Raw genomic sequence first — 72,089 nt, 5'->3', positions numbered from 1 at the left:
AAAGAACAGAGGTGCAGCAAGTTTTTTTGTAAAGAGAAAGATTGAAAAGAGAAAGAAGAATTGAAGAAAAAGAAAAAAAAAAAAAAAAAAAAAAAAGTATTGTTACCATGCATCTTACACAAGTGAGGTAACCCATATTCACAAGTTCTTGTCTATTATTTTCTAGGCTATGTTAATTGATGAAAGACCTAGATCATGAATGTAATTGGGGGAACTTGAATTATTGTTTTACATTGTAACCTAGCAAGTTGGAGCTTGTTTAGGGGGTTGGGGTTGGTGCCCTTGTCTGAATTGCAATTTAGACTAAAGCAGGGATTGGTGTTCCTGGACTGTTGTAGCAGTTAAAATATCTAGGAGTGTATTGAGTAATATACGAAACCCTAGGTAGGGTATTACTCCGTGGACGTAGGCAATTTGCCGAACCACGTAAACTTTGGTGCATTGTGTCTTTGGTTTATTTTTCTTTGTTGCACATATTGGAGTGCCTTGATTGCAGAGTGGTGGTACACTGTCTGGTAGACCCAGCCACATTGTGGTGTGTGGTGGACGTGTCCTTGTGCAGATGATAGCTACGAGAATGTTCTAATTAATCTTGTTTCGAGATTAAAGAAGCTTCACATTGAAGTGAATTTTTGAAGACACTGATTCACCCCCCTCTCAAGTGTCAATCTGGGAATAACAAAAACTAAGAATAATAAATCTAAGTAAGTAACTTAATCGGATAATTTTATCGGACGGATAATAATCGGTAAGAAAGGGGTATACCATATCCTCATCCTATTAATAATCGGATGGATTCGGATACCCCTAAATGGATGATGATGCGAATTCGGAAGCGGATTTAGGTTACCCATTTACACCCCTACCGAAGGGTGAGCTCCAAAGAACTTAGCGAGTAGTTCACAAACAAATAACCAATCACAGTCCAAATCATTACATTTCATGATGCAATATGATACGAGACAAAATGCAAGAATGCAACTATACTCTAACAGATGCTAGTCTCCAATGGTGGACATGCATTAAGATGGAACAATAGCCTCCTCTGGGAAGGTATCGTCACTCTAATCTCTCATGGGTTGGTTATCAGTCTTGAGATCCCAGGTAAGGGGTCAAGGAATCCCTCTTGAACTATCACCGTGGTTGGGGTTTAGGTCATCATTCTCTCACCACCATTGGTTTGAATACTGGCGCGTGTCAAGGATATACTTAGCTCAATGCAAGTCAACTACTTAGTCACATCAACCTAGGTTCAGATACTTCCCCTCATGCATCTCACAATCTTGGTTCAGTATCCTTCCCTACTCGAGTCATCGCATCCTATAGCACCAACCAGCTCGGACTACGCTGACTTAACCCTATTGGGCATCCACATATAATGGATGGGAAGCTCTCATGTCCTCTCACTGGTTGGCTACGAATCTTGAGCGCCCATGAGCCCGAGTCTATTATATGCAACCCTACCAATGAATGGCCCCCACAACGTGGTTGTATCCTCTCATAGGTTGGCTACCGGTCTTGAGTGCCCACACCCCACACTATTACCACTGGTCACTCGACATCAATACCCATGCCGATAGGGTGTGATATGACGGGGTTTCTAACCAAACACTACTAGACTTCCTAGTTGTGGCATGCTTTGATCATGAATAGCACCAAGGGGCATCACAAGATTGTGTCCCATACCACCTTCACTGATGTCCCAAGACAAAAACACCTGAATGGTATTCCCCAATTCACAATCACAACCTACATTCACATCACAATATTGATCATATATGCATAACATCATTAAGAATCTATATCATGAATTTTTAGAGTCATAGTAATCATGTTAAACCCTATAATAGCAATATGTAATCATACATTCAAGTTCATAACAAACAAGAATGTAAATATGGTTATGTGTAAGTGAACTTGTGAAATCCAGCCCTAACCCTAACCCGAAAACCCTGTTGTTTGTAGGTCTGAAGACCTAAAGTGAAGGTAGAAGACAACTATGGGCCATCTCAATGGAAGACATGGTGTTTGACCTAGAACCCATGGAGATTGATGATGGAGTCCCATACTTGGAAACCTTGTCAGAGTTGGAGAAGAATCTGCATCTTGAAGAAGAAGAGCTTGGTTGATGGACTTAAAGCCTATTTGGACATGGTTTGAAGCCATCCCTCAATGCTAGGTGAGTTGCTTGATGAGTTGGGAGAAGCCCCATTGAAAATTTTGAGGTTTGGAGCTTCAATTCCCTGACTTGGGCTTGCTGTCAGCCTGGGTCGACTGCTTGGGTTGATTGGGCCAATCGACCCACAGTCCAGGGGTTTAAGTGTAAATCTCTGATTTTAGGGTTTTTGATGCTCTACTTATTAGGACTTCGTGGTTTTCAGCCACACTTGTTTCTAAAACCTCTGGAGAATGTGGAGAACCTCTCTCAAGCCCTCTCTTTGGTGTGTGGGAGATCCAGTGCGAATTCTCAAGTTCTTCAGCGATTATTCCTCATTAAGGTTAGTAATCTCTCTTAATCTTTTGTGATCTACTCTTCTACTGATGGTTTTTTATCGTTGTGATTATGAAGATGGTTTTGTATCCTTGCAAACACCTCTTCTTCAATCTCTGTAGTTGTGAGTGAATCTCCATTCACTCCAATGCTCTTATGATCTACACAACTGAATTTCATGAAGAGATCTTGTGAAATCTTCATGAAGGTGTGATCATTCTATTATTTTTTATTTCAAAGCATGTTAGATTCATTCATATATTGGTTTCTATCATTGATCTACTGTTGTTATTCTTCTAGAGTGAATTCTCATTCTCTCTAGCCTCTCCGTTGAATCCACGAACTGTTTTCTCTGAAAACCCTATTTTTGATCAATTTAGAATTCTACTATTTTGAGCAATGTTGATGTCTAATCTATGCTAGTTAATCTTAGATTACTGTTCTAGATGTTCTTTTGAATTATCGGAGTGTTTTGAATTCAGAAGATGAGTTTCGGATCAAAATTCAGAATTTTGCTTCGTACCATTAATTGGGTCGACTGGACCAATTGACCCAGCCAATCAGCCCAAGCTGACAGTAATTGATTTTTCCGTCTGTTTCGATCCATTTGACTTCTAATCTTCTACGGTTTGTTCCTAATGATTGAACTATACTTGTTTAGGGTTTGTTTGCTAACCTTGGACCTATCCTCTTTGTTCCTCCGGAATTATTCGAAGTTATTCAAGGTAAGGACAATTGATTCTCTAATAACCTAGAATGCATGATCTTTGGTTTATGATTCGGATTTGCATGATCATACTACTGTTGTCTTAGTTTTCTTATAATTATATTACTGCTGTAACTTCAAGTGCAGTAGGTCTTGTTCATGTGATTCTTTTATCAATTTGATCATGTATGATTGATTATCTTTCTATGTATTGAATTATCGATTGTGTATGTGAATGAATGATTTTGGGAATGTGATTGCTTAAGTATAATTTGGGAATGGGGAATGTCCTTTTGACGTATCTGTCCTTGGACATCAGTGGAAGTGGTATGGGACATTTCCTATGGTGCCCCTTGACTCTTTCCCAGATTATATTGGTTGACATACCTAGGGCTTGTCTAGCAGTGTTCGGCTAGGATGTCCTTTTTATATCAGACTGAGTAATCTGTGGCAGTAATGGGGGTTTGTGGGTGCTCAAGACCGGTAACCAACTCGTGAGAGGACATGAATCACATTGTGAGGTGCCATTCATTGGTAGGGTTGTAGTAGTAGACTTTGGCTCATGGGTGCTCAAGATCGGTATCCAACCCGTGAGAGGACAAGAGAGCTTCCCGTTTACTATTTGTGGATGACCAATAGGTTTGATGAGTCTGTAGTCCAGTTGGTTGTAGCCATAGGATACGCTGACTTTAGTGAGAAGGATACCGAAAAGGATCATGAGAGGCGAGGAATGGAAGTATCTAACTCTGAGTTAATATAACCAAGTAGAAGACTTGCATTGGGCTGGGTTTAACCCTAACATGCGCCAATACTCAGACCAATGGTGATGTGAGAGAGCGGTGACTTATACCACAGCCATGGAATATCTGAGAGGGATGCAGGACCCAAATACCACCGGAGAACCCAAGATATGAAGATGGTTAAGGGAGAGTGATTTGAGACCTACCCAGAGGAGTATGGTGCTATGACTTAAAGCATGTCTGCCAATAGAGACCAACATACATAGAGTTAGAATCATACATGTGTTGTGACTAAATATCCACTGCCGGTTCATACCGGCCAAACCTATCTTGGCCGGGTTCGATTGAGAGATAAAGGAAGGATGATCAGCGACGTCCAAAGAGGAGTGATGATCCGATGGCTGTGATTGAAAAAGTGTTATAAGCGGGAAAGCTAGTATAAAAGCGAGGGAAGATTCGTAACAAGGTAAGTCTCTAAGATCAACCAAACTCTAAGCTCACTCTGATTGAACTCCATTACAAGCATTTTAGAAGCTCCAGAGAGCTCTGAAACACCATCTTCACCATATTGACTAGATCGTCGGAGACGAGACGCCGATCAAGACGACCGGCTCCGTTTCTTACTAGCATTCTGTTTCTTTCAGGAGTCAGAGGTTAATCGATCGAAGAGCAAACCAGATCGAATCAGATCTGAGGAGTTCGGTGCGGAAAACTACGGTTCAAGGCGATCTGCAGAAATAGCACCAACATTTTGGCGCCGTCTGTGGGAACAAGTTCAAAGCAGAAGCTATGGCTCAATCACCTGAGCGGGAGAAAGAATTACCGGTAGAAATGGCGGAAACAAGCTAGAGGGAGCCGAGGAGAGTAAATCCAAAAAGAAGAACTAGAGAAGTGGTTCCGATACCACAAATCCCGATGATGCAGACTCGACAGAGGCAGAGAATGATGGAGGATCATTCACCTCGTCCAACTGATCAGTTCGAAAGGCAAGAGAAGCAATTGGCGAATACATTGGCGACATCTCGTCCAGAGTTAGATCCAAATCTGATCACTGAGCGATTTGAGAGCATGCAGCATCAAATCTTGGAGACACAAAATCTGATGAGGACATTCATCAAGCAGATCGGAGTACATCCTGAGGAAAGAGTTCCGGTCTTATCAGCTGGAAGATCTCGAACTTTTTCCCGAGCAAAAACGACCTGTGTCCCATATTCTCATATTCAAAACTCAGGAGGAAGCCGAAGGAGGTCATTTCTTAAGGAAGGATCAGGAGAGAATGCGGATCCAAACTATATTCCACTGGAGACCGAAGATCGGGAATCGTCCAGAGATGATCAATTGAGTCATATATGGAGCAAAAAGAGTAGAAGCATTGGGGATTGGAGAGATAAGAAAGAAATGGGAAGAGCAGGAGATAGCAGATCTGAAGTCTATGGATCGGAAATCAGTAAAAGATTTTGTATCCTTGATGATCAAATTCAGCGACTAGCGAACAAAGATGACGGAGAAAAAGTTGAGGAAATGATGAACCAAAATCCATTTGCTAAGGACATTATGTCAGCACCATTGCCGCGCAATTTTAAACTTCCGACATTCACGATGTATGATGGAAGCACAGATCCAATGGAACACCTGGCTCAGTTCAACTCTGTCATGATGCTGGTAGGTAACTCTAATGTTTTAAAGTGTCGCTCATTTCCATCTTCCTTGAAAGGATTTGCAACAACCTGGTTCTTCAGCTTATTACCAGATTCCATTAAGGATTTTAAGGATTTGACGAAAGTATTCTTGTCAAGATTCCAAAGTAGCATGAAGAGCAGCAAAACTGTTGATAATTTAGCTGCAATCCATCAAAAATCAGGAGAATCGGTTCGAAATTACATGAAGAGATTCAATCAGGAGTCGATTCAAATTAAAAATTTGAATGAGGTGGTAGCATATGACGCTATGTTCAGAGGCCTAACAGATGAGCATCTTCTGGAATTTGATCATGAACAAGCCGGCAAATATAGCAGAATTGACGACTCGCTGAACCCAGTATGCAAATATGAAGGACATTCTTCAAGCAAGAAAAGAAACTGACAGCAGTGGAGTTAAAAAGAAAGATGATGTAGTTGTGAGATCTGATCAGAGAGATCAGAGAGAGCGGAGGAATAGCAGGAATTTTTCAAGAAATATTCCTGATCGTCAATACAAAAGGGACATCCCAAGACCATTCTAGGAAAACTGCACTCCTCTCAACACAAGAAGATCAGAAATTCTGATGCGAATTCAGCATCAGGGAATTATGAAATGGCCATTACCTATGATAGCAAAGGCGGATGAGAGGAATCCGAATTGATTCTGTAGATATCACAAGGATCATGGTCATGATACTGATGATTGCAGAATCTTGAAAAATGAAATCGAGCAACTAATCAGTCAAGGGAGATTGGACCAATTTGTTCAAAGAAGAAATGGAGGCAATAGAAGAAATGCCACTGATCAGCCGAGAAGGTGGAATAATCAAACACCAGCGAGAGAAGACCGAACCAAGGGAGATTTTCAGTATAACTCTCTAGATGAAAATGCTAAACAACAGGAAAGTCAGCAGATTCAACAGAAGCAGTCTCCTGTCATGACCATCCTGGGAAGTTTAGATTTGAATTCAATTTCAAAATCTAAGGCACATGCCAGGTACGTAAATGCTGTTGAATCTCATGTTACTCCTAGAAGAATCAAAATGATGAAGGAGATAGTCTTCACGGAGGAAGAAATGGAAGGAATTCAAGAGCCACACGATGACGCCATTTTGGTGGTCATTGAGGTGGCAAACAGAGATATTAACAGAGTTCTGGTCGACATAGGATCATCTGTAGACATAATGTCTTACGAAGCTTTTCAGCGATTGAAGTTGGATACGGTCAAGATAAAACCTTGCGGCACAAGGTTATTTGGATTTTCTGGAGAGTCTACTTCGGTAGAAGGAACTGTGGAGCTAACAATAACACTGGGAACACATCCACAAATGGTAACTACAGTTACTAAATTTTTGTTAATAAAAAGTCTATTAGCATACAATATAATTCTCGGGAGACCAACGTTGAATGCTATTGGGGCAATAGTTTCGACGAGACATTTGAAGGTCAAGTTCCCAACTGAAGGAGGCATTGGAGAATGCAAATCGGATCAGAAAACTTCAAGGCAAAGCTATACAACCTTTTTGAAGGATTCAAAAGCACAAGGTAAGGCACTAGCTCTTACTGTGGAAGTTACGAATAACAGGGATGAGGAAAAAATTCAAAGAGGTGAACCAGTAGAAAAGCTGCAGAAAATTTGTTTTGGTTTGGAGAATCTAGAAAAAGGGACCATGATAGGAGCTGATCAGAACAGTCAGGACAAGGAGCAATTGAGAGAATTTCTTCAGCAAAACGCAGATGTCTTCGCCTGGTTAGCACAAGACATGCCAGGTTTAAGCAGAGAAGTGGCGGAGCATTGCCTTTGGATAGATAAATCTATCAAGCCAATGAAACAGAGGCGAAGGAATTTCTCATCAGAAAAGCATGATGCAATTAATGTTGAAGTGGACAAGCTTAGGAGATCTGAGTTTATGGAGCAAATCGAGTGTCCAAGGTGGCTAGCGAATGTGATAATGGTGAAAAAGCATAATGGAAAATGGCGAATGTGTGTAGATTACACTGATTTGAACAAGACATGTCCCAAGGATTGCTATCCTTTGCTGCGAATTGATCAGTTAATTGATGCTACATCAGGTCAGCAAATGTTGAGCTTTATGAACGCTTTTTCTGGTTATAATCAAATTCTTATGAAAAAGGAAGACCAACCTCATACGTCATTCATGACCAATCGGGAAAGCTATTGTTATAAGGTTATGCCTTTTGGGTTAAAAAATGCCGGTGCAACATACCAAAGGGCGATGAACAAGCTGTTTGTTGATCAGATTGGAAGAAATATGGAGGTCTATGTAGACGATCTTCTTGTGAAAAGTCAATTTAGATCTGATCATCTCGCTGATTTAAGAGAGTGCTTCGATGTATTGAGGAGAAATGGAATGAGACTCAACCCTGAGAAGTGTGCATTTGGGGTTTCATCTGGTAAATTCCTTGGTTATATGGTCACGCAGAGGGGTATTGAGGCAAATCCAGAAAAAATCAGGGCTATCTTGAATATGACGGCACCCAGCAATATGAAAGAAATTCAAAGTTTAACAGGAAGAGTTCCAGCATTAAGTAGATTTATATCAAGATCAGGAGATAAGTGTGCACCATTTTTCAGGGCGTTGAAAAATCACTCAACGAATTCAAATGGTCGGAGGACTGTCAGAATTCATTTGAAGAGCTGAAGAGGAGGCTGACCAGTCCACCAATTTTATCTCGACCAAAGCCCGGAGAGAGCTTGCAGATATATCTATCTTCTTCAAAGGCGGCAGTAAGTGCGGTGTTAATCCGGGAAGAAGGTACTATCCAAAATCCTATCTACTTTGTAAGTCATACATTGTTAGATGTAGAATCTAGATATCCGGAATTTGAGAAACAGGCTTTCGCCTTAATAATAGCAGCCAGGAAGCTCAAACCTTATTTTCAGGCTCATCCAATTATTGTTCTTACCAACTGGCCTTTAAAGAAAATACTGCATAAGCCTGATCTAGCGGGGAGAATGGTGTAATGGGCAGTAGAGTTAACAGAGCATGATATAGATTATAAACCTAGAACTGCGATAAAAGCACAAGTTTTGGCTGATTTATTGCTGAAAGTATTTCATCACCAGAGGAGGAAAAAGATTCTAGTGAGGTGTCTTCTGTGTGGACCTTACATGTAGATGGGTCAAGTCATTCACAGGGATCAGGAGCGGGGGTGATTTTACAAAGTCCGTTCGGATTTGTAATTTAGAATGCACTCCGATTTAATTGTCATGCTTCAAACAATGAAGCAGAGTATGAAGCTCTTATTGCAGGATTACTAATGAGCACATTTATGTGTGAAATCTTAGGGCATAAAACATGCATTTTTAACACTTTGTGTGGAGCTACCTTGGGTTTTACGTTGTTTTTGCAGATTTTATGAATTTTTAGGACTTAAGCGAATATCTGGAGTTTTGGGTATTAAACATGCGAATTTTACACGTCAAGAGGTCCGTTCAAATTCTCAAGTGCGAAAGTGGGCCTGATTTGGAGCATGATGGGCTAGAGATGCAATTATGGGCCAACTCCAGAATATCTTGTAAAATTAGATTAGGATTTTTATTTTATTTTTTTCTTTATTGTAATTGAGAATTGTATGGGGCCCACAAGTAGTCAAAGACTAGGATTTTCTATTGTTTTTAGAAGATTTTATTTTGTTAGATTTTATTTATTTCTCTAATTAGTTTTTTCTCTCTCTTCCCACTTTCTATTATTTTCACTATTTTATTTTATTCTTTTTCCTTAATTAACCAAAATCATTTTTCTAAAAGTATATATTTTTCTTCCTTCTTCCACTCTTTCTCTTTCTTCTCCACCTTCTCTATGTGTAACTCAATCTTTTTTTTTTTATTTATTTAATCTTTTTCTCCACTTTCCTTCTTAACGTATTTCTATTTTTTATTTTATTTTATTTCTCCCCACATTCTCTCTCTCTCTCTCTCTCTATCTTTATTTCTAACGAATTTTGCTCTTTCTTTATTTGTTTTCTTTTTCTATTTTACTCTTTTGTTATTATTATTATTATTATTATTAGCATTATTATTAGGTATTATTATTTTATTTCTTTGTTTGTAAATTATTCTCCTTCTTCTATAAATATTACCTCCCTCTAAGGTCTAGTACACACTTTACTTTCTCTTTAGTTTTACTTTAGTCTTGCACTTTCTATTCTCTTTAGTTTGCTCTAGTTCTTTGATTAATTTGTGGGCTCTAGTTCTAGTTTTTAGATTGAATGTTTAGGAAGATTGAAGTTGTGTAATTTTTCTTTTATGCAAGTGTAATTCCTTTAGTTTTATCAATGCAAGTTCAAGTTCAAGTTTCAAGAGGATTCGCTTTCTCTCTGGGTCTAGCAATTGCAAATCTAGTTTATTCTAGATCTGGTTGTTAGGGTTGGTTGAGATTCGAATTGTTTATTCAAGTTTTGTTTAGAAGATGCAAGTAAGTAAGATTCTTCAATAGTCTTCTCTCCCCCCTCCATTCCCGCTTCTATCTACCCCTCCATATTCTTAATTTAGGATTTAAATTTCAGCATTTACTTACTGTTCTCCCTTCCCTTGGATCCTTGATCAGAGATGCCTACAGTCGTGCCTCTCTTTGGTTAAGGCTTCATTTTCCTTTTATTGCTTTGTTATTTACTTTCTGTTATTTACTTTCTGCCTATTCATTCATTATCTCGGACCACATAACCGGAGCAAGCCTACAGTCGTGCCTTTGTTTCTGGTGACGGGTGGTGTTGCATTTGCATTTTTTTCCTGTCTTTTATTTATGCATTAGTTATGTTTGCTTTATTTTTTTCGTTTCAATTCGATTGCATTAGATGTATGGATTAGGATCGTTTGTTTAGTTTAAGTAATTAGTTAACAAAAATTGAATCATTCCAATCTCGCATTGCTATTAAGAAGTTGAATTCTAGGTGGCATATCTCCCTGAGATCGACCCGTTAGCTACACGATACTGTGCGCTTGCAGTTACTTTATTTTGCAAACAATTACGATGGCCAGATCCCTCTTGTGTACAAAGCATTGAAGTAAAAAGTGATTCTGAGCTGGTGGTCAGTCAAGTCACGGGAGCGTATGATGCGAAAGATGATCGAATGGTCAGCTATCTTAAAAAAGTATGGCAATGTAAGGAGTGGTTCACACAATTCTCAATCACGAGGATATCCCGAAATCAAAATAATGAAGCAGATTCTTTAGCAAAATTGGCATCCGCAAAATCTATTTCTATTCCACAAGCTGTATATTATGAGGAGCTAGATATTCTGGCATATTCAGAGCCAAAGATAATGGAAATTGATGCAGAGATACCTTGGATGGATCCTATTATACAGTATTTGAAGGATGGTATTCTTCCTGAAGATAGGGAAAAGGCCAGAATTGTGAAAAGAAGAGCTGCCAGGTTTATTCTAAAGAATGAGCTATTATATAAAAGAACAGTTTCTGGGCCACTTTTGAAATGTTTGGGACCTTTTGATGCTCTTTATGCCTTATCAGAGGTCCACGAAGGAATCTGTGGAAACCACTTAGGTGGGAAAGCTTTGGCTTATAAAATTCTAAGACAAGGATTTTATTGGCCACGCATGCAATCTGAGGCGATTGAATATGTAAGAAGGTGTCATCAATGTCAGATTCATGCACCAATTTAGAACCAACCAGCAGAGCAACTAACATCAATTCTTAATCCCCTTCCATTTTCTATGTGGGGTATGGATTTGTTGGGGCCTTTTCCTGTTACAACAGGAGGGAAAAAGTTTGTAGTTGCAGCAATCGATTATTTCACGAAATGGGTAGAAGCAGAAGCCCTGGCAACAACTACCACAAGTCAAATTGAAAAGTTCTTCAGAAATCATGTCATATTTAGATATGGCTTACCAAATATTCTACTGACTGATCACGGACCACAATTTGACAATGAAAGATTCAAGGAATTCTGTGCAGACTATCATATTGAATGCAAGCACTCGTCTGTGGCATATCCTCAATGCAATGGCCAAATTGAGGTAACCAATAGAACACTTTTGCAAGGAATAAAAAGGACGCTGGATGAAGCACATAGCTTGTGGATTGATGAATTACCTCATGTACTATGGGCGTATAGGACTACAATCAGGACTCCAATAGGAGAAACACCTTTCAGACTAGCATATGGGTCAGAAGCGTTGGCTCCAGTGGAGGTGATGGTGGGATCAAACAGATATGAGGGATTTGATCCAATAACTAATGAAGAAGGATTGCGAGCAAACCTTGAATTTTTAGATGAAGTCAGAGAAAAAGCCTTATACCGTAATATAGAATATCAGAGGAGAATGGCGGCGTATTATAATGCTCGAGTCAAACATAAATCTTTCAGAGTAGGAGATTTGGTTTTGAGGAAAAAATCAGCATCAAATCCAAGGAACTGTGGAAAGCTTTCTGCAAACTGGGAGGGGCCATATGTGGTGACAAAAACTGTGAGCAGAAACACATATTGGCTGAAAGATTCTCATGGGAGCTATTTGAAACGACCGTGGAATGTAATTCACCTTAAGAAATATTATCAGTAGAAAGGAGACAGGATTTTCTAATATTCTTGGAGAAATCATCTTATTAAGCGTGATCATCTAAAATTTCTTCTTCATTATTAATCCAAGGAACATTTTTGCGAACTAGTCTTCTGATCACGCCATTTCAACGCTGATCCAGGGTCATTCCTTCTGAGGATGATCCCGACTTTCCGAAGTCAGGCCCAAGTGGTCAGCTTTATGAAATCTGATCATGCCATTTCAACGTTGGTCCAGGATCATTCCTTCCGAGGGTGATCCCGACTTTCCGAAGTCAGGCCCAAGTGGTCAGCCTTACGAGGTCACGTCATGCCTTTTCAACGCTGACTCAGGGTCATTCCTTCCGAGGATGATCCCGGCTTTCCGAAGTCAGGCTCAAGTAACCAGCCATTTGAGGCGTGATTATGCTAGCTGATCCGGATCATTCCTTCCGAGGGTGATCCCGACTCTTCGTGAGTTAGGCTCAAGTAGCCAACCTTCCGAGGCCTGGTCACGCTTTCCGAAGCTGATCACGGATCATTCCTTCCGAGGGTGGTCCCGACTCTTCGTGAGTTAGGTTCAAGTAGCCAGCCTTCTGAGGCCTGGTCATGCTTTCCGAAGCTGATCACGGATCATTCCTTCCGAGGATGATCCCGACTTTACGTAAGTCAGGCTCAGGTAGCCAGGTCATGCTAAGCTAATCACGGATCATTCCTTCCGAGGATGATCCCGGATCACTCCTTCCGAGGATGATCCCGACTTTCCGAAGTCAAGCTCCCGTAGCCATCTTCTAAGGCAGCATTCGGATCGAGAACAACGGAATTAATCAATAAAATAACTCAAGGATCAGATTACATCGAAGGCTATTTATCGAAGTTCAAAGATTATCTATAAATCATCATCTCAAGGTATCTGATCAGGTATTAAAGTTCCCATCAAATATTTTTTCTTCAGAAGTATTTCAGTAGAAGTCAATGAAAAATACAAAGTTTGATCAGAGATATATACATCTAATCAATTATGAGTTGGTCAAAAGATGATAGCCAACATTACAAAAGATACTATTCTGTCAAAGCCAAAAAGAGCAAAAGAAAGGAAGAAAATTTCATTAATATAAAAGATTGACAAGTTCAAAAACCTCGTATGCAGAAGAGGTAAACAAGAAGGAAAAAGGTAAGTTCATAAACAAAACGAGTGTATTCTTCAAACTTGTGATTTTGCAGATGGATCAACATCTGTAACATTACCAGATGGATCAACATCAGAGGTCTCTTTATCATCTTGAACAGGTGAGTTGTCATCACCATTGTTATCTGAATCACTGGCAGAATGGTCTTGGCCGAAACTGGAAAACTCACTCATATCATTGTCAGAATCATCTTCTGATGAGCAATCAGAGTTGGGGTATCTCAAGTTCCTAAGGTCAAAAAAGGTTCTGGATGGGAGAAATTCTGGGGATAACAGTTTGAAATCTAAATCAGGATGAATCTTAAGGATTTCTAAAAAGATTTGATCAGAGCAATCCTTTACCATATTCTTGCAAAATCCGAGGAAAGTTGGATTATCTCCAACTTCCTTCACTGAGGAGGTAACTGAATTTAAGACTATCTGATTTTCACTTGGTATTATTTTCTTCTCAACTTCAAACTGTTTCCTCTCTGCTTCTAAATCTTCATGCAGTAAAGTTTTGAATTTTTAAAGTTTCATCCAGGAGAACATGAAGACTTTCTTTCTCTTTAGAAACCAAACTAAGAGAAGCATCGAGATTATCTCTTTCTGCTGTCATTTCACTGAGTCTCAATCCCAAATCATTATTTTTATCCTCTAAAGCAGACTTCTCCTGTAAAATTGAGCTGAAGGCTTTCACATGGTATTCTTGAGCCAACTCTAAAGTTGTATTCAACTTTTCAATCTCATTGAACTTTTCCTGAAGTTCATTCTTTTCTTTCTCAATACTTTGTGACCAGACCAAGGCTCTGGTTAGCTTTCCTTTAAAATCCTCTCTTTCATCTGTGGCAATCCTGGCCCTGTCAAGGGCATCATTCTTTAACATTTCGAGCTGAAAAAGCTCATTCCTATAATTCAAAATAGCATCTCTCAACATAGAAATCTCTTCCTGCAATTTAGCACAATGATCAGAGCAAAGTTCATAGTCAGTGTGTAAGCTATCAAGATCATTCATCAAATCAATCTCTCTGAACTCAGCATCTATTAATTTTCTCTCTGAAGAGTCCAATTTTCTCTGAAGATCTTGTACCTCATTGACCAGTTCAAAATTCCTTTTGATCAGTTCATCATTTTCCTGAGACAATTTTTTCTCTCTCCAACACTTCAGAAAATGCATTGAAGGCAGCCCCAAAATATTTGTAGATCAACCAATATATATATATATATATATATATATACTAAAAATAATATAAATAATTAGATCAATAGTAAATTAATTCTAAATAGAAGAATGGGAAAAAGGTCTATTTCTTACCCCCACCCGTGTGAATAAAGATCAAAGTCAGACATTCGAGCAGTTTCCTTCTTGTCACGGGGGATTCTACCCTTCGTGCCCCATTCTCTAGCAGCCTCCCAATTACGGCTGGCCGTATGATTTTCTTTTAAAAACCACTCAGGGTGGAAGGGATTTCCGGAGTCAGCAATGCTCATGGTGTCATCAGGTTGTTCAGGGATTGGTTGGAGGTTAGCTATCTCGAGAATGTTCTCAGGATTTACATTTACAGCAGCATCATTTGAGCCAGTCTGCATGATGATATTTTCTTGATCTTCATGACCATTCTGAGGATCAACTATCATAAGAGCTTCAGGTGGGGCAGCATTATTCTCTGGTTGAACAACTTCATGAATTTCTTCGGGAGGGAGAATATTCTGGTTATTTTCCTCCAAGGGAGGAGCATCTTGATCATTTTCTTCAAAAGGGGGAACATTAGTATCTGGGGCAACAACATCCAACATAGGGATGGATAAAGGTAAAATAGAAACGGAGGGTTCATTCGCATAGTCCTTGGCAGCCACATCCAAGGGAGAGACAGGAACATCAACATTCACATCACACAATTGGTCAGCTATTTCCTCAATAATATCACCTGCAACATGTATTAATATGTCTTCAGCAATTCTCTTCAGATGATCAGAAGAATAGTCAAAAAAGTCCTTACCTCGATCTTCATCCTCAACCATCTTTTCTGGGAAGATGGAAGTATCGTGGGGTAAATCAGCTGGTGTGTGTGACAAGAACTTTCTCTATTTTCTTCAGCATCAGCCTCGGTGCCAGTAGGAATTTCTTCATGTGGGTTATTTTCAACAGTGGGAACTTCTGTAGGAACAGTATGGAATTCTTTTCTTTTCTTCTTCTTCTTTAAGCCAGACGAACCTTGGGACCAGGGGTCTTACTAGCAACAATTTTCACAATTTGAACATCGGTATTTTCTCTGGTGGTATCTTCTGGGGCCTGGATGGTTTTTTCTTGACTAGGGGAATCTTTTTCAACAGTTTTTCTTTTTGAAGTATGACAGGCAGTATGTTTCCTTTTCTTGGAGGGTTTGGTAACCCTAGAATCGGATTTCTTTTCTTCTGAAACAATTCTTCAGAGATCAGCAACACTAGGGACCGGACGAGCAATTATTTCTGATGATAAAAGTATATGATGATGAATAGAGATTACAAAAAGAGAGAAAGTAAGGGGAAAGGAAAGAAAAATATACAGTTGTTACTATCCTTACCTAGAAAAAGGCCGTGACTAATAAGACCTGCATTTGTTTTCAACTTGGCTGCATCTATTGGAGTTCCGGTGGGAATCATACTTCAGGTTACTCGGTCATATTCAGTAAGTTCGGGACGCACTTTCAGAGGAGATAAGGATTCCAAGGAATGTAAACACCATCGAGACCAAAAATTTGGATTTGGAATGGCATAGAAGAAGTACTTTTCCCGCCATTGCTTGTTGTCGTGGGGAATGGAGGAATCAATGAAAATTTTGGAATCTCTTCCCAGTTCATTCACAATGCAGGTTCTTCTAGAAAAATGAAGGTATCTGCGTTCACGAGATACTTTCAGGGTGTAATAATTTCTGAAAAGGTCAACAGATGGGGTACGATTCATCTGGAGGATAAAAGCAAAAAAACAGTAAACTAGTCTCCAACTGTTTGGAGTAAGTTGAGAAGGGCAGACATGATAGTAGTCCAATAAAGATTGAACTATGGGGATCAGGGGGATTCTAAAGCCTGAGTCAAGATGATCAAGATAAATGGTGATAACTCCTGGGTCAACTGAGTAGGGACGGTCGAAGGAGTCAGGAACCCATATTCTAGCATCGAAAGGAAAATGGTAACTTTCCAAATAAGAGTCCAGATGGGACTTCTTTATTTTGGTGGGATACCACTCGGGACCAGCATACTTTGGGTCCATTTTCTCTCTGGACATATTGACGGGAGTATAAATAAGGATGGCTTCATCGTGAGCATATGGAACAGGTTTCCAGTCTAAAGGATTATGGTGAGATGCGGAAATACCAGATACGTCTTTCATCTGCTCGTCGTTTTGAGGAATATCAGGTTGAGCAGAGGTACTGGGTATTGAAGGGTTGGAAACAGAATCCATGGCGGAGACAAGAAAGAAAGAAGAAGAAAACCTGAAAGATAAAATCTTAAAAGGAGTGATAAAGGAAATGGCAGATAGGTATGTTTGATGTTCACGAAGAAGGAGAGCAGAGTATGGAAAGGAGCAGGTGACAGTTGACTGATATATATAAAAAATGAGAGAAGATTTCTTGAAAGGAGGGGGAAATGCACAATGGTCCAAAATCAATGGTCATTACGTTTCATAACCGACGCGTGGGATCAATCGGTGAACGTATGAAAACTACAGTTGAAAAGAATGAGGATGATGTGTGAGAAGGTAAGGGAACAATATGATGGTAATACATGGGAAAAAGACGAAATTAATGATCAAGCGGCGTAACGTTAAGGAAGCTGGAAAGTTATATTTGAAAATTCATAAAAGGTCTGGACGGAAAGTGATTTCAGCCGGATTTAAGATAATTTGGGGGCTGAGTACAGTAATATAATTTCAACCAATGCAGAGGACATAATTTTATAAGGGACATGGTTATAAGACGACTTTCAAAATAATGATGATATGATGACTTGGCATCAAAGTTCTAAAGAAATCAAGGATTATCTAGGGAAAAGGCATAATGGCTGAGCAGGGAATGCTGTATAATTTTGACAGAAAGGATTAAACCTACTGATCAGAGTCTCATATAAGTTCAACCTGATCAGTAGGCTTGGGGGCTTATGTTGTGACTAAAATATCCACTGCCGGTTCATACCGGCCAAACCAATCTTGGCCGGGTTCGATTGAGAGATAAAGGAAGGATGATCAACGACGTTCAAAGAGGAGCGATGATCCGATGGCTGTGATTGAAAAAGTGTTATAAGCGGGAAAGCTAGTATAAAAGCGAGGGAAGATTCGTAACAAGGTAAGTCTCTAAGATCAACCAAACTCTAAGCTCACTCTAATTGAACTCCATTACAAGCATTTTAGAAGCTCCAGAGAGCTCTGAAACACCATCTTCACCATACTGACTAGATCATCGGAGACGAGACGCCGATCAAGACGATCGGCTCCGTTTCTTACTAGCATTATGTTTCTTTCAGGAGTGAGAGGTTGATCGATCGAAGAGCAAACCAGATCGAATCAGATCTAAGGAGTTCGGTGTGGAAAACTACGGTTCAAGGCGATCGGCAGAAATAGCACCAACAACATGCATTGTCTATTCATATCATCTTGCATTCCTTATGTTTTGATATTATGCTTTACTATGTTATTATGGAATAAACTGCCTTGCTGAGTTCTTTTGAACTCACTCCTTTTTGCAAATATCTTTGTTAGACTTATCTGGAGGTACTAATGACTATGAAGGCTAGTACTAAGAAGCCCAACCGGATGACTCATACGGTACCCAAGGTACTAGCTACGGTGACTACGCCGGAGAAGAATTCCATGATGATGGTGTATTGTACCAGGATTAGTTGCACCCATGTGCTAGTTCAACGTTATCTAGATACTGAGACTTATACTTTTAGAAGTGTTTTCTATAGGCTTGAAGAAACACTAGTCTAGTTTTGATTACTTCCTTTCTTTATTTTTGGGAATCGTTGTAATCTTTCTTTTTAATTTTGATCTACATTTCTACTGTACTATAGAGTGATTTTTCCGCTACACTCTACAATTGAGTATTACATTGGTATCATTCTTTTTCGGCACTCGTTATATATATATATATATATATATATATATATATATATATATATATATATATATATATATATATATATATATATATATATATATATATATATATATATATATATATATATATATATATATATTCTTTTGAATCTTATCTTGATCTTTCAATTAATATAGTTAAAACATTGATTTAGTCTTGTTCTTGATTATATTATTGTGAATGTGGGAGGTTGATTTCCTAGATACTGATCTTCGGGGCTATGGATCACACACTCGGGTATGCCAGATAGGGTACCGGTTGGGTGGATGTGATAGAACTTCTTCACCTTGCTATCAATTTGCAACCTTTGTCAAAGAGTGAGTTCACGCTTCTCAAAAATTCCTATTGATATGTTGGTTCAAAGTTAGAAACAACCCTAGAGGTATGGTGTTGAAAAGAGAACAAACAACCAACTTTGCAGTGGGTGGGTTGCCTAGGGCAACCAGAGCAATCAACCCACCCTGAAACTGCTAGACCATGGGTGGGTCGCCTGAGGGTGACCAGGGCAGGCGACCAAGGCTTTATGTAAGGACAGAATGTGCTTAAATTGAGAAGAAACTTCTCGTTTGGATTCCAAACTACTCTGAAATTAATTAGAAAATTCCGAAATCATGATAGGACATTATCTAACATAGTTTAAAGATCAATCATAGCAAAAAGAATGAAAACTTAACGGAATCCTATATTAGGTTTTCTCTGAATTCTTACCTCAAGATTCACGGATGAGCTAGAGTGAATGGAGATTCACTATAGAGTAAAGAGGATAGAAGATTTAGGTCTGAAATCATACTAGATCATGGTCTAACATAGTTTAGAGATAAAACCAAGCAAAAAGGATGAAAACCTAACGAATCCTATATGGGGGCTTCTCCGAAATCTTACCGTGAGATTCACGGAAGAGCTAGAGTGAATGAAGATTCACTCTAGAGAAAAGAGGATAGAAGATGTAGGTCATTACAACAAGTATAAACCTTCTTCTAGATCTTGACAGTAGGTAGAATCAATCAAAAGAGGAGAACTCAAATGAAGAAGATGAGTACTAACCTTTTAGAAATAGAAACGACGATCGGAATCCTTGATGGATACTTTCCACACCTTCCTTCACCTTCGAGAGGGTTCTCTTGAGAAGCTCTGACGTTCTTTGATGGCTTTAGAACATAATGACACGTTCTAGAATGAAAAATCAAATACCCAAAATGCCCTTTTGCCTCGGAGCTGGGTGGGTAGCTTGGGGCGACCAGGACAAGCAACCCACCCTTGGTACTTTTTCTCCAGGAGTGGTATTGATACTCCGAAAGCCCTAGCTCAGTCTTGGGTCCTTTTCTAAGTTATAGAAGGGTCTTACTTGATTTTTCGAGACCTTCTACTTGTGTCATCATTGTACTTTTGATCCATCTACCAAGTCCGTCAACGTCTGAGTTAGATGTTCTTCCATATTCTGACAGAACTCTCAACTTGGCATCATCTCCATCTATTTTCATTGGTTCTGAGTTTAATCCAATGGTTTTAACTTGGATGGCCCACAGTTGCCTTTTACCCACACTCCGGGTTTTTGGACCTACAATATGGATTTTAGGGTTAGAGTTTTGCGAGATTTCACATGGAGATGAAGGGCGGGTACTAGACAGAGTCGAGGCAAAGATCCCTCTACAATAAATGAGCACAACAAGGTGAGTAGGAATTGCCACATCCACCAACATCACAACCAGTACCAACCGCGACTCTTTCTTCTTTTTTCTTTTTATTTATCTTTTTTTTTGGGGGGGGGGGGGTTCACATTGACCAATAAATTTCTGTTGCCTTGAACTTCAAAATTTTGCCTCTTTGCTACCGTCCATCAATATGTGTCCTAGGTCCTTTATGTGGTAAGTAACTCAATTCCCATGTGCTTAGTCTTATCGGGAGCTAAGGTGCCATGGTCATCCAAAGGCTTGAGAATAGGGGAGTACATGGCCCCTAAGCATGGTACCTTTGTAAAAGTTATCCTAAATAGTGCGCATTGGCTTGTGCACCATTATATGGCTATTAGCAATGCTCAAACACTTTCATGTCATGCTAGGCATAGGTCTTTGAGCCAAAAGTGGCTCCATGGAGTGAGGAACAATGCTAACCAGAGCTGGGTGTTGACTAGTGTCACATCCACCCAGCCGGTACCCTACCTGGCATACCCGGGTATGTGATGCATAGCCTTGAAGATCAAGTATCGAGGAACCATGCCTCCCACATACACGATAACATAATCAAGAACAAATATAATCCATGTAATAACACATAAACAATGAGATCAAGACAAGATTAAGAGAAACAATATAATCAAAGTACGGAAGTAAAGATACCAATGTATATATAATCAGAAAGAAGAGAATGAGCAGAAATCACTCCCTAAGTCGCAGTGGAAAGTAGTTCGAAATAATAGTTAAGAGTTTACAATCCAAGTCTCAAAAGAGAGAAATAACGGGATAAATATCTAAACTAATGTTTCTTCAGTCTTATACAAAATATCCTCGAAATCATAAACAAAAGACACGAGGCATGGCAGAATCTGCTCCCTAGAAGATCTAGTCTTGGTAGATAGCATAATCCAATGAGGGATCTTCACTGTAGTCTTCGTTATCGCCAGCACCTTGATGGTAGTGTGTTTCATCAGCTTCATAGAATTGGCCATCAATTTCCTCAGTTCCTGCAGGATAGTCTAACAAAATATTTGCACAAAAAGGAGTGAGCTCAAAAGAACTCAGCAAGGCAAGTTATTCCATAATACATAAATAACATGATCCAAAACATAGCATGATGCAAAATGATATAAAATAGACGATGCATGTATGAATCTAACTCTATGTATGCTAGTCTCTATGGTAGACATGCTTTAAGTCAGAGCACCATACTTTCTTGGATAAGTCCAGTCACTCGGCTCCAGTAGGTAATGGGTCCTGCATCCCTTGAGACAATCCATGGCTGGATTTTAAGTCACCGCTCTCTCACATCACCATTTGGTATAAGTATTGGTGCATGTCACGGTAAAGCCTAGCCCAATGCAAGTCATCTACTCAGTCGTATCAAGTCAAATCCAAATACTTCCCCTATGGCTACAACCAACTCGGTTCAGTACCCTTCACACTAGAGTCACGTATCCTATGGCTACAACCAACTTGGACTACGGACTCATCAATCCTATTGGTCATCCACAAATAATAGACGAGAGGCTCTCACGTCCTCTCATGGATCATTTCACCGGTCTCGAGCACCCATGAGCCCAAGTTTAGCTATTTACAACCCTACCAATAAATGGCCTCTAACGAGTATCCGCAATGTGATTTATGTCCTCTCACGGATATGACTCACCGGTCTTGTGCGCCCACAAATCCACATTGCTACCACGGGTCGTTCGGTCTTAATACCCTTATGATTCGGGTCTGATACAACAAGGACATCCTAGCCAACACCACTAGACAAGTCCTATGTAAGACATCCAATAATCCAAGAAAGCGTCAATGGGCATCATCGGAAACATCCCATACTATTCCCTCTGATGTCCAAGGACAGAAATGTCAAAAAGACATTCCCCAATCCCAAATCATACTTATCCAATCACATTCCCAATTCCATCATATCATACATAAATGATACTTCATCATATCAAAAGATATATCATAACATGATCAATCACATATGTAATTAACAAGAATGAATAATCATGATAACAAAAGAATGTATAAACATGGTACTACTGTACTTAAAGTACTTACAACAGTCATATGATATTAAGAATACAATAAAGAAGGTGAATCTACTAAGTTTCCAACATAGAGGCAAGATTCACATAATCTACGTAATTATGGTAACAATCGTCCTTACCTTAAATCGAATTGAAGATAATCCAAAGATCAATTAGAATGGTCCTAAGATTAGTACTTGCACCCTAGACAATCATAGATGCAATATCAGAAGAAGAATCAAGCAAATTAGACAAATACATCAAAGTTGTGTTCAGCTGGTCGACTGGCTGGTTGAATGACTCAATCGACCAAGCAGTCGACCAAGTGAACAATAATGGGGCTGAATTGAGATTTTTTATCCGAAACCCTGCTTCCGAGACTCGGATCACTCCGAAATTTAAAAGGAATGTTAGGAACAGTAAATGAAGACTATCTGGTAAAGATTTAACATCAATCAATGGTCAAATTAAGAATCCCCAATTTGAAACCCTAGCTTCTAAATGCTAAACATCATGTTCTACAATGAAATCAATTGCAATTGCAAGGAAAATTAGGGAATCAATTAAGGGAATGATGAACAATAGATTAGAATCAATTACTAACATGAAATCAGACTTAGCATACTATAAATCAGTTTATGACATGAAATCATGTTGCTATGAAGAAAATCATGAGAATGCAAGGTTAAGAATCAATATAGGGAGCATAGCATTGATAGAATGAGAGGGGTTTATACAAATGTAAAGAGAGAACACAAGAAGACGTGGTTGCAAGGTTGCAGTACCATTTTCATAGTCTCAACAACAAGAAAGAGAAGAGGTGCGAGTAGATTAGAGAGAGAATGAGAGATTACATACCTTGTAGAAGAAATTTGAGAAGAGAGACTATGATTACTGTAAGAATACTTCACCACTACCAAGGAGAGGTCCTAGGAGGCTCTTTCCATGTTCTCAGGAGGTCTTAGCAATAGAATAGGGTTCTAACTACGAGGTTCCCTTAAGTAGGGCATAAAATAATCCAAAAATCAGAATTTTCGTATTTAATAACCAGTTGGTCGACTGGCCCAGTCGACCAAGCAATGACAACAACTTCAGACAGGGAAATGGAAGGTCAGATCAACTCAAATTCACTTGGGCTTTCTCCTATAACTCAATCAACAAGTCTAGGTCAGAGAATCACCTTCTAGTCAAGTCCGGATGTGCATTAGGTATGTCAACTAATCTCCCCCTCTTCATGGTGCAGCTTCTTATCAAACATTAACAATGCATCCAAGTATGGGACACCATCATCAATGTCCATGGGTTCGGAATCAAACACCATGTCTTCTACTGAGAGGGCCCACAATTGTCTTCTTCCTCCACTTTGGGTCTTCGGACCTACAAACATCAAGGATTCCTGGTCAAGGTTAGGGTTAGGCTAGGGCTGGACTTCACACTCTCCTCCCCTTAAAAGAAATTTCGTCCTCGAAATTGAAAGCGTACTTGAGCTTCCAAAAAGATGAGGAAACTTCTCCTTCATGTCTTTTTCCTTCTCCCATGAAGCTTCTTCAAGGGTGTGATTCTTCCACCGAATATTTACCAGAGGAATGGTACGATTCTGCAACTGTTTGTCCTTCTTCTCTAGGATTTTCAGCTGGCTCTTCATCATAGGAAAGATCAGCACTAAGTCCTTTAGGTGCTTGCTATAGTATGTATTCCAGATTCTTTATGTACTTCTGAAGCATCGACACATGAAACACATTATGAACTCCAGCAAGAGATGGGGGTAAGGCCAAACGATATGTGACAGGTCCAACCTTCTCAAGAATCTTGAAAGGTCCAATGAAGTGAGGGCTAAGCTTTCCTTTCATATTGAATCTCATCACACCATTCATAGGTGATACCTTTAGGAAAACTTTCTCTCCAATCTGAAATTCCAAATTAGTCCTTCTCTTATCCGTATAGGATTTCTATCTAGACTGAGTAAACTTAATCATTTCCCTAATCATATCAACCATCGCACTTGTAGCTTCAATCTTTTTCGGACCCAAGACTTTTCTTTCACCGGTCTCAGTCCAATACAAGGGTGTCCTACAAGTGTTACCATACAAAGCCTTGAATGGAGCCATGCCTATTGTTGCTTGGTAACTGTTGTTATAGGCAAACTCAACCAAAGCTAAGTGGTCTTCCCAATTGCCACCCATATCCAAAACACAAGATCTAAGCATGTCTTCCAAAATTTGAGTTGTTCGCTCAGATTGTCCATCAGACTGTGGATGATGAGCTATACTTCAGATTTAACTGGGTTCCCAAGGCTTTCTGCAAATTATTCAAAAACCTTGAGCTGAACCTAGGATCATGATCAGAAAAAATACTTACGGCACTCCGTGCCAGACGCACCACATTGTCCACATAAAGCCTAGCTAGCTTATCCAAAGTATGAGTGATCTTCATAGGAATGAAATGGGCTAATTTGGTCAACCTATCAACGATTACCCATACAGTATCATTGCCTTTACTTGTCTAGGTCAAGCTAGTCACAAGGTCCATAGAAATGTCTTCCCACTTCCAAGTAGGAATAGGAAGGGGCTGAAGTAATCCAGACGGAGGTTGATGAATGGCTTTCACACGTTGACAAGTCTCACACTTGGCCACAAAATCTTCCACATCGACCTTCAAACCAATTCACAAAAAATATTCCCTTAAGTCCTTGTACATCTTGGTACTTCCTGGGTGTACTGTGAAAATAGACTGGTGTGCTTCCTTCAATATTTCCTTCTTAATTTCTTCAACAGCCGGCACACAAAGTCTTCCTATAAACAGTAAAGCACCATCCATAGACATACCAAAATCAGAAATCTTCTCAATCTTCTCCTTCAATTCCTGATCAGAACCTTGCAGAGCAACAATTCTGTCTCTAAGGGTGGATCTTGCTGTCATGGCAGAAAGAACAAAATCTGAACCTTCAGGAACAACTTCTAAACCAAGTCCCGCAATCGAAGACAACAAAGGTTGGCTCAAGGCATTCAAGCCCAACACTTTCTTTTGACTTTTCTTGCTAAGAGCATCAACAACCACATTCGCCTTACCAGGGTGATACTGAATGTCACAGTCATAATCAGAGACCAATTCTAACCATCTTCTTTGTCTCATATTCAACTCCTTTTGGGTAAAGAAGTATTTCAAACTTTTATGATTTGTGAAAATAGCAGTTTTCTCACATACAGGTAATGTCTCCAAATCTTCAAAGTAAAGAAAACAGTGGCAAGTTCCAAATCATGAGTGGGATAGTTCCGCTCATAATTCTTCAATTGCTGAGAAGCATAAGCCACCACCTTACCATGTTGCATCAACACGTAACCCAAACCAATCTTTGAAGCATCAACGTAGACTGTCAAACCACCGGAGCTATCAGGTATAGTAAAAACCAAGGCACTTGTCAATCTAACTTTCAGCTCTTGGAAATTCTTCTCACACGCTTTGGCCCACACAAACTTCTCTTCCTTTCTAGTTAGCTTAGTCATAGGAGTACCCAACCTAGAAAAGTTCTCAATAAACCTTTTGTAGTATCCCGCCAATCCTAGAAAACTTCTTATTTCCATCACGATCTTCGGTCTTTCCCAATCGGCAATTGCTTGCACCTTTTTAGGATCAACACGAATACCTTCGGCTGAAACCACATGGCTGAGAAATACTACCCTTGAGAGCCAAAAGTCACACTTGATAAATTTAGCATAGAGCTTCTTTTCTCTCAACCTTTGCAACGTGAAATTTAGATGTTTCACATGCTCTTCTTCATTCTTTGAATAGATCAAGATGTCATCAATGAAGACGATCACAAACTTGTCAAGCACATCATGAAATACTCGGTTCATGAGATCCATGAACACATACGGAGCATTAGTTAAACCAAAAGGCATAACTCTAAACTCATAATGTCCATATCTTGTTCTAAAAGCTGTCTTGAAGATATCACTTGACTTCACTTTCACTGATGATATCCAGTCCTTAAATCAATCTTCGAGAACACGGCTGCACCTTTCAACTGATCGAAAAGATCATCAATTCGGGGCAACGGATATCTATTCTTGACGGTCAACTTATTCAACTCCCAATAATCAATGCATAGACGCTTGCTATCGTCCTTCTTCTTCACAAACAAAACCAGAGCTCCCCAAGGTGATACACTAGGCTGTATAAAACATCTAACTAAGAGCTCATTCAGCTGTGCTTGCAGCTCTTCCAACTCGGTAGGTGTCATTCTATACGGGGCTTTAGATACCGGAGCAACTCCTGGAGACAAATCAATAGAAAACTCAACCTCTCTATCAGGGGGGCAATCTTGACAGATCATCAGGGAAAACATCCGCAAAGTCACTAACAACCTTGACTTCTTCAAGCTTCTTCCCTTCCTTGACCTTGCTTCCAGGTGAAGCACTTTCCACCAATGCACAGACTTGCATCAATGCGGTCAAAGTCTTCTTACTAATTCTTCCCTTCTCACCTTGAAGTTCAAAAACTGAATTCCCACACATCTAGAACTGAATTCTCTTCGAAGAACACAAAATTACAGCATTGTGGGATGTCAGCCAATCAATTCCTAGAATCACATCAAAATCCTTCATGTCAAAAAGCACTAAATTCGCCTTCAGATTCTTTTCACAAACCAAAACAGGACAATCTTCTAACACTCTATCTAGTTTTACAATAGATCCAACAGGGGTACTAATCATCAAACAACTAGATAAGCTCTTGGGTGTTAGGTTAGTCTTCATAACCAATGCAAATGAAATTAACGAATGAAATGCACTAGTATCAAATAGAACAAATGCATGTATAAAAGCGACTAACAATGTACCTGTTACCACATCATGATTCACATCTTGCTCTGCACCAAACATACTGAACACTCTTCCGACAGGAGGGGCAGGGGCACTCTTTGCTGCAAGGGCAAATGGCTGAGCCGGTCTCTTAGGGAAATTGCAAGCAAAGTGTCCAGTCTGCTTACAATAGAAACAAGCAGGGTCCCCTAATCCAACCGGAGTTGCTACAACAGGAGGTCTCTAAAACATGGGTCTAGGATTCACAATCCCAGGCCGAGAAGGTTGCACAACTCCTGCAGGTCTAACTCCACCAAACTAACTATGCTAGCCCACATGAGCAAAACTGGAACTTTGACCTAAACTCCTTGGCTGATACGCAGGAGCAGGATAAGGTGCAAGTCTCACAAAAGCCAGGGTTCCTTGGCTGCCAAGGCCTATGAACACGGGCGCTCTCTTTCTCAGTCTCCTCAAGCTTCTTCGAATTCTACACAACCTGGGCATAGCTCTCAAGAAGGAGAACAGTGAGATATGCCTTGATCGTAGGCCACAGACCTTTAAAGAACTTCAGGCGTGATGGAATCAGGGGTGAAGAAAAAGAGTTCTTCAAACTTCTGCTGGTAGTCCAGAACAGACATCGAACCTTGCACAAACGCCATGAACTCAACTTCCTTGGCGTCCTTCACTGCTTCGGGGAAATAGTTCTTACAAAAAGCTTCCTTGAACAAATCCCACGAGACAACACTGGCATGCAGATCCTCAAGAATGGGCCGGGTGGAAGTCCACAATGTATCGGCTTCGTCCTTGAAGCTTCGCTCGGCAAATAAAACCTTTTGAGCATCCGAACATTGCAAATTCCTGAAAGCTTTCTCCGATTCTCACAACCATTTGTTTGGGAATAGAGTATCCTTTGTGACACCAATGAACGAAGGCACTTGCAACTTCAAGAAGCTTTCCATCAACCAAGTATGTGGAGTCCCAGTAAACCTATCCGCATACGGGGCTGCGGCATTAGGGTTCCCATGCGCACCGGTGTGAGTCTCATTATGGAGTGTCATGAAGCCAGACATCATTTGGTTAAACTAATTGGCCTGCTGCTGCATCATGTTACTTATGACGCTGGCAATGTCTCGGAAACTTCCAATAAATGGAGCACCAAGAATTTCATTGGTGGTATGACTATTCTCCTGAGTCTGCTGCTTAGAACCACCAGCGGGTACTTCTTCATTGCCGGTGCTTTCGGAACCAACGAGACAATTTCTTAGGACAACCATTCTGCAAAACCAAAAGATAACAACACCGAAATTTGAAGATTCGTCAACAACAACTTGACCATATGATTAGAATGCTTAAATCATACTTAGAATCATCAATATAGTAAGCAAACAATCAAACATTGGTCAAAAATACAAAATTTCCACAAAAAACCAGCATACTAGCTTCAGCCTTCAGCTGGTCGACTGGCTAGTTGATTGGTCAGTCAAAAAAGCAACACATCATATGAAAAATAAGCTTTTAACCTCATTCCCCACTTCAAAACTCATTTCTTACTCATTTCTCTTCAGAGAGGGCTCTGGAAAACAATCTTGCATGGGTTTTCAAAGTGATTCCAAATGGTTTAAAGCTTCAACAAGATCAATACAACATACAATGAACATCAAAGCAAGGTAAACATTGTTCATCTTCTTCTCAAGTTGGGTTCTTCACATAGATTTCTTGAAATACCATGATATACTTGTTGTTATAGGTTAGCAACATGTTTATGCATGTTTTGCAACATATTCCCATAGTTTCCTTGCATTATTACACCTTAAACATCAAGTATAAACACCAACACAAACTTGCTTTCGCTAACGCAAACCGAAAATCCCCAATTTAGTAAAAATTTGGTTACTCTCAAATCGCTAGTGTCACATCCCCCTAGCCGGTACCCTAACTCACATACCCAGGTGTGTGATCCACAGCCTCGAAGATCAAGTATCAAGGAAATCATCCTCCCACATATGCAATAACATAATCATGAATGGATAAAATCAAGGGTAACATTATAAATAAAAGATCTAAATCAGGAAATGAATATCAGTATAATCAGAGTGCGGAAAACGATACCAGATGTAAGCACATCAAAAAGAAGTAGAGTGAGGCGGAATCTCACTCCACAGTTACAGCGGAATGTAGCACATAAGTCTAAAAAAGAATTACAATTGTTTCTAAAGAAAAGTAAGGAAAGAAAATAAAACTGAACTACGAGTTTTTTATTCTATAGATAACATCTTCAAAATAGTGGACTTCATCAATCCAACACATATGTTCCAATTCTACGTTATGTCTAATCGTAGTACGCAACGTGATCGCTCGAGGGATCATCAGGGGATCTTCATTGTTGCCAGTACCTTGCGTGTAGTACGCTTCATCGGCTTGCGCTTCATCGTATTGTCCTTCATAATAGTCAATACCTGTAGGATAATCTAACAAAAAGATTGCACAAAAAGGAGTGAGTTCAAATGAACTCAGCAAGGCAAGTTAACTCATGACAACATAAATAACATGCAACAGAGCATAACAAGATGCAATGCAATATGAAACAGATAATGTATGTATGCATCTAAACTCTATGTATGCTGGTCTCTATTGGCAGACATGCTTTAAGTCATAGCACCATACTTCTCTAGGTAAGTCTCAGTCACTTGGCTCCGATTGGTAATGGGTCCGTCATCCCTCGGGACATTCCATGGTTGGGGGTTAGGTCACCACTCTCTCACATCACCATTGGTCTAAGTATTGGTGCATGTCAGGGTTAAGCCTAGCCCAATGCAAGTCATCTACTTAGTCACATCAACTCAGCTCTAGATACGTCCATTCCTCCCCTTTCAGGATCCTTTCCGGTATCCTTCACACTAGAGTCCTCATAGTCCCGGACTACGGACTCATTAACCCTATTGGTTATCTACATATGGTAAATAGGAAGCTCTCATGTCCCCTCACGGGTTGGTTATTGCTCTTGAGCGCCCATGAGCCCAAGTCTATCCATATGCAACCCTCCCAATAAATGGGCCCCAAAATGTGATTCCTGTCCTCTCACGGGTTGGTTACCGGTCTTGAGCACCCATGAATCCCCATTGCTACCATGGGTCATTCGGTCTCAATACCCCTTCAACTAGGGTCTGATATAACAGGGACATCCTAGCCAAACACTGCTAGATAGCCTTAAGTATGACAACCAATGGTTCATGAAAGTGTCAATGGGCAACCCCAGAAATATCCCTTACTATTTCCGTTGATGTCCAAGGACAGAAGTGTCAAAAGGACACCTCTCAATCCCAAACCATACTTAATCCAACACATTCTCAGATCAGTCATGATATACACAATCAACACTTCATCATACCAAGAAAATGTAAAAGCATAATCCAATCATTAAACAATATGCAGTAATAAGCATTTCATATAATCTTGAATAATGAAAAAGAAAAGATAAGTGAAGTGCTACTATACTTACAATAGTACATCAGAAGTATAAAATATAAGAACATTAGTTAAACTCAAAGTTTCTTAAATTAGAAACCAAAGTAAAGCGATCTATGTTATTATGAAATAACTGTCCTTACTTTAATTATCATAGAAGATAATCCAAAGATCAAAGAGAGAGGTTCCAAACTTAGCAATTAAACCCCTAACAACCATAGATACAACATTAGGAAAGAAGTCTAAAAGATCAGAGAGCAAAAGAATCAGAGCGAAAAACAGAGCTACTATCTTCATTGGTCGATTGATTGGTCTACTGACCCAGTCGACCAACAGAGTCAGTACGAAGCAAATACGGGAATTCTGATCTGAAACTCAATCTACAGGGTTTGGAACTTCACGAAACTTGGAGGAAAACTTTAGGATAGTATTCTAACACTAAGGGAGTATAGATCGGGCACTAATAATGATTAAAACATTACCTTCAATTTAAAATCATGGTTTCCCAAATTGGGTGAAAACCCTAGAATTCGATAAAAATATACTATGAAAATCACAGAAAATACAAGGGATGATTTAGATCCCAACGAAGAAAAAGGTAATCAGAATCAAATACAAGTACGTCATGAAAATTAGATTCGGTCGGTTAAGAAATCAGATCCATAAGAAGAACTAGGGTTTCAAAAGGATCATACAAGAATTAGGGTTGAGATCTCTATACTGATCATAAACCCTAAAGAAAGAATGAGATCATGGAAGAGATGGTTGCAAGGATGCAACATCTTCTTCCCAATCTCAAACAAGAACAAGATTAAAGAAGAATAAATCATGACACCGAAGAGATTACTAACCTTGAATTGGTAGATCTAAGATGAGAGACTTCAGATCTTGCAGAGAAATCTTCGAAATCACCGAAGAGAGTTTCAAACGAGTCTTCCCACGTTCTCAGAGTGTTTTGGAGGCAGAGGACACTACGAAACACAAAGTGTGTTTAAATAGAGAGTGAAAAACCCTAAAATTTGAGTTTCTCGGATTTAACACACTATTGGTCGAATGCTTGGTCGACTGGCCCAGTCGACCAATCAATCGACCAATCAGATCAACAAAGTTCAAACGGGGAATTGGAGGATCAAATGGACACCAAACCTAAAGGGCTTGTACACACACATCAAGTGACATACCTAGGGTGTAAAAATGCCTTCAAACCAAGTCAGATAATACTCCAAGTCCTTCAACTAATCTCATCTTCAGTCAGGTGCAGTTTCCTTTCTAGTTCTGCACATATTTCCAAGATTGGAACACCATCATCAACATCCATGGGTTCAGAGTTAGATTTCATATCTTCCACTGAGATGGCCCAGAGTTGACTTCTTTCTTTACTCCGGGTCTTTGGACTTATAAACAACCGGGTTTCCGAGTCAGGGTTAGGGCTAGGATAGGTTTGGATTTCACAGCTAGGAATTTTAACACCAAAACAGTTGCTACATGCTAGCAATGATTTGCTAGATGTACTCATGCAATTTGTTTCAACCAATTCCAACATTTCCAAAAATCCAAATTTTGACTTAAAAGCAAAAATCCCCCTTTCTAGCTTACTGAATTTTTGGCTTTAGACCGCGATTTCAATAGATTTTCTTCAAATGAACTTCATTAGCATGCTATTCCAAGTATTATGCACATGCTAGTATGTTTAAATCGAAATTCCGCCAAAATCGAAAATTTTCAAAAAATTACGAAAATGCCCTTCTTGCTGAATTTGTTTGGTAATTTCTCGACATTCGACTTCTTTCATCTTCTCTACAGATATAGACACTATGTAGGGATGAGGATGCGGTCAGGGATGAGGTCGCCTAGTAGGTGCCAGGAGAGATAGAGGTCAGGTTCCAGTTCAGCCACGAGCGGATGTTATAGATCGATACCGCTTCGTTACACCACTAGCGGAGTTTCTATATGAGGTATACTTTGGGCATTGCCGTATTAAGCATGGGCGGCTACTACGATTATGAGAGTTGAGGACATTCAGGATTAGGCAGAGGTTTGACACAATGCGATGGACACACTTATTTATTGGGGATTTACTAGTGTGTCCAAAGTTAGTGCGGTTGTTCTACAACAATTTGACATCATTCGAAGAGGGTCTGGGAGGAGGTCATCTTCAATTGGTGGTAGAGAGTCAGATTAGAGAGACACAGATTCATTTTTCTACACGCACACTAGCGGAGATCTTAGGGGTACCTCACTAACCGCATGCATGTGTCTGGATACCCGCGGGTGAGGGGCTAGGCAGACATCTACTTCCCCTATGAGCTTTGAGAGATTTGCGCTACACTTTGAAATGATGATCGCTGTTATCGTCCACGGATTAGTGGTGAGATGACTCCTTCGGCTAGGGTTATCGGCTGAATCGTGGGTATGAATATTATATTGAGGGCAGGACATCATCATAAAGTGTCAGTGATGGATGCCTTAGTTATATAGAATGTCATGATCGAGATCGTCGAGCATCCAAGTACTAGGAATCTTTGCTTTGGGCGACTATTGACGCTCATCTATAGGTATTTCGGGGTGAGGCTGGATGACGAGGAGATGACGACTAGAGACATGGGGTATCCTGTTGGCACGAGGACCATTGGACCAATGCAGCTAGATTGTGCTGAGAGATCACCAAGTCCAAGAGGATGAGTCGAGTCAGAGTACATGTGTCTCAACATCACATCAAATAGTAAAAATCCATATACATGTCACATCAATCAACTCTTTGAAATGATTTATAAATAGATTTTAACCATTTGATGTAATGTTAGAACACATGTCACACATCTACAAGAAAATGGGCTTAATAAATTTCGAGGGGGCGTGGGGGTGGTGGTAAGTGTTATAAAACCTGCCTTACGAGCTTTAAAAGGGAAGAAAGTATAGGTAATCAAATCAATTTCACACAAGAGAGCTTAAAACCTACAGTGGTTCAAGTCTGTAAGATTAACCAACAGTAAAATATATTTCCCTAGAAACTTGACTGTAAATTATGAACCATACAATGACTGAACCATCCTCATATTACCGTTGACAATGCAAGCTCATTCCTAAAATACAAAATTGATTTCTCAGCGATCTCACAAGCACTTGTATGAATATCCACTGACATAAGATTTTTTCAGTGTAATGTAACTTCATGATACTCTCTGCCTTCCCGCAAAACTAACGAAAATCTTCCATCATTATATCTTGTTCTCTGTTTGTAACACAATTACCCATCTGCCGTTTTTGATAAGCTGAGACACAGAAAGAAACAATTAGTTAAAATGCACTGGAATGATATCAATCCAACAAACAGAGAATGGGTGAGCAGTTTATCCTAAACTTGATATACGCATACATAAACCCAGGGAAAGCCTCCAATAATTGCAGGGTAAAAGAATTCAATATTTATCACACTCCAAATCTCTATAAACCTGTATACGCTAACACAACAGAAACACTGGCAAACACACTAACTATACCTCTTAGACAGGTCATGCCTATACAGCTTGCCTACAAAACCACTCCATATAACAGAAAAGATACTTTCATGTATGTCATGAATCTTAATAATTTGGTCAGTGCACAACAAACAAAATATTGAATATAAACAATTTTCCTCCTTTGATGCATGAAACTCGTATGTTTGTAATACATCATTGCCATAGTCCAATAGATTTTCTTGTTTTGATGTGATCTCTCCAATATAGATGTTTGTTCTAGACAAACCCTGGACCTACTTCGATTATTAATAAAATTTTCGAATGGCAGCCAGGTGTTCTGGAGTTCCCTCCAGAAATAAATTAAAAAAAATAGAAATATATCTTATGTTTATTGTCAGGGGAAAAGGATATATGGGGATGGCCCTGCCTGACTTAATTTTTTGTGCGCAGCACACATAATTGTGCCCTGCAGAAAGATGACCTAGAAATTTTGACTGATAGATACCTAGAGATCCAATTCAATCATTTACTACCATACCCTCTCATATAAGCCCACACACCCCCTTGTGTTCCATGAAAACACTATTGGTAATTCTGAAATTGTCAATATTTAGTTTGCCACAAGGAAAATTCTACTTGGGCGGGAACTTTGCAAGTGAGGAAGGGACCTTTCAGATCATTCAAATCCAAAATTTCTGCAAATTTTGACTTCTACATAGCACAAATAGGTGTGCCCCAGCCCACATAACATTATTATGTAGCAGGCTGTCCATGACTTAAGTAAAAAAATTTCAACATAAATCTCTCATATAAATCTTTCTTACTCGTGTATGATTTTACAAGGATGATCCCTATGGCTTTGATTAATAAGGCATCAAGTGCTATGCATCATTCTTTGTGGCTTCTATCAAACCTCTGAAGGTTTTAAAAAAAATAATAAATATTCAATAGTTAAAATCCCGGAAGGAGGCCATTGTTTCTCCATTGCTTTCCCTAACTGTTGCAGACAACTATTTTTCCCACATGAATCACAATAGGGTGTTCAACTGCAAAACAGAAGTGCAGCTCCACCTATTTTACAAATAAAAAGTGCAGTGTGAAAATGCCGCTTCTACTTATAACTACTACCTCAACAATGAATGAAAGTTCCACTTCCCACCACTGTTAACTTTTTGACAAGCCTTTTCTTTCAGCTAGATCTAACAAGTTATCTAGTTTATATTTAACCATATGAGAAAATTTCTATCACTCACCTATCTTTAGTAAAACTCTACTCAAACTTTCACATTTGAATCCCCCAAAAATTCAAACTCCGACTTCTTCTTCTCCCTTGATGTTTCAAATACCCAAGCTACCACTCTATTTTTAAAACCTGGTTGGTTTCTCCTCGGTTCATATTATTTGGTTAAAACCTATGACTTGAACCATTAAACAATCTTATATGTTCTCAAGCACTAAAATTAACTTAAAAATAAAAATAAATAACTAAGGATGACTGCCAAGGGAGTAACTGGCAAGTGCAATAGTGGAGACATGAAAAGCTAATACTCTATCAGATCTCTACCATTTTCAGTGGATTATTCATGATCTTTGCATCTATTTGCTCACCTGCAATTCCTAATTTCTAACTTGTCCTCTACATCGAGTAGTAGATTAAAAGCTAAATTAAAAATTTTGATAAATCGTTTTGGGTTCTCTTCTCAGCACCAGAAGCTACAGTATTGATTAAAACAGAATTGGAGAAATCGACAATCTGCAACAAAAATTTATTTAAATTTCTGAATCTGATTGAACTTATTCAAGTAGAACAATTGAGAAGAACATAAGAGGAATTAGTCCTCCACTACCAACTAAACGAATTAAAGAGAAACAAAGAGACATGGAAATAGAGAAAGATGGTCACTTTAATTTGAGTAGAAGTGGTACACAGCTAACCAATCATGGTGGCGGAGGTCAGCTTAACATGTAAGGATTTGTCAAAGAAGGCAGTGGCAATGGAGGTATGATGGGGGAGGCGGCTCTAATGACCAAATGTTTATTCTAAATAAAGTTCTCTCAGCGGGAATACACTGGTGAGGAATTTCCAAACATCAGATCTGTCTCGGCAGCAATCCTTAGTTAATTTCAGTGGTCGAGAATATAAGATATTTCAATGATTCAAGTAATGGGTTTGAACAAAAAAATATGACCCAAAGAGAAAACAACTAGATTAGGAAACTAGAAAGGTAACTTGGGTATCTAAAAACATCAAGGGAGAAGAAGAGGTGAGAGTTTGGATTTTGGGGGGAATCAGACATGAAAGTTTAAGCAGGGGAGTTTTAGTAAATAGGATCTAAGTATAGGGGAGTGACAGAAATTTGATCTAACTATAATCAAGATGCTTAGGGGTTCACACAACATTATCAAGGCTCCAGCTAAGAAACCGAAAGAGAGAGAGAGAGAGAGAGAAAGATCAAACAAGTATTAATGACTCACATTTACTAGAAGAACCAGCCAGACAAGTCAGCCTTGATTTTGTGTTAGCCTCAACCAGTGGATTTGGCTTCACCTTCTCGGCCGTGCGGATATCCCAGACCCGTATGACCCCATCTGATGATGCAGATGCTACTAGATAGGGGTCATCAACGTCACCATTGTCACCACCATCATTACGCGTCAAAACAACAACACCTTTCACACGCGATGAATGAGCACCCTCAATGCTGAATGCAACTTTGCCGCTTTTCGTATCCCAGGCAGTGACACTGCGGTCTTCTCCTCCAGAAAATAAGAGTCCGTTCTGTAACAATCATAAAGATACAAAACATCATAAGGGGCAGGAAGAACAGTTGACCCCTGAAGAAGTAAAGATACTAATCACAGGCATCAGTATTAACTTTTCAACACGTTACAACATCTGGTGCCTTAAAAAATCATAGCAGTTTCCATCAACTGAGTTTCACAGGTATTGATTGCTTTCTTTAACTTGATAGACCACTAATTAAATTCCTTAAACCTTTTTAATAGGCATATCCGTATCTACTATAGGCAAGTATTATTTTGAGACATACAGAGGAGCATAATCATATGAGATTAGATCCGCATTCATAAATATCGAATGAACAACAGCTTCTAACAGCTAGAATAGAAGGTTAACAGGAAGCCTTAGCACCACAATTTGAAACAGGAAATCATTTTCAAGTAAGACATATCTACTGAGGAGTGAGGACCACTACAAAGAGTTAACAAAGTGGATTTAGAAAAAGAGGAAAACAAAAGCAACATAAAACAAAGTTCAAACAATAAGAAGTCGTACTAATAAGAACAAATCAAGGGGTATTACAGAGCTAGGGCTACAGCCTACAGAAGGTAGTAGGCAAGGTTCAGGGAATAAGGATCAGCCAATCAAGCATGGTCCTTTTAGGGATTTTGGCAACTTCTTCCTGAACCTTCCAAATTCGAATCAGAATCAGTAGCGGCCGTTTCTATCACCACCAAGAACAAAAAACAGTTAAGCCTTTTCCCAAATACATGGGTCAGCTACATTGATTTTTGTCCTCCAATCAGCTCTACTTGAGGTCATACTTGAAACAAGACCTAAGCAACCGATTTGTCACCAATCCCAATTATTCAAAGTTCAAATCTAAGTCTTGGCCGTCTAGTTATCCCGCCTGGCTGAAACCCTAAGGTGGGCCCATCTTAGCCTAAAAGGGGGTGTTTCTGGTCAAAACCAGCCCAAATAATTGCTGATTTTTACTTTCAGAATTTTCTCTTTTATTTTCTGAAGAGTTTCAGTCAGTTAGGAAGTTTAGTTTGAGTTAAATAAGAATCCTTGAGTCTTTAGTTCGTATTGATTCCAGCACATGTCAATTAGAGTTTTTAATAAAATAAATTTTAGCATGTGCTAATTAGAGTCTTTAGTTAATTAAGATTTGATTTCAGCATGTGTCAATTAGAGTCTGTTAGATCTTTTATTATTTATTTGATCGGTTGTGATTAATGTGGTAGGATCCTAATTTATAAAGGAATGCTACTTAGATTTAGCATCTTTTAGTAGGCTATAAATACCCTACTATTTCTTTGCAATTCTTCAAGTTCGATTATTTGAATAAGAGTATTGAGTTTGAGGATCATAGTTCCTGATTGAGGGGGCCATGGCAAATTTTAAGTAAAGCTATCTTCTTCAATGATCAGCAACTCTGTCTAGAACTCTTCTTTGAAAATTCCAGCAGCTGTTCAAAGGTTTTTCAAGTTTCAGTAATCCCAGCCCCTTCCCCCTTCTCCTCTCCCATCGCAAGGGTCCCCTACCCCTTCCCTTTTCAAAAGCAGCCCCTCCCTCCCTACCCTCCCCCACCCTCCCTCCCTCTGTAAACCTCTCGGTCCCTCTCTATCTGGCTCTAATTCCTTGGGGCAGAATTAGAAAAACAGAAAGAGAACAAGAAAGAAAGAAAGAGAAGAAGAAAAGGAAAGGAAGATCAAGGAAGAAATAGAAGAGATTCTTTTCCCTTTCAAACATCCAACCCATATCCATCATAAGATCCCTTCTCAAACCCAATTCTATTTAGAAACCATAATTCCCTTCCACTCATATTTCTCTCATCCCATATTATTCTTGGGTATCTCAAACCCATCCCTTAGGTGATATGTCAACAATCCTGACTTGTCCCTAAGATTTTCCCATAATTTCTTTAGGGCTTGTTTGGTTACATGAATCTAGAGATTTGAAATCTCTGGATTCACAACTGGGAGATTTTTACACGTTTGGTTGTGTGAATCTCTAGATTCATGAAATCTAGAGATTCACCTTTTTACACTAACAACGTGAATCTGTAGATTTATGGGTATATGAGGTGAAACTCTGGATTTCACCCCTACTATCAAAACGTTAAACATTTGAACCATAATTCAATAAAATATTTTTTTTAGGATAAATCTACAAATTTCATTCCAAAAATTCAAGCTAACCAAACAATTAATTTTATGAACCATGACTCTAGAGATTTGAAGTCTATAGATTTGAAATCTCTAGATTTTTGAAATCTACAGACTCAAGTAACCAAATAGGCCCTTAGAGATTCACAATATCCTATCATCTCATAAAAAGCCATCTTAGGTTTGATAAAACCTAACTTTTCCATGTTTCCCAAATTGTTCATTAGATTGCAGGAAGATTCTAGGAAATACTTAATTTAGAGAATCCATTCTAGGAAACCTAACCCTAAAATTGGGTTTTACATCACAAAGTGAGGCAGGTTATTTGGATCTAATTAAATCCAAAATAAAGGCTGCAAAAAAAAAAAAAAAAGTGACTGGAGCTCCACCTCGAATCCTGCTGCATCACAGGACATGGTGTTAAGTTTGATATAACCCCAAAACTATAGTTGAGGTTTAATTTCAGTAACCAGGATAGACTAGTACTCAGTGATTGTACATGAAGTTTGAAGACAGACAAATAAAGAAGGTTTTATGAAGTCAGGAGGAAAAATTGCAGCCTGGAAATACCATTTCAACACAAATAATTCAAGGCATTGAGGGGGCCTGGAAAAACAAAAGGACATCAAGAAGGCAACAGACAAAACCTAGGCATTGAAGGTTTGCTCTGGGGAAAGGTAATACAAATCAATATCAAGGATCCACAGACGTACACAGTAACCTATTTATTTAACAACCAGATCAAAGTCTCCAGAAAACCTTTTTTTTTTCTTTTTTCTTTTTTTGGGCGTGGGGGAGCAAGACCAATCATTTGCCAAGAGTAAACAAGCATGGCTGGAAGTATCTCGCTGCCAGAACCCCATTCTTGCACATATCAGTAGTGAACTACTAGTCTACTACCCATCCACCTCACTTTCTCTTACATCCAAGAACCAGGCAATAAAGAAATACCTAGGTCAAAATTGATTTAACATATAATGCAAGCGCAAATAACTACAGGTAACTCATGGACAAGTTTGTGTTCAGTTTAACCAAATAACCATAATTCCCTATTCCTTCTTGTGTCACACATCAACTAAATAACACTCAGCATCCTCTAAACCAATTCTATGGTTCAGTAGCAGAAGTAATAAAAATTGAAGGTAGCAATCATATAAGAAGTTCAATTCTAGAAAGGGAACTAACCGAGCCGGGGGCTATAGAAAGAACCCTCTTTTTATTTTCCATCTCGAAAATCAACTTCGTATCCTCTGATTCGTGCACCGAAATCTTCTCGTCCATCACCATAAAGAATTTATTTCCTTCATCGTTATAACTAAGCATGGTTGCCTCCTTGCCCAATTTACAATGAAAGCTCCTCTTCCCTCTCACCAAATTCATGAGAGAAAAAGTAGAATCTCTGCCAACAGTCACCGCAAGTCTCCCGGAAGGATGTATCGCAAGATCATTAACCCCTCTCTTGTGAGCCGACAGAGTCTTGAGATGAACAAAAGGGTCGGCGTCATAGATGCACACGGTGCCGTCTTCTGAACCACTGAGTAGATTACGAGGAAAGGAAAGAGAAGGGGGTGTGTAGAAGGACAGAGCAGTAACGGCGCCTTTATGGTCCATTAGGTTTCCGACCTCGGAAGAAGTGGAAAGGTCGTAGATTTTGATGGCGTCGTCCGCTCCGCCGGAGACGGCAACAGGGCCGGCGACAGCCACACATTTGATGGTGGAGAGGTGTGATGGGTAAGAGAAGAGAGGTTTCAGAGTTGGAGAGCCTCGGGTCGTGAGTTTGTATCCCCATATAAATTTCTCGTATGAGCCTGCAACTAGAGTCATGGCGTCTCTCTCTTCTCAATGAACTGCAGCCCTGTAACAGCGGAAGTTAGAGCAGGCAGCAAACCTAGGGAAATAATTTTAGGTTCGGCTCCTCTCTATTCAGGAGTGCACTGAGTTATCAGCAGTTGATGACTGGATTATATTAATCCAATGGTTAAAAATAAATTAGTTTCACCCTAAATAAAACACTTCTTATCGTCTTCCTCTTAAAAACAGAAAGGCTTCCATTACAAAGGCGCTTTTTATATATGGGGATAGGGATATTACATATGCCGCCGGCAGGAGTTGAACCCATGACCTCTCCACTGAGAAGCGGGTTCCTAACCATCCTACTACTCCTCCATTGGCCTGCATTTGGGTTTTATTTTGGGTGAAAATAGATTATTTATTTTTAACCATCCGATCAGTATAATCCATGTGTCACACGTCTCATGTCTCATAATTCATTGGGCACTCCTAGGAGATACTCTCTGGATTAAGGAGTGCTGCAAATGGCAAGATCAAAGTATTGTGCATTAACCGTGCAGCACTAATGTTGAGCCCAATTTAGTGTAACTGGACCAAATTTCAATTTTTTAATAAATGTGTAATATCTCTTGGATTGCGAGCCCATAGACATAATAGATTGAAAAAGAAATTGTGAAGAGATGAAGGCTTTATACAAATCTCCATGAGCTTGGTGCTTCTATGTAAGGGACTGTCCACTGTTTCAAAAACGTATCCATGACCACAGATTTTACAAGCTCAAAAAAGGTGAGATTGAGGTTGACCCTTAGGGGTAGGCGACAGAAGAACAATGTCTAAAGGCTTAACTTGACCTTGTCATTTTCTTCAAGTAAATTTCCCATAGCCCTAGCATCTCCTTTGCCCTTTCTCCATCTATGTCACTCAGCCTGAGGGCAGCAAGTTAGGATTTGATTTCTAATGCCTTGAGTTATGAACAAACTACAATGTCAATCTAATCCAACTTTGAAAGCAAGTCAGGATTGGATTCCTGATGCCCAGAGTAATGAAGAGATTCTGGGTTATAGAAGGTTCCACCGAATTTAATTCTATGAGAGACTACAAAATTACTATTAGTTGTCTCCGAGTTTAAAAGGAGAGGGTTCTCTCTAATGTTGATACACATTTTCGGACATCAGAGAGATGAGTATTACAAAAGCCAGTAGGATCAAGCCACGAGGGTCTAGGCTAACAACAACATAGTAGCCAAACTACCAGTGGTTGTGAATAGTGCACCCCCTAAAAAGAACAAATGGAAGGGTTTTTGTCGTTCTTTTCTTCTCCATCCTCCATGTTCCTCTTCTTCCTTGCTGCTGGTGCGTTTGCCGTTAGCCATGAGTAAATCAATCGCCTGAGGAGCTACGATCTAGAGATGTCATCTTGAGTGAGCAGAGGGCCTACCTTGCATATCTCTTGGGCATTGTACATTTAATTTCTGATGGAGCCGAACACCCCTGAACCTCTTTGTTGGAGCCGAATATCCCTGATCTCCCCTGTCCATATAGCCTGCTTGCAGTTCAGCTCGAGATTTTTAAAATGGGCATTTATGGTTTGTATGAAGGAGCTCTGATGCCACCTACCTCCCCTGAGTGTTTAATGGCACTTTACTCAACATTCTTCTTGCTTATTTCTTTTGTCCCTGTACCTAGTGGCGGAGCCACGTTGGGACCGGAGGGGGCCATGGCCCCCCGGATTTTTTGAAATTGGAAATATCCTTGTTTTTTTTCCTTATTTCTCTATCTTTAAATGTGAAATACCACTATTTGGCCCCCTCTAAAAATTAAAAATAAAAATTTAAGATAAAGATAATGGGTACAAATGTCATTCATAATCTCTATCTAATGGTTATCATTCAATCCCTAGTTTCTATTTATTCTCTCATGAATTTCCTCTTTTATTCCTATTTATTCTTTTTTTTTTTCCTCACACGTCTCACAAAATATTAAAGTAGTTAGCAAATTTGGAATTTTCCTAAATCTTCTCCACATCAGGTATTCATTCTTTCTTTCTCAAATTATTCATTTCTCTCTCTCACACTCACGAATTTTCTATTAATTTACCTAATTTTTAATGTAGACTCTACATTAAAATATAATAATATATTCTGAGATGGGACCTATAGTGGGTCCCACATTGGCCCACATATATTCGGCCCCCCTCCATGTTCAATCCTGGCTCCGCCCCTGCCTGTACCGACTCTGTCCTGGCGATACCTAGGTTTTTCTTTTTGTAGCTCTGTACTAACGTTTTTGTCTACCAAGTTTTCGCTTGTTTTGGTGTGTCATGCAAGGAGCATGGGAAGACATATGAATCGTTACCCCTCACACCATACGAACAAGCAACACTGCCAATCTCCCTCGACTCAAAAGGATTTGAGCCGATCGTCCTCTAAACCGGTGGATGGAGCTTCAAAATCGAACGCTTGGAAGGCATTGCATCCTTCAAGTTTTCATTTTGCTGCCACTAGTGAATCTTCTCAAAGAAGTAAGCTTTTGAATTACTCTCTATTCGGGTATGCAATCGGTTATCCATGAGAGCATATTACCATTACTTGTCAAAAGATCGCAGAGGCATGGAATCCTCTTGGTGCTGTTGAGGTTTCTGGCGTGGGAAGAGATACTTTTTGGGCTTCATTTATGTTTGAAGACATAAGGAATGGGTTTGTCTCCCTCTCTCCTTGGTGGCTGGAGCACTACCTTCTCCACCTTACCTTGGAGCCCATGCCTGAAGGAAGAAGAAACACATGACTACCTCCTATTGCTCTGTGGATTCAGCTGAAGGGTATTAGTTTCGACTGCTACAACTATAAAAGAATCAGGAAAGTTGTTGTGGCCATTGGTAAGGTTATTGACATCCAAATGCAACCGTATGTGGTTGGGCTATCTGTTGATGCTTCTAGAGTTAAGGTGATGTTCAACATCAATGAAAGGGTTGTCCCAACAGTCTCAATAAGAAATGCTCAAGACGATATTCTGGAATTACAAGTGCTTTATGAAGTGAGAGTGTTGTGCTCTAAGTGTGGAAAGATAACTCAGCAGACCAGGTACTGCAAGTCCAGTGATGATCTACTGGAAGATGGATATGGAATAGATACTGAAGAAGTAAATCAACATTCGGTTGAAGCAGGGTCGTATGCAAGACTGAGAACCGAACCACTTCTAGCTAGTGTTGCAAGACTTCACTCTACACGAAGTTTAGGGAAGCTGTACAATATCCCTGTTGGTGGTAATGAGCAGGGGCAGCCTCAAATGTGCAACAACCAAGTCCAAACTGTGGACTCAACCTCCTTCTCTACTCATCGCAAAGATACAGATCTGACCAAGAAGGTGATCTATGATGCTAATCTACGAGGAGAAAAAGAAAAGGAAATTCTGAAACAATAGGAAGTTAAACCCATTGATGTTCCACCAGGTGAGCTCATGGTTGCAAATAACCCCAAAGAAAAAAGTGATGAACCGATACCTGATCTTAATCCTCTGATCGATGGAACTAGGGAAAAAATCGATGAATCCTCTCAAGTTGAACTTCTTAATCAATCGAAAGTGCATGAAATTGTGAAGAAGATGGAGCTGGATGGGAAAGAAGTGATTCAGTCTATTAGGGCAAACATTGTGATCTTTAAAAATATCACCTATTGTAATCACAAGGATAAGGTTCTTAGTAGGGCTGGAAAAGGTTTGGCAGTTCCGTCGGCTGGTATGGTTAGTGGGGAAAACGAGCATGTATCATCCTCCCATCTCTAGCGCAGAAGAGTATATGAGCCAACTACTACTCTGCTTGATGCTCTTCCTATTTTGGATCCTGTTGACGTCCTCCTTTGCAACCTGGAAACAACCCTCATGAATTGTTCTGAAGCATTATCCTAAACAGGTTTGTGAGTGGGCTCCATCTTAAATATGGTAATGTTATTGCTCAGGAGATACCTCAATCCACAACTCAAGGCCACAATGCTCACGATGGAATGACAGATCCAGATCTATAGGCCCCTCGGGTTTTCCCTATCACCCAAGACGCCTTCTTCTTTGATTATTTTTTGGTTTTCTTTATTTCAATACTTGCTATCCTTCATTGTTGGAGTAGGAATTTTCAATTTGTCCCAAAATTGTTTTTATGCTTAAATAGGTTGTCTGACTTATTGGCTGTGAACTATCCTAGTTTTGATATCCTTTAATTTGTGGGTTTAGCTTAACTTTCATCTTTCATTCTTAAATCCTTCTATTCTTTGCATTATGTTTGTGTGACCTGCTTCATGTTGGGGTTAATCCTCTTGTTATTTTCTGCATTATTAGTGTCTTCGTTAAGAAGGGGGCTACTTCGCTGTCATCATGAATATTTTTTCATAGAATGTTAGGGGAATGAATGGAGGTTTTACTCAACAATGTATTTTTAAAAATCTCAAGAAATACAATCCCGAAATTGTTTTCCTGAGTGAACCAAATATTCTAACCATCTCAACTTCTTGGAGACCCATAAAATTTTTTCGAATGATATGACCTTCTGTGTTTCAACAATAGCGAGGGGGTGAAGGGGCTCAAGGGGCTCAAGGGGGGACATGTGTTCTTATTTCCAAACCGCATTCAATTTCACAATTTTTGGCCGAGAATGGGTGTTTTATTCTCCTTTGTTCCACCCAATCTTTAGCTTGGATTGCTATCTGTCTTTATGCTCCCCTAACCTATGCTGAAAGAATTAAATCTGGCATATGGTCCAAACTCAGATCAGGGTCCTGGATAAACCAATCATGGTTATTGGTGACTTCAATGAAGTTCTCAACCAGACTTACAAACTGGGGAATTTGTTCAAGCCATCTCCTACCTTATCTTTTATCAAGGAAATTATCTCCTCCTTCTCTCTTAAAGAACTGACTAGACCCGGGGAATACTTCACTTGGACAAACAAACAGAAACCTCCTAGCCTGGTCAAAGAAAGATTGGATCTGTGTTTCACATGGAATGCCTAGTTTCCCCATGCCCAACTTCGTAAATTTTCAAGCTTAGGTTCTGATCACAATCCAATCATGCTCAAGTTAAAAAAAAAATCTTTCTCGAGGGCGGAAACTGTTTCATTTTCAAAATGCTTGGAATTTCCATCAGGAATTCCGTGAAACTGTGAACCAGACTTGGGCCGGAGCTGGTTGGGCCAATCTGGAAACCAAATTGGCAAATCTTTCAAGAATTCTACAATGTCGGAATCGGGAAGTGTTCGGAAACATTGATAACATTTTCCATAATTTTGCCACCGAAATTGTGGTTCTCCAATCTCTAGATAATCCAGAAGTTGAGAAGATCCAAGAAAAAACAAAAAATATCATGTGGGCTCTGAATCCTTGAAGAACATTTCGGTTCCAAAAATCCAGATGTCGCTATATTTTGGATGGTGATAGAAACACCAGGTTTTACCATCTTTCGTCTAAAATCAATATTCACAAGGGAACAAAATTTATTTTCTTGACATTGATGGGGTCGTTGTCACCCAGCCACATGAAATTGCAAAAGGATTTGCTGACTTCATGCAAGACATGTTTACCTCCTCAAATCCGCTTGAACCTAACTTTTTTGAAAGTTTGTTCCCTCCTATTTCTGAATCTAACAACCTTGCTGGAATATCGTCTATCCCACAGCTCGATGAAATCAAATAAATTGTGTTCTCGTTGGGTCCTCATAAAGGCCCTGTTATGGATGGTTTCAATGCCTTTTTCTTCCAACAGCACTAGGACTTAATTAAAGAAGAGGTAATTGATTTTGTGGCGGATTTCTTTACTAATCCCGTTCTACCCCTTGGAACAAACCATACCCTTCTCTATTTCATCCCCAAGAAAGATCAACCCTTGGTCGTTTCAGACTTTCGCCCGATCAGCCTTTGCAATGTATCTTACAAAATTATTGCACAACTCCTGGCGAGAAGGCTCAGACCAATACTGCCCAATGTTATATCGCCGTGCCAAGCTGCTTTTGTCCCGAATCGCCAAATCACGGATAATATCATGGTAGCACAGAAAATTTTCCATTTTATGGAAAAAACGAAAGCAAAAAATGGGTTTGTGGCTCTCAAATTAGACATGTTCAAGGCCTACGACAAAGCGGAATGGGGGGTGATAACAAAGCTTTTATCATTCCGGGGATTTTACTCCTGTTGGATACAAATGATCCAATCTCTTATTAGCTTAGCTTCCTTTTCAATCAAGCTCGACGGAACTCCACATCACTACTTCTCGGCATCTAGAGGATTACAAAAAGGATGCCCTCTCAACCCTTATATGTTCTTAATCATCATGGAAGTTTTCTCAAGATTACTAACTAAATATAGGAGACTGAATTTATTCCAAGGAATTAATGTGGCTAGAAGAGCTCTAGAAATTTCTCATCTCTTTTTTGTTGATGGTACTTTCCTCTTCTGCAGGGCGGAAAAGGAGGATCTTCTTGCACAAAAGGTTGCAATGGAACTTTTCTCTGATATTACAGGACAATAAATCAACTTACAAAAGAGCGGAGCCTACTTCAGTAGAAATGTATGGGTGGAAAAGAAAAGAGCGCTCCTCACCATCATAGGAATAGGTGAAATGAAAAAAGATGCAGTGTACCTTGGTACAAACTTATTCCATGGAAGATCCAAAGTAAAGAAAATCTACATTTCATTCTTGATAGAATGACAAGGAAACTTTCACTATGGAAAGCATCCAATCTCTCTTTTGCAGGAAGGGAATTTCTAATCAAATCAGTTCTTCAACCACAATCCATCTACCACATGCAATGCTTTAAATTCCCTAACAGTCTATGTTCCCAAATTGATTCTCTGTGCCAAAGGTTCTGGCTAGGTAATCCAACAAAAACAAAGAGTCTGACTGTCACACCCCACTCGCCAATAGCGGTTACCCGCCCGATAACCCGTGGGTGTGAACTGTCACAAGATCCACGGTCTTACCATCAATAATAATAAATGCAAGTACTAGATAATCATGAGCAAGAATAAGTTCAATAATTAATAAAAAGGGTACAAGAGTCCAAATACTCCAATAAATATCCAAGAAAAAATCAAAGGAAAGAATAAAAAATCAAATGTAATATCGAGTTCAGCGGAAGCAAAATAAATAAAACTAAATAATCTTCTTTCCAGTTTCTTTCTCCATATCTAAATGGTATTTCTCATGAATAATAAGGAAGGGGGGGTCCTCTAGTCATTCTCCAAACGCTACTCAAAACATCTGGCAATCTGCCATTGCCGGTGCCACATCCTTTTCATAGGAGAAGGCTCCTTCATACAAATCATCTCCAACTTCCGACATTGTGCCACCATCTGTATAGCTCATATAATAAATACAATGAAAGGAATGAGTTCTGATGAACTCATTAAGGAACAGACAATTCTCATATATATGTCAATACAATCTACAAATGCACATATGAAATGATATGGATGGTATGCAGAAATATGAATGCTACTAAGATCTAACTATGCAAATCTCTAACAATTGACATGCTTTAAAATATAACACCAGCCCTCCTTTGGGTAGGTTTAGTCACTCTGATCCGGCAAGGACTGGCTACCTCTGTAGGATCCTGGGCAAAGGGGTAAGTCCACACCTGGCTCTCAAACCATGGCTGGGGTTAAGTCAACACTCTCTCACCACGACCATTGGTAATGAGTATTGGCGCATGTCGGGGTTTCTAACCCAATGCAAGTCATAATGGTAACACACTATATGGAGTCCAGATACTTCCCCTATAGCACCAACCAACTTGGTTCAGTATCCTTCTCAACCTAGGAGTGAGAACACTCATGGACAGGCTCTGGCTGTTGGACTCCACTCCTTAACCCTATGGTCATCCACATATTGTTGGGGCGGAATGCTCTCATGACTCCTCACGACACCCGGTTTGCTCCTTGGACGTCCATGAGCCCAACCCTAACATATGCAACCCTATCATTGCATGACCAACAATGGACCACTGAGTCTCCGCATGGGACTGGTTACCGTTGTAGGATGAAATAGAGTCACGTCACCATTGTCACGGGTCAGCCAGCTTCAATTCCCCTGCCGAAAGGGTAATAGCATGTGGGGTACCTAGCCATGCAATTCTAGACTCTCCTAGGTATGTCATCCAGTAATCATGATAGTGCTAGAGGCATCAGTGAGCATGTGTCCCATACCACCGCCCTCTGATATCTCCAGCCAAGATATTCCAATGGAATATCCCTTTCATCACAACTACACTACATCACTCTTTATCATACCATGAACAATTGTGCAACGTCATAAAAGATGAAGTACATAAAGGAACACCACAAACAGCACAATAAGATTCACATGCTTTATACAATTACAGTAAGATACATGATCAAAGAATAGTAAATAGAACAGCTGAATCATCATGTTTATGTAATTGCATATAAATAAGAATGCATGTCCTTACCTATAATTTAGTAGAAGTCCCTTAAATTGCAATCCAAACACAATTATAAAACTTTAAGTAGAAACAGAGGACACCTATATACAGGGTTACAAGAATGTATAAGAGTCAAGAGTCAAATCAAAGCCAAAATCAAACCTACACAGCCACTGGAAACTAGCCTGTTGCTTGGGTCAAGCAACCTCCACAAGCGACCGTTGACTTTTGATCATCCAATTTCAATCCGTTTTGGGATGATCTTAGTCTCAATTTCAATCTTAATAGGTCTATAACAAAGGGATAACATAAAACCCTAAAATTAACACAGATCTATTATCCAAATATTCCCCTTGATTAGATCCATTTATTTAACAAATGCGAGGATTCATTTCTGGACAGGATCCCATCAAGAATATTGGAAAGAGAGCTACAACTAACCAAGTGGGTAACCACTAACAAAATGGGGATGGGTTCATATCAATTAGAAGTTGAAAAGAAGAGAATGGGAGATGGAGATTCATTACCTTAACCAGAATCACCAAATACAGAGGGGAAGAGGTTCCAGATCACTAACAACACTTCACCCACCTTCCAGCACGTTTCCACTGCCACCTAATCTCCCAAAATAGCAATCCCGAACATAGTAATGCGTTAATAGAGCGAGGGTTGCTATTTATAACAAATAGGGGCAAAATAGGGCATTTTCCCTCAAGCAAAACCTGGCGGTCGCTTGTGGTGGTCGCTTGGTTCAATCAACTGCCACTAGCAACCACTGTAACAACTCCCCTATTTCTAACCCGGGATCCGTATTGCAGGTCCGAGAACCCGAAGGTCTAAGCGGGTAAATCTGTGGAGTGTCCAGATAGAAGTCCATGATCCATACCCTGAACCCATGGATCTAGATTCTCTTGATGAAGAGCCTGTCTTGCTTGGTAGTTGGACTTCTGGAAGGCAAGTGATGTCTGGGAATGTCCGGAATGAAGGTAAGACCTCCCCATGTGTTCATTAGGGTTAGGTTGTACTTGGACATTAACCCCCCTGAGCAAAGCACCCTTGTATAGCAATATACTTGGGGGCAGTTGCTAGTGGTGGTTGATTAAACCAAGCGACTGCCTTAAGCGACCACCTGGTCCTGGTTGCGGGGTTTTGCCCTATTTTGCCCCCAGACTCCTATAAATAGTAACCCTCGCCTATTTTACGAATATTATATTCGGGATTACTGTTTTTGGAGGTTAGACGGATGTGGAGACATGCTAGAAGCAGATCTGAAGTGTTGTTAGAGTCCCAGAAGGTTCTACTGTCATTCATAGTTAATCGATTGAGGTTAACTGATTCCCTGTTCACTCTTACTTCACTTTTAGCTATGATAAAAGTAGATTAGTGTTTCCCTTTGGTTGTTATTGATCCTTCTATTGCATTGTCTACCTTTTTGATGATCTTGGTGAAATCAGATCCGAAAATGAAACCCTACTTTCATGAAAAGGGCTTATCTAATCAAGAGGGAGGATTCTGGATAACCAATTTGATGTCATTGGTTAGGTTTAGTATCACCCATGGTTATGGGAGTGATAGATTTGAGATTCGGACTATGATCATTCAAAATTTGGATTGAAATCGGATGATCAGAAGCCTGAGTTTCGGATTGAAAACTCTTTGTTTTTGGGGCGGTCACTAGTTGCGGTCGCTCAGCCTAAGCGACCTGCTGGTTTCCAGTGACCAAATGACTTTTGGTTTTGATCCGATTTGATTCATTCGACTTATACCTTATTGTAACCCTGTATATAGGTGTTCTCTGTTTCAAATAAAAGTCTTATAATAGTTTATGGATTGCAAGTTAGAGGAATTCTACATAATTACAGGTAAGGACATACAATCCTATCTTTATGAAATGACTTAAACATGCTAGTCTAGTGTTTGTTATTGTTGTTCTTTCATTTCATATGCTGCTGTAACCTTGTTTAGCAAGTTGATCTTATTATATGCTTGTTGTTTGTATTGTCTTTACTTATACTTTGTTGATCATGAATGTGTTTTGCTGATGTTGGTTGGTTTGTGGTTCTGATGGACGGGGTATTCCATTGGGATATCCTAGCTTGGGATATCAGAGGGTTGTGGTATGGGCCACATGCTCGTTGATATCTTTAGCACTATCATAACTATTGGATGACATACCTAGGTAGAGTGGTACCCCACATGCTACTACCCTTTCAGTAGGGGAATTGAAGCCGGATGACCCGTGATGACAGTGATGTGACGATGGTCCACTGTTGGTCATATAAATGGTAGGGTTGCATATGTTAGGGTTGGGCTCATGGACGTCCAAGGAATGGACTGGGTGTCGTGAGGAGTCATAAGAGCATTCTGCCCCAACAATATGTGGATGACCATAGGGTTATGGAATGGAGTCCAATAGCGATAGCCAGTCCGTGAGGGTTCTCATTCCTAGGTTGCGAAGGATACTGAACCGAGTTAGTTGGTGCCATAGGGGATGTATCTAGACTTCATGTAGTATGTTCCCATTATGACTTGCATTGTATTAGAAACCCCGACTTGCACCAGTACTCATGCCAATGGTCATGGTGAGAGAGTGTTGACTTAACCCTAGCCATGGTTTGAGAGCCAGGTGTGGACTTTCCATTTTACCCAGGATCCCTACAAAGGTAACCAATCATTGTCGGATCAGAGTGACTAGACCTACCCAGAGGAGGGTTGGTGTATATCTTAAAGCATGTCAACTATTAGAGACTTGCATGGTTAGATCTTAGCGGTATTCATACTTTCCATTCATACATATCATATATGCATTTGTGATTGGTTTGACATATGGATGGGAATCATTGTTTGTTTTTACTGAGTTCTCCATAATTCATTCCTTTATTTGTCTATGTTTTATTAGCTTGTACAAATGGAGGATATACGCCGGAAGATGGATTGGTTTCCCATGAAGGAACCTTCCTGTATGAAGAAGATGTGGCACCGGCAATGGGAAATGGAGATAGCCCTGTGTGTGCGGGAGCTCCTGTGAGTGCATGAAATATTGCACTTATAGCACCCATTGATGGGTGGAGGAGACAGGTTGCCAAGCAGTTTGCTCACCGTATGGAGAAGAACTGGAGGACCCCATTTCTAGAAATTCATGAAAAACATTATTTAGCTTTAGAGAAGGAAACTGGAAAGAAAATCATATATAACTCTTTTTAATTTGCACTTTTCATCAAGGCACCAAGGTCCGAACTTATATACGTAGAATTTCGATGTCCGAAGTAAAAGAAGCTTTAAGGAGGATGAAACTCGGCAAGACACAAGGTCCTGATGAAATCCCAATTGAAGTATGGAAGAGCTTAGGAACCCATGGACTAGTTTGGTTGACTAAGTTGTTTAATAAGATTATGAGCACAGGGAAAATGCCGGATGATTGGAGGAGAAGTGTTGTGGTTCCAATTTACAAAAATAAAGGAGATATTCAAAGTTGTAATAACTATAGGGGCATTAAATTGATGAGCCATACGATGAAATTATGGGAGAGAATAATTGAAACCCGTTTGAGAAACTTAACTACAGTTACGGAGAACCAATTTGGGTTTATGTCGGGAAGATCTACAACGGAGGCTATTTACTTAATTAGGAGACTTATGGAAAGGTATAGAGAATGTAGGAAAGATCTTCATATGGTATTTATTGACCTAGAAAAAGCTTATGATAGAGTCCCTAGAGCGTTAATTTGGCAAGTACTAGAGAAAAGAAGTGTTGCAAGTAAATATATAAATATAGTTAAGGATATGTATGATGGTTCGGTGACTAGTGTTAGAACAGTGGGGGGACAAAGTAATGAATTCCCGATAACAGTTGGGCTACATCAAGGGTCAACTTTAAGCCCATATCTATTTGCACTGGTAATGGATGAATTAACCAAAGACATTCAAGATGAGGTACCCTGGTGTATGCTTTTTGCAGATGATATTATGTTGATTGATGAGACCCAAGTGGGGATTAATACCAAATTAGAATCATGGAGATTAACTTTGGAATCAAAAGGCTTTAAACTTAGTAGATCGAAGACAGAATATTTAGTTTGTAACTTTAGTCATGATCGGCCAGATGATGAGGTGGTGATACTTGACGATAAAGAGATTCCTCAGAGTGATTGTTTTAGGTACCTAGGTTCAATCACAAGTAAAAGAGGTGATTTGGAAGATGAGGTTTCCCAAAGAATTAAAATAGGGTGGATGAAGTGGAGAGGTGCGTCCGGGGTCTTATGTGATCGGCGTATTCCATTAAAGCTTAAAGGAAAATTTTATAGGACCATTATTCGACCAGCTATGATGTACGGTGTAGAGTGTTGGGCTGTTAAAAAGAATCATATAGATAAACTCAGTGTAGTAGAAATGAGGATGCTAAGATGGATGAGTGGCAAAACTAGGATGGATAAGATAAGAAACGATCATATTAGAGTTGGGCTAGGAGTTGCTCCCATAAGTGATAAGCTTAGAGAAAGTCTTTTGAGGTGGCACGGCCACATTCAACGGAGACCTATAAATGCTCCTGTACAGAGAAGTGATATAATCCATATTGAAGGAACTAGAAGAGCTAGAGGTAGACCTAAGATAACCTTAGGAGAAGTGGTGAGAAAGGATATGTATAGCTTAGGCCTTGTATCTAGCATGGCCTCGAACAGAACTGATTGGAGGGCAAGAATCCATGTAGCCGACCCCATTTAGTTGGGACAAGGCTTATTGTTGTTGTATTTGGACTCCTGTAATCCTTTTATTTAATTATTGAACTTATTATTGCTCATGATTGTCTTTACTTGCATTTATTATTATTGATAGACTAAAATCGTGGATCCTGTGACGGATCACTCCCACGGGTTGTCTGGCGGGTAACCGAGACCGACGGGTGGGGTGTGACAACCACCCCCTAGTATATTGCTATACAAGGGTGCTTTGCTCAGGGGATTGAAATCCAAACACAACCTAACCCTAATCAACACATGGGGGAGGTTTTACCTTCATTCCGGACATCTCCAAACACCACTTACCTTCTACCAGAGACCCAACTTCCCAGTAAGGCAAGTTCTTCAAACAAGAGAATCAAATCCATGGATTCAGGGTATGGATCATGGATTTCTATCCGGACACTCCACAACTTAATCTGACTAGACCTTCAGGTTCTCGAACCTGCAATAAGGATCCCGGGTTAGAGATATGGGGGTTGTTACACTAACGCTAATTTCATGGGATAGATGCTGTAGACCAAAGGAAGAAGGAGGGCTTGGGTTCAAAAGAATTGCCAACATCAATGAAGCACTCCTACTTGAACAAGGATGGAGGGCTATTGGTTGAAGAAGATTCCATTTGGGCCCATCTCTTAAAGGCGAAATATTTTCCAAACGTATCTCTCTTTCATCCGAAAAAAAAAAAAAAAAAAAAGAAAAGAAAAGAAAAGAAAAGGGATGATGGACATGGAATAGCATTTGTGCAATTCTACCAACTCTACAACAGATGGTGATGAGACAAGTGCGAAATGGAAAAAATACTTCATTCTGGTTTGACCCTTGGATAACAACAACCACAAATCATTTGGTAGGAGATCCGGTATTGGGACCATGGCTGCCTAATTCGACAGTAGAGGATGTAGTCAACTCTATGCCTTTCAGAAACAGGGAGTATTCTCACAACCTCGCTCTACCTTCTAACACATTGATGACAACTAAACAACATTCGTGGATTTCGTTGGTATCACCCAATGGAACCTTCACGACAAAACTAGCGGGAGAAGCTATTCGGAAAATAAATCCAACCACAAATCCATTGGGGAGCACAAGGTGGTGGAAATTCCTATAGAAACTACCCATACACCCCCAAGTTCAAGACTTTTTTTTGGAGATTGCTGAATAAAGGATTACCCCTCGCCACAACTCTATCTCCATGGATAAGTTCATCACCGCTCCGCAGATTCTGCTCCCAAGCCAATGAAACATATTGGCATTTGTTCATTTCTTGCAAATGGACCAAACGAATATGGGTAGCAGGATTTTTGGGTCTCAAACGGAAAACTTAATTGCTCATTCAGATTCCATTATTCACTTATGTGAAACCATGGTTTGTGATTGGGGGATGGATAACACAACAAAAAAAGGGACAATGTCGATATTTAGCATTACTTGTTATTTTGTATGGAAGGAAATAAATAATGCCTTCTTTTCGAGAAAGATACTGTTGTAAATATGTTGAAAACTTATTAATGTTATTTTATATAAATATCTATTTTAATCATGTCTTTTATCCATGGTTTTATTTAGTCCCACATCTGGTTGAGAAGACCTAATTATATAGTTTATATATAGTAAGGGCCTATGTAATATTAATTTGTGCAACATGAACCGAGCCTAAACCCTGTTGTCACATAGGCCTTGATCTGGACCCATTTTGTCATGGGCCCTGTTCTAGAAAGCCCATTGCTGGGTGAAAATGTGGAGATGCCATTTGAGTGGCACTCTCCTATAGGGAGGTCAGCTGGAGGTACTTTCCTGAAGAGAGATGAGCTGAAAGGTACCCTCACATAGAGAGGTGTCCTTACCCTATCACCCATAGCCTTTGGGACTCTATATAAACTCATTTGCATGTTCATTCCGAACACTGAATTACCTCCTCCTCTTTCTTTCTCTCTCTCCTTGTTGTTGTTCAGTCAAGCAGTGAACATTACCTGATACACCTTAAGTAACCTTTTTGGGGTGCAACCTTAAAGGTTGGGCTGACTGATCTTGGGGTGAAGACACTAATCTAGGATTCATTGTCATTCTTATACTTTCTTAGTATGATGCTACTGCTGTAAGTACTTCAAGTACAGTAGTACCTCATTCATGTATTTCTTCATTACTTGAATCATGTATGATTACTTATCCTTGCCATTTACATATGTAATTGATCATGTTTATATGAATCCTTCTATTTGATAAGATAGCGGTTGTGTATGTTATGACTGAATTGGGAATGTGATTGATTAGGTATGATTTGGGATTGGGGAGTGTCCTTGTGATATTTAATCCTTGGACATCAGTGGGAATAGTATGGGATATTTTCGATGGTGCCCTTCGACGCTTTCCTGAATTATTATATGTCATACATAGGGCTTGCTAGCAGTGTTTGGCTAAGATGTCCCTATTATATCAAACCCGATTTGGAAGGGTATTGAGACCGAGTAACCCGTGGTAGCAATGGGGATTCATGGGCGCTCAAGATCGGTGAATTATATCCATGAGAGGACATGAATCACATTGTGGGGACCATTCATTGGTAGGGTTGCAAATAATAGACTTGGGCTCATGGGCGCTCGATACCGGTGAGTTATATCCGTGAGGGGACATAAGAGCTTCCTGTCTATTATTTGTAGATGACCAATAGGATTGATGAGTCCATAGTCCAGGATGACACTGACTCTAGTGAGAAGGATACCGGAAAAGATCGCCCGGGGCGAGGAATGGACGTATTTGACTCTGACTTGATATAACCAAGTAGATGGCTTGCATTTGGCTAGGCTTTACCTTGACATGCGTCAATACTTAGACCAATGGTGATGTGAAAGAGCGGTGACCTAAACCCCAGCCTGGAATGTCCCGAGGGATGCAGGACCCATTACCAACCGATGATGAGTGATTTGAGACCTTCCCAAAGAAGTATGGTGCTATGACTTAAAGCATGTCTGCCTATAGAGACCAACATACATAGAGTTAGATTCATACATGCATTGTCTGTTTCATATCATATTGCATCACGTTATGTTTTGCTATCATGTTATTTATGTTGTTATGGAATAACTTGCCTTGCTAAGTTCTTTCGAACTCACTCCTTTTTGTGTAAATATCTTTGTTAGATGATCCTGTAGGTACTGAAGAATATGAAGGCTAGTACTACGAGGCGCAAACTGATGAAGCACACTTCACTCAAGGTGCTAGCAGTTACGAAGATTACATTGAAGATCCCTTAAGTGATTATACTGCGTACCAAGATTAGCCCTACTTTGGAATGGAAGCGGCCCTATTTAGTTTCTTTTGTTTATGTGTATGAAGACATACTTTATAAGACCGAAGAGACCTTAGCTTAGTTTGATTACTTCTTTTCTTTCCTTTTTTTTGAGAATCGGTTGTAATATTTTCTTTTTAGATTTCGAACTACATTTCCGCTGTATTATGTGGAGTGATTTTCTGCGCACTCTACATTTTGATTATTATATATTGGTATCATTATTTCTACACTCTGATTATATTGTCATTCTCTCTTCTTATCTTGATCTCTTGTTTATATTATTACACATTGATTATATCTTGTTCATGATTATGTTATTGTGCATGTGAGAGGATGATTTCCTCGATACTTGTTCTTCGGGGCTGTGGATCACACACTATGGTATGTCAGGTAGGGTGCCGGTTGGGTGGATGTGACAAGTGCAATCCACAATCACAAGATCAACGGTTTAGTCATCAGTAATAATAAATGCACTTAATACCATATCAAGAGCAAAGAATAGTTCCATTACTTAAATAAAAGGACACATCCAATAAAGGAAAGGGCATAATCTAAAGAATATAAATAAAAGGAATGTGTCCAAAAAGGGTAATTCAATGGAAGCAAAAGAACATCAAAGTTAAATTATTGTTTTGGTCTTTCTCGAGGCTGGCTCTTTTCTCTTATAGTTTCTCGATAAAATGAGTCATGAAACCCTCCCTCATTGACCTATCAAAATGGCAAACTCCATTTTGATAGGTCGATCCTCTTGTCATCAATAGGTGCTATAAGCGCACTTCATGCACCCATAGGAAGCTTTGTGTTGTGCAACACCATATCCCATTGACGTGTCCAGAGTCTCTTCATGGGGGTTCTCCTAATCATTTGGAACTTCTCCCGTGTCAATATAGCCATTTAAATAAAATAAAAGTAATCCAAAAAAGGATGAGTTCTGACGAACTTAGTAAGGGAACAATTCTCATATATAGACCAACATCTATAGACATGGTAAATAGAATAAAGGAAAGATGATATGCATAAGTACGGATGCACCAAATAGCTAATTATGCAAGTCTCTAATATGGCAGACATGCTTTAAGATATACACTAGCCCTCCTCTGGGTAGGTCTCGTCATTCTGATCCCTCACAGACTGATTACCTCTGTTGGGATCTTGGGCAAGGGGTACAGTCATCATCAATCAACCAAGGCTGGGGTTTAGGTCCACACTCTCTCACCACAACCGTTAGCATGAGTGCCGGCTCATATCAATGATTCTAACCCAATGCAAGGTTTTACAGTAACATACTATATATGGTTTAGATACATACCCTATGGCACCAACCAACTCGATTCAGTATCCTTCTCCACCTAGGGATGAGAATCTTCACGGATTGATTCCCTCTGTTGGACTTCATTCTTTAACCCTATGGTCATCTACATATTATTAGGGCGGATGCTCTCATGTCCCCTCACAACTCCCAAGCCGTTTATTGGACCCAGGACTCCCTAAGACACTCTCTTGGATTCAACTCTCATGAAGATGAAGATATGGTCTTCGGCGAAGCACTGTTGATGTCTATGCTTGGTGTCTTCCTTCACTTAGTAAGATTGCAACAGTTTTGTTCGATATTGGTTGGTATACTTTCAGTGTCTTTGCTATGTCTTATGTTCTTGGTTGAGAGGCATTGGAATTAAATAGGTGAAATAAAGTAGTAGCCTTTTTGAATATTTTCATATTAGTCTTTTTGACTGGCTCCCCAAATGAAGATGTTGAAACTCCATATTTTCGAACTCAAATTCGTGAAATAGGAAGGGACGTATTAGACATTTTAGAGGATGGTGCAACAATAATCTAAAGTCTTGGAAGGAATACTAATGGAAACACGTAACATGGATGAAGGGTATTAGTGGACACATGAAAATAGGGAGGGATAAATTAAACATATAACGAGTTTGTTATAATTATTTTAGTTTGGGAGAGTGCCATCATGTGATGTACGAAAAAAAACATTAGAATTGTGGTTATTTTTTGCCTTTAAAATAAATCATTTATCAAGTGATATCTAGAAAGACTCGATCACCACTTCCAAGTAATTCATATAGTGCGTCACAGTTTGTCTCTGCCTTAGCGCCTTTAGTTATCTTCTTTTTGGTAATTTGAGAGCCTCCGATAGCTTAGGGCCGCCGGTAGGCACGCTTCCCATTCCCCAAGGCATTCACCTCATATGCCCCTATAACCCGATAGCCCCAACAGGTGTCCACTCTAATCATTCTGCCTCTGCATCCACTATTTTTCATGAACCACCCCGCCGTAACTTGTGCCTCATCAACGCTTCAAAATATCTATTATTTCCTTGCTAAAGATACTTGCAGGTTATCTCTAAATAGATCTTAGTGGGGTATATCACATTTGTTTATTGTAGATTCCTCTATTTATATAGGTCTTTTAACCTTAACTTTTTCATTTAATTTAATAGCTATTTTTTTGTTTGGCCAAAAAAAACTTGGTGCCTCATCTAGAGGATGAACCCCTGGAATTGGATGACAAAGCAGATAAATTACTTGTGGTAAAATTGGGCAAATACATCATTGGGTTATACTTTGTTGGAAGGCAAACTATCACAATCAAGCAGTGAAGGACACTCTTATACCGACTTGGAACACAACTCTCCATTAATACTGACACCCACTTGTTCCACTTCTAAGCATCCCGTTAGACTTGCAGAACCTTATGGATGATGAGGGGCTTGGGGTAGTCTTATTAAACTAAAATAATGAAAAAAAAAAAAAAGCCAATGCGGTTTCAATTCTATTGAGTTCCAAATTCAATTTTATGAGGTGCTGATGGAGTTTACTGGATATGGAGTTCGGCTTGAAACTTGGATGAAGAATCAGAAACCATAGAGAGCCATGGTTATCCGTTCTATCAATCTGCCAAATTATGGACTTTGTTCAACAAAAAAAAAAACAAGGATAATTATTATTGTCCATTGTATTATATCTTTTATTACTTTACTTCCTATACTTTTTTAAATTACTAATTTAACTTCTAATTTTGCTTGTGATGTGGAGAAAATATAACCGAACCTGGTTCAACCTTGGTTCGATCCTTGAACTCGGTCGGGACGAAAGGAATTGACTCGCTTTCGAGCGAGCCGGGTCCAGAAGATAGCTTGCTAAGGAAGAAAACTAACTCAGTCACAAGCACGCCCTAATCCGCTACGATCGGAATGGACTAATCGTCAAAGAGACGGGAAGCAACCTTTTGCGGCTAATGCTTATTACTATTATATAAATAACTACCATATAACGATCGTATTATCAAATGAGTCATCTACTAGTCCAACCTAGTAGGGATCTATCACTCAACGGATCTATATGTTAAGATCTGACGGCTATCCGAAGAAGGCTCAAATATATCCAATGAAGGAGATTCGAAGGTAGACTCTATATAAGACATCACCTACCTACAAGGTGGGGAGGACTGGTACAATCTGAATCGTATTCTCATTATTCATTCCTTAGCTCTGTACTCAAGCAGAGCCGTTTGTAACTAAGTTCATCAACTGACTTAGTCTTTAGAGGTGGACTCCCGACCCCAGCGGTCAGGCCACATCTAACGTTCATTTTTGCAAGTCATCTACAGGAGATTTAAGGGCTATGCAGATTTTGGACGCATCATTTGGCGCTGTTTGGGGGAAACGCTTCAGAAAACCATGGTTACTAGATCATCGGCAGCGGCGGCAGCAGAAGCGGCTACTGCAGCCCAGCGAGATGTTGGAGTTCAAATTCCCGGAGAAAATAATCCAGATATCCCTGAGGGGAGTCGACCTCTTGAAGTACGGGAAGATGGTGGACAAGGAGGTAATAATCCTCCAAATCCACTCCAGTATCAACTGGATCAACTGAAACTCCAGTTATTGGAGGTGAGTTAGACGCTCCGTATGCTGATCAGGAAAGTGGTGGCACCGCAAACACCTGATCACCGTGATGCGGGAAGGCGCGCATTACAAAGGGAGCAAAGACTGATCGATGACCAGAATGTCCGTCAGAATTTCCAGGAAGGCGACCAGAGGTGAGAAAGAGAACTTAGGAGAACTGGAAAACTCCCTAGGAGAGATGATCGGTTTGAAGGACCATAAGGAAGCACAACTGATTCAAATAAGAGGTTGGGTGCAGGAGTACGAACTCACTCACCAACTATCCTGCGTGCGGCTCAGGAGAATGATCATGTCGTCGGAGATCAGTCAGCGCATATTGGTCAAATATTGGCCAATATCAATAAAAAAACTCGGACAATTGGCGAGAGGAAGAATAACTAATGATATCTATTTGGTTATTCGAAAAACTCTGTTTGTCGGGCCCATAGCTGGATATCAGTTTCCTCACAATTTTCATTTGCCAACCTTTTCCACATTCGATGGTTCGGGAGATCCCACCGCTCACATCAATTACTATCAGCAGACTATGTCTGTTGCGGGTAATTCCGATGAAATCCTTTGCAGGGTTTTCGGTTCATCCTTGACAGGAGCAGCACAAAAATGGTTTTCAAACCTCCCTTCGGGAAGGATCGTGGAGTTTGAGGAATTAGTGTGCAAATTCATAGGACGATTCCAAAGCGAAATCCAAATCAAAAAGACCAAGGAGACCTTGTTCACTATCAGACAAGGGAAAAGTGAATCGATTCGGGAATGCCTGAAAAGATTTAACAAGGTCACGATGGAGATAGAAAATCTAGATGAACAAGTGGCTAAAACTGCTTTGTTCACTAGACTCACTAACCGACGACTTTTGGAGTTATTACTTCAAGATGTGCCTACCACTTATGTTGAACTGGTGCAAAGGTGTCAGAAGCAAGTGATAACTCTATGAAATAGAGTTAAGATTTATAACTTTTATACTTGAGATGGCTTGATTTAGGAGTATTTTGTCTTTGTTTTAGTGATAGTATTCATTAGGTGTTGTTTTATTTAGTCTCAATATGTTGCATTTTGTTTAGTTCATTTTTGTCACATTGCATGAATTTCCCTTCTTTTTATGGATGAATTTGACTGTTTCTCTTTCTCTTGAACATGTAGGTGAAGATTCATAAAGAACATGTCCTCTAACTTTGTTGTAGAGTTGTTGCTGCATTGCTACAACAACGGAGCAGAATATTCTCAGATCCAATTCAAATGGAATTGACCAAAAAGGGCTAACTTAAGTGGACTAAATTCTTGTAAATACATGATGGTTTTCAGCCCTTGATCTCAGGAGGAAGGTTCTAATCCTATGGCCAGAATCTAACTTAATGATTGAAGACATTTATGGAAGAAAGAGAAGAGAGGCAAGGAGGACAAGAGGGGAGATTCGACCAAGGTGTGGAGGATAGACTTGGCTGAGAGGAAGGAGGTAGAGAACGAATGCTGGAGCTCTTGTGGAAGCAAGGAGCTGCTGGAATTGTTGATTTGCTGAAGAAGAAAGCTGGAGCTCATGTGGAAGCATTGAAGCCTTAGTTTATTCTTGTTTTTATAACTCTATCTTCTTATTTTCTAGTCTCATGTCAACTATACTTGGTTTTATGCATTTGAATTCTGTTATGGGCTAAATCTTAGCTGTGTTGAGATGATAGTAGTACCTAAACCTGAATTTTGATATGTAATTAATCATGTGTTCTTTAGTTTTATTGCAATCCACTTTATTGTTAATGAATTCAGCATGTTATATTGACTAATTTCAGTTCTTGAATGATCTTTCTTGAATGAATGTTATGATTTCATTAATTGGAAAATTAATGAAGTCTAGGTGTTTGTTGAATTGTGTGAGTTAGCATCATCTTTAATTAGGTTGTGTTAATTAGTAGGTTGGGTAGGAATACCCAATTACCTCACATTACCATTGATTGGATTGGGTTTAAATTGCATTCTTAATTCAATTCTTTATAGGAATATGCTGATGTTGATTTAGGATGCTAGCTTATGTGTATTGGAAAATACCATATTGCCATTCATTCCAAGTTCTTGATTTATCTTGGGGTTGTAGTATTGCTTTAGTATTTGTGTTTTAAAATTCAGGGGAAGGGAAACTTGATTCCTAACACACTTGTCACTCATTAAGTTTCTTCCATTGCTCAAATCTACATTTAGTTCCTTAGTTTTCTTTACCTGTCATTTGGTTAATTAGTTAGACAAACACCAATCAACCTTGTTAATTTCATTTAAATCAATTTTATTTTTACATTGAAAGTTAAGGATATAATTCTCCGTGGGATCGATACTTTACTTATCATTTATTACTTGATTACGATACGTATACTTGCGTGATATCTTGAGATACAAGCAACAGCAAGCAAAGGTGATGGAGATCCTAGACGCACGCCAGGGGGATAATAAAGCCTCTACAAAAGAACAGAAGGCCCCTGAGAACAAGCAGAGGCCAAAGCAGAATGTTCGTGATCGAGTTGGAAAGCCTCATCAGGCGTGGTGGCAAAGATCTCCCGGTAAAAGTGAGTATACTCCATTAAATACTCCTCGGGCTGATATTTTAAATATTATCAAGAAGCAGAATATCTTGAAATGGCCTCCAAAGCTTCCCACCAAACCTAGGGAGCAGGATAGGGAAAGATATTGTCATTTCCACAAGGATTACGGTCACTATACCAACGATTGTAGACATTTAAAGGCGGATATTGAAAGATTGATATCTCAAGGGCACTTGTCCAATTTCGTCAAAGGGAGATGAGCAGAACCGCGAGACACAGGTAACAAGAGGGAACGTTCGTTTAGTCCAAAACAACCGACGGAGGCTCCTAAATCTAAGAAAGGTAAGGAAGTGATCGATGCCACTCGGTCACCCATACTAACAATATTTGGAGGTCCCGAACCTGAGTCGCTCTGGAAGCTAAAGGCTAAATCCAAATTTGTTGGAACCGGAGAAACACAGAAGCGAAAGAGGCCGAATGGTGAGGGTTCGATCACCTTCGGCAAAGAAGATGAAAGAGGCGTCTGTTTACCTCATGATGATGCCATAGTCATCAAGGTAGAAATCGCACGCCAAGAAGTGCATAGGGTGTTAGTTGACACCGAGTCTGCTGCAGACCTCTTATCCTATGCAACTTATCAAAAGCTTAAAGTGGATGAAGACTTGATGGAGCCGTCATCCACACAACTATATGGCTTTGCGGGATCGTCCGCAATAGCAGAAGGATCTGTACAGCTAGATCTATCGATTGGAAGCTTCCCCAAAAAGGCTACTATTCAAGTAAATTTCTTGGTTGTTCAAGAACTTCTGGCTTACAACGTCATTCTCGGAAGGCCATCCCTATCGAAGTTAGGTGCTATAGTCTCAACAAAGCACCTGAAAATAAAATTCCCAACAAAAATGGGAATTGGTCAGGTTTCATTTGACCAAAGAATTTCTCGACAGTGCTATGTGGCATATTTGAAGGATAAGGAGGGCCCGAGAAAGGTAACTGCGTTACCAATAGAAGTACGAGATGATTGGGACGAGGAAGAGATACAAAGGCCCGAGCCAGTAGAGAAGTTGGAACAAATTCAGCTGTATCCCGATGATGAAAAAAGGATTACTTATATCGGGTCTGAGCAGCTGGAAGAATTCAAGAGGGAGTTGAAGTCTTTTCTCCAACAAAACAGCGATGTGTTCACATGGTCTGCGGACGATATGCCAGGAATTGATCGGCAAGTTGCAGAGCATAAACTTTGGATAGATTCGAAGGTGAAACAAGTAATTCAAAACTGGAGAAATTTCTCCATATAAAAGTATGAAGCCATTCGGGGTGAGGTTGAAAAATTGAAGAACTCTGATTTCATTGAACCCATAGAATGCTCGATCTGGTTGGCCAACGTGGTAATGGTCAAGAAGGCAAATGGAAAGTGGAGAATGTGTACAGATTACACAGATCTCAACAAGGCTTGCCCAAAAGATTGTTACCCGTTGCCCAGGATTGATCTGTTGATAGATGCCATGGCTGGATATGAAACATTGAGTTTCATGGATGCATATTCAGGATACAACCAGATCCTCATGAACAAGGAGGACGAAAAGTTTACGGCTTTCATGACTGATCGTGAGAGTTTCTATCACAAAGTCATGTCGTTTGGCCTGAAAAATGCAGGGGCTACTTATCAGAGGGCTGTCAACAAAATCTTTAAAGACTTGATTGGGAAGAACGTGGAAGCATATGTTGACGATATGCTGGTAAAGAGCACTGCGAGGACAAAACACATTGAAGATTTAGCGGAGGTATTTTTAGTACTGCGGAAATACCAAATGAAGCTGAATCCGGAAAAATGCGCCTTCGGAGTCTCGTCAGGCAAATTCTTGGGCTTTATGGTATCACAAAGAGGTATTGAGGCTAATAAGGCCAAAATACAAGCTTTGATTGATATGGAAGTCCCCAAGACTGTTCGAGATGTGCAGTGCTTAATGGGGAGAGTAGCCGCTTTGAATCGATTCATCTCACAGTCGGGAGAAAAGTGCCTACCCTTTTTCAAAGCACTCAAAGATTTGAGGGGCAGGAAGGATGCGAAATGGACTGAAGAGTGTCAGAAGACTTTCGAAGATCTGAAGGAAACACTAGGAAGACCACTGCTATTGTCTCGACCCAAAAAGGGAGAAATTTTGCAACTATATTTAGCAACGTCCCCCTCGGCTGTAAGCGCGGTACTCATTCGGGAAAAAGACAAAAAGCAGTGGCCAATCTATTATGTCAGCCATGTATTACTCGAAGCAGAGACACAGTACTCTCAAATCGAAAAGCAGGCTTTGGCTCTTATGATAGCAGTTAGAAAACTACGGCCATACTTTCAGGCTCATTCAATCGAGGTATTTACTACTTTTCCCCTTTGTAAAGTTCTTTGTAAACCTGATTTGTCTGGAAGAATTGTAGCTTGGTCGGTCGAGCTCAGCGAGTTCCAAGTAAGCTTTAAGCCACGAACGACAATTAAAGCCCAAGCATTGGCCGATTTCGTAGTAGAGACTACTGCACCAGTGGAGGAGATTTTTGAACCCACTATTCCAACTGTATGGGATGTATACGTGGATGGTTTGAGTAATAAGCAAGGAGCAGGGGTTGGAATTCTTTTGAAGAGTCCAACAGGTTTTATTATTCAGTATGCATTAAGATTTGCATTCGAAGCAAGTAACAATGAAGCAGAGTACGAGGCTCAAATAGCTGGACTTCGATTGTCAAAAGCATTGGCGATAGCGGAGGTCACTATTTTTAGTGACTCACAGCTTATTGTCAATCAAGTACAAGGGGAGTATGGCGTCAAAGAACCTCGATTGCAAAAATATCAAGAGATTGTGCAAGCATTGCAGAAAGAATTCAAGAATCTAAAAGTATGTCAGATCCCAAGGAAAGAAAACACGATGGCAGATGAGCTATCAAGACTAGCTAATGTCAAGGAAAAGAATTTAGACCCTTCGGTCTATATAGAGGAAGTAACATTCCCAAGTTATTGGGAGAATGAGATATCATATATTGAAGCTGAACGGTGCTGGATGGATTTGATCGTGGAATATCTGAGAGATGATAAATTGCCAGAAGATCCGAAAGAAGCAAGATTAATTAAGGTGCAATCAGCACGATTCATAATGCAGAACGGAAGGCTATACAAAAGATCCTATGTTGGACCCCTCTTAAGATGCTTAGGTCCCGAAGGATCGGAATTAGCTCTGGCCGAGGTTCACGAAGGAATTTGTGGGGCTCATATGGGCGGTCGGGCCCTGGCACACAAAATTTTAAGGCTCGGTCTGTATTGGCCTAAGCTTCAGCAAGCTGCTATGGAATATGTTAGTCAGTGTAGCAATTGTCAAATCCATGCTACAGTGTCTAAAAGCCCAGCTGAAACCTTGACTTCGATTCTAGACCCCATCCCTTTTACGATGTGGGGAATCGATATCATGGGAAAATTCACCAAGGCATCTAGCAGAAGAGAATATCTAATAGTAGCAATTGATTACTTCACCAAATGGGTCGAGGCTAGTGCTCTGGCAACCATCACTGAACAAAAGGTGGAGAAGTTCGTGCTCGAGTCTATCATTTAACGATTCGGGATGCCAAAAATAATCGTGACCGATCATGGCACTTAGTTCGATAATCCACAATTTGAACAATTTTGCAAGTACTTATCTGATCGAGCATCGTATGTCATCAGTGGCATACCCCTAAAGAAACAGCCAAGTGGAGGTTACAAACCGAACATTACTTGAGGGGATAAAGAAGAGACTCGAAGCTGATAAAGCCTTATGGGTTGAAGAATTGCACAACGTTATGTGGGCCTATCGAACCACAGTTTGAACACCCACAGGAGAAACTCCTTTTAAACTGGCTTATGGATCTGAAGCATTGGCACTTGTTGAAGTAATGGCTGGAACACTACATGTAACAACCCCCATATTTCTAACCCGAGATCCGTATTGTAGGTCCGAGAACCCAAAGGTCTAGTCGGGTAAATTTGTGGAGTGTCCGGATAGAAGTCCATGATCCATACCCTGAACCCATGGATCTGGATCCTTTGTTTGAAGAGCCTGCCTTGCTTGGTAGTTGGTCTTCTGGAAGGCATGTGTTGTCTGGAGATGTCCGGATTGAAGGTAAGATCTCCCCCATCTCTTCTTTAGGGCTAGGTTGTATTTGGATATCAACCCCCTAGCAAAAGCACCCTTGTTTGGCAAAATACATGGGGGCGGTTGCTAGTGGCGGTCGATCAAACCAAGCGACCGCCTGGAGCGACTGCCCGGTCTGTTTTCGGGGTTTGCCCTATTTTGCCCCATGACTTCTATAAAAGGTAACCCTCGTCCAATTTACGAATATTTTATTCGTGGTTAGCGTTTTTGGAGGTTAGACGGCTGCGGAGAAGTGCCGAAAGCGGATCTGAAGTGCTGGCAGTGATCTGGAGATCAATCCTTCCCTGTTTCTAGTATTCTGAAGTGAGGTAATGGATTCACCCTTCATCCTTTATCTCCTTTGTCTTTCAATTTCGTGTTAACCCATCCCCTTATCATGGTGGTTACCCTTTTGATCAATTGAAACTCTCTTTCCAATCTTCTTGATGTGATTCATCCAAAAACGAAACCCTGCTTTCGTGAAAAGGATAGATCCAGTCAAAGGGAGAGTTCTGGGTAATCCAATGATGGTAATTGTTAGGTTTCCTTCACCCTTTGGCTATAGGAGTGTTAGATTCGAGATTTAGGCCATGATCACTCGAAATCCGGATTGAAAACGGATGATCAGAAGCCTGAGTTTTAGATTGAAACTCTCTATTTTTGGGGCGGTCACTAGTGGCGGTCACTCAACCTAAGCGACCGGCTAGTAAACAAGTGATCATCGACTTTTGGTTTTGGTCCAAATTGATTCAATTGACTTATGCATTATTGTAACCCTGTATATAGGTGTTCTCTGTTTGACGAGAAAGTCTTATAATAGTTTACGGATTCCATTTTACGGACAATTTACTTATATGCAAGTAAGGACATTCAATCCTATCTTTATGAATAGACTTAAACATGCTAGTTCAGTGTCTGTTAGAATTAGTCTTTCATTATGTATGCTGTTGTAACCATGTTTTACATACTGATCTTGTTATATTACTGTTGTTCATCTTGTTTACATATATACTTTGTTGGTTATGACTGTTATGTACTGATGATGGTTGGTATGTGGTTCTGATGGATGAGGTATTCCTTGGGGATATCTTAGCTTGGGATATCAGAAGGCTGTGGAATGGGACACATGCCTGCTGATGTCTCTAGCACTGTCATGACTATTGGATGACATTCTTAGGTAGAGTCTAGAATTGCATGGCTAGGTACCCCATATGCTACTACCCTTTCAGTAGGGGGATTGAAACTGGATGACCTGTGATGACAGTGATGTGACGTTGGTCCACTATTAGTCATATAAATGGTAGGGTTGCATATGTTAGGGTTGGGCTCATGGACGTCCAAGGAACAGACCGGGTGTCGTGAGGAGTCATGAGAGCATTCCGCCCCAACAATATGTGGATGACCATAGGGTTACGGAATGGAGTCCAACAACAGTAGCTAGTCCGTGAGGATTCTCATTCCTAAGTTGCGAAGGATAATGAACCGAGTTGGTTGGTGCCATAGGGGATGTATCTAGACTTCATGTAGACATGTTATCTGTATGACCTTTCATTGGATTAGAAACCCCGACATGCACCAGTACTCATTACCAATGGTCGTGGTGAGCGAGTGTTGACTTAACCCCAGCCATGGTTTGAGAGTCAGGTGTGGACCTTTCTTTTTGCCCAGGATCCCTATAGAGGTAACCAGTCCTTGCAAAATCAGAGTGACTAGACTTACCTAGAGGAGGACTGGTGTATATCTTAAAGCATGTCAACTATTAGAGACTTGCATAGTTAGAATCATAGTATCATTCATACTTTGCACTCATTCATATCATTTATACATTTCTGATTTATTGGATGTTTTGATAGGAATTGTAATTGTTCTTACTGAGTTCTCTAGAACTCACTCCTTTATTTGTATACGTTTATTGGCTTGCACAGAAGGAGGAAATGTATCGGAAGATGGACTGGTTTCCTATGAAGGCACCTTCCCGTATGAAGAGAATGTGGCACCGGCAGTGGGAAATGGAGATAGCCTGTGCGAAAGCTCCTGTGAGGGCATGAAGTGCGCTTATCGCACCTATTGATGGACAAAGACGGAAAGTGGTTAGACAGTTCGCTCAATGAATAGAGAAGAACTGGAGGACCTCTTTTCTTGAGATTCACTCCCACAAGTTGTCGGGCGGGTAACCGAGACCGGCAGGTGGGGTGTGACACTACGGTAAAGAGAGTTCGAAGAAAAAGCGAAAGAACAAGGACTGCTAGATAGCCTTGACTTGTTAGATGAAATTCGTGGAAAAGCAATAGCACGAACTCAACATTATCAACGAAGGATAGCGTCACATTATAATTCCTGAGTGAAGAGTCATCGATACATAGCAGGGGACTTGGTATTAAGGAATACCTTGGCTTCAGATCCACGCCATCAGAGGAAATTGGACCCTTCATGGGAAGGTCCTTATATGGTTATTAAACCAGTCGGTTCGGGAGCGTATAAGCTAAAGAACATGACGACAAACAAAGAGCTGGATCGTTTGTGGAATGCTAGGCACTTGAAGAAATATTATCCTTGAGGAGATTATCATTTTCATTCATGATGTAACAGTATTCAACTCAATCAATACAATTCTCATTTTTCAACACACTGTCTTTTGATTGGGGACAACAACTCAAGATCAGATCCAGCGACAAAATCAAAAGGCATTGGTTTAAAACCCGTGTGGGACCTTCTACAAGGCGTCGGTTTAAAATCCAAGTGAGTCCTTCTCAAACTTATTGAATTTCTCTGGAAATCCTTAAGTAAAGGCATCGGTTTAAAACCTGTGTGGGACCTTCTACAAGGCATCGGTTTAAAACCCGAGTTAGTCCTTCTCAAACTTATTAAATTTCTCCGAAAATCCTTAAGTAAAGGCATCGGTTTAAAACCCGTGTGGGACCTTCTACAAGGAGTCGGTTTAAAACCCGAGCGAGTCATTCTCAAACTTATTGAATTTCTCCAGAAATCCTTAAGTAAAGACATCGGTTTAAAACCTGTGTGGGACCTTCTACAAGGCATCGGTTTAAAACCCGAGTGAGTCCTTCTCAAACTTATTGAAATTCTATGGAAATCTATAAGTAAAGGCATTGTTTTAAAACAATTAAGACCTACTGCAACAGAGACTCAAGTGACTGACAAAGTTCAAAGATGAAGTTCATTCTTTATTCCTTTAAACGACCAGAAGGGGCCAACCTTTACATCAAATATACATATGAGATAACAAGTGATTGGGATACAATCTTCGTTCGGTTGAGAAGGAAAATCATCATCAGTGATCGTGAAGAACTCTCAAACAAGATCGAAGTAGCTTTGTTATAAGCAACACAGAGTCAAGAAGAACAGAGTCGGGAAAACATATGTTATCATTTGTTTATCTCCCTCGGGGATTGCGAAGCATTCTGTAAACTCAAACTTACAAAATCCTCCGCAATTCCATACTCTTTATCTAGCTTTTCCTGAAGAGGCCTGGTCTTTGATCAAACCTGCATTCAAGGCAAGCTCTTCATAGCCGAATCCTTTAAGAGGAGACAAAGGAGGAGAGTCATCAAGATGATGCATGATATCTGGATCTGGAGGTGGAAAGTCCATCACATCCTTGGCCCAGGCAGGAAGAGGAAGTCCCAGCTTTGCAAACACTTCGGGATGACAATTGGCGTGGTGGGGAGTTGTGTTGAAATAAGGATTTGTCCTTAGTATCGATTCTCATACCTCATTCTCACCGTCCCGATATGCCTGCAAGTTATAAGCGTTCAGCATGTCAACAAAAGGCTTACTCTGCAAATATTTGAAGATGCAAGCCCTGCAAACATCAGTCGGAAGAGACTCGGGCAAAAGTGTCACATCCTCCCAGCCGGTACCCTAACTGGCATACCAGAGAGTGTGATCCACAGCCCCGAAGATCAAGTATTGAGGAAATCATCCTCCCACATATACAATAACATAATCATAAACAGGAAATAATCAAGGTTTAATTTTATAAACAAAGGTTCAAAACAATAATGGATACTCAGTATAATCAGAGTGCGGAAAAGATACCAGATATCCAATGATATCAAAAAGTGTAAAGTGAGGCGGAAACTCACTTCACCAATATAGCGGAACGTAGTATGAAAGTCAAAAGGAATTACAACTGAAACAAATGTACTAAGAAATAAACTAAGATCAAGCGTCTTCTAGTTTATAGATAACGTCTTCATAAGTATGGACTTCGTCAATCCAATGAATCCATTCTAACTCTATGATGTTTTCAAAAGTAGTACGCAGCTTGATCCGCCGGGGGATCATTAGAGTAATCTTGATCGTCGCCAGCACCTTGCGTGTAATACGCTTCATCGGCTTGCACTTCACTGTACTGCTCGTCATAATAATCTGTACCTGTAGGATAATCAAAACAAAGAATATACAAAAAGGAATGAGTTTCGAAGAAACTCAGTAAGGTAGTTAATCCATAACATCAT

At 39.9% G+C, this 72,089-nt stretch overlaps 1 protein-coding gene across 1 annotated transcript; it reads right to left on the bottom strand.

Moving 5' to 3' along the window:
* Positions 1 to 33,515: 33,515 nt before the first annotated feature.
* On the bottom strand, positions 33,516 to 40,745 carry LOC149005344 (Transducin/WD40 repeat-like superfamily protein). The gene is made up of 3 exons (XM_089169365.1): positions 39,973 to 40,745; positions 36,352 to 36,655; positions 33,516 to 33,687 (listed from the first exon to the last, which is right to left on the bottom strand). The coding sequence occupies exons 1-3, from the start codon at positions 40,609 to 40,611 to the stop codon at positions 33,614 to 33,616; spliced, it is 1,017 nt and encodes a 338-aa protein (XP_089025491.1). The 5' UTR covers positions 40,612 to 40,745; the 3' UTR covers positions 33,516 to 33,613.
* Positions 40,746 to 72,089: the final 31,344 nt, after the last annotated feature.

This window comes from Hakea prostrata, chromosome 9 (genome assembly GCF_041222555.1).
Source record: "Hakea prostrata isolate BN-2017 chromosome 9, UWA_Hpros_2, whole genome shotgun sequence".
In the NCBI taxonomy this organism is placed as follows: Eukaryota; Viridiplantae; Streptophyta; class Magnoliopsida; order Proteales; family Proteaceae; genus Hakea; species Hakea prostrata.
This window is presented reverse-complemented; position numbering and strand designations above follow the sequence as displayed.

Coding starts and splice junctions, on each gene's coding strand:
- LOC149005344 (XM_089169365.1), bottom strand. CDS start 40,611: ATGACTCTAGTTGCAGGCTCATACGAGAAATTTATATGGGGATACAAA. Junction 36,656..39,972: donor TTTCTATAGCCCCCGGCTCG/GTTAGTTCCCTT, acceptor TGATTGTTACAG/AACGGACTCTTATTTTCTGG. Junction 33,688..36,351: donor GGCTGGTTCTTCTAGTAAAT/GTGAGTCATTAA, acceptor TCTGTGTCTCAG/CTTATCAAAAACGGCAGATG.